At 31.5% G+C, this 72,089-nt stretch overlaps 1 protein-coding gene across 1 annotated transcript; it reads left to right on the top strand.

Moving 5' to 3' along the window:
- Positions 1–40,737: 40,737 nt before the first annotated feature.
- Positions 40,738–54,874, top strand: LOC115725731 (oxysterol-binding protein-related protein 4C). Its single transcript, XM_030655325.2, has 7 exons — positions 40,738–41,143; positions 46,058–46,207; positions 46,838–47,083; positions 47,194–47,290; positions 53,837–54,125; positions 54,233–54,335; positions 54,435–54,874. Exons 1-7 carry the CDS (start codon positions 41,141–41,143, stop codon positions 54,693–54,695), a joined length of 1,149 nt encoding a protein of 382 aa, XP_030511185.1. The 5' UTR covers positions 40,738–41,140; the 3' UTR covers positions 54,696–54,874.
- Positions 54,875–72,089: the final 17,215 nt, after the last annotated feature.

Here is a 72,089-nt window from a genome sequence, read left to right as displayed (position 1 = left end):
TCTGTCAGAAAAGCTAATGAAAGCATGTTTTGTGAATGAGCCATCACTTTCTATTTATAGGCAACTTACTAGGTTTAGGTTAGGATTTATTTGGCATTAAAATAATGAAAATATTAATTTGAAAAATCATATTAAGTGGCCGGCCATAGGTGTTGTAATGGGCCCCACTTAATTTTGCAATTTTATCAAATTTTGTCTCTATTTTCTCAAAAACGCCAATTTTCCAATTCTAACCTTTTAAATGCCAAAACTAATTATTTAATAACTAAAATAGATTATTAAATAATATTGTCATTTAATTTAATTATTAATTAGACATATAAAGTCCATTAATAAATAAATAAACCTAGAAACTATTTTCCTTACAATTTCACCCCTGCTTAGTGAAAATTCATAAAATTAGACATAGTCTAACTTTAGAATTATAATTGATCAATCACGAATCAATTAATGAGTCTTACAAGCAGAATGTTCTCAACTAGAATGGGGACCATGGATCTATATGCTGAGCTTCCAATAAGTGAACCAAATTTACCAAGTAAATTCCTACTTATTAATTCTTCGTTGAATCCACTCTTAGAACTTAGAATTGCACTCTCAGACTTATATAGAGCATATTGTATGTTTCACGATACCAATATACTATCTCATTTAACCATTGTTATAATCTTATTGTGATTTAAAGATCCTCTATATAGATGATTTACATCGAGATGGGATTTCTTTACCGTTCTCACCCCTCAATGTATTTTGCCCCTTAAAACACTTAGCTACCTGTAAATGGTGTTTAATGATCTAATAATTAGTCAGTTAAACAAGAGCTCATCCATTTACTTCTATTTGCTAAGCTCGAAGGGAATCATCACTTAACTTCTATACACCAGTAGAAGCTATAGATTCCATATTTATGTTCAGCACTCCCACTCAATCATACTATCATGTTCTCGAAATATACGTATCACCCTGACCCGAAAGTAGGCTTAACTAATAAATCTAAGAACATGAATAGCACTCCTGAGTTGAGCCTAAGCATATCAGGATTTAGATTCTTTTCAATCTTAAGATCAACTACTGATATTGACTTGGAAAGATATGTATAACGGTAAGTTTGTAATATCTTAACTTAGTTGCAATATCGGTCCAGTCCAATGTATACTCCATACATTCGAAACTAGTATACTTTACTAATGTCCTGGAAAGAACATAACACTTACTCCAAGTGTAAGTATACATCATCGCTGATTATCACATTAGTGTAAATCCAATAACACTGATGAAACAGGGACCAAAACTTTTGATACATATGATCACAATCACATTCCACTGTGTTGACGATACTGTAATTGTGAATAAACATATGATCTGGATTTAACTGATTTTGTGTGTATGAATGTAATAAACATATTAAACATATTAAATCATTATCATGTAAAATTCATGCAAACATCAATCACTTCAAATTTCTTATATTGATAACTAATCAGATTGTAAAGAGTTTAATTTAGGGCATAAAACCCAACAGTGACGATCTTCGGAAGACAACCTGGCGGCTCTGATACCAAATTGTAACACCCTAACTAACTCGGGATCCCGATTACAAAATCATTTACAAAAAGAGTTAACTGTTTATACAAAATAATTGTCGCCTAGCGACTAGTTACAAAATCAGCCTTGCTGTCCCGAGGATCGTACTCTCCAGGCCTAACCGCCCCGACCTGTACAACCTTCATAAGCTCGCTCATGGTCCATCGGCTTTAGCCTTGCCTTTACCTACACATAAACGTAGAACTGTGAGTCGACAGACTCAGTAAGAAAAGCATAATAATATTCATACATAAAACCCGGTCATGATCAGACGCCCATAACCCTGATCATAACTCTAACTGCCGTGTCCAACACGATACTGAGTCCCACTACTGCCGTGTCCAACACGGTACTGAGTCACTACTGCCGTGTCCAACACGGTACTGAGTTCTGAACGTTCATAGGGACGGTACTATTGACACGTAACAGCCTGATCGGTCGAACCGGTCATACTCCGGCTGCTGGTCATACTCCACCCTGTACCGACGTGTTACTGTATCCACCTGATCGGTCGAGCCGGTCATACTCCGGCTGCTGGTCATACTCCAGCCTGTACCGACGGGATACGTCAATAGTACGGAACCACCAACCAAGTGTCAGCCTGATCGGTCGAACTGGTCATACTCCGGCTGCTGGTCATACTCCAGCCTGTACCGACGTGACAGGGTTGGATGGTTCGAAGCCAACATACATAACTAATGTAATCTAACAGGCTTCCTACATGCACGCTAAACATGTAGTCTACATATGCATACTGTTATACTAATCTTACCTGGATTCCGAATTCACGTGTGCCGGTCAACCTGACTGGAACTTTAACTGCGCTACAGACATGTGCTCCTAAACCATAAAAATCACAACACTATAAGTGATACGCTAAATCACTTCCCGGAGACTTAAACTAGGAACTAAAAGTTTCCCTATCGATAAAAAGCATGGCAATACCCCCTAAAACATAGAATCGAGGAAATCTAGGGTTTCAGAATTTTCCCCAACGGCAGGCTGTTGTCTAACCCAATTCCGGTTACAGGAAAATTCAGAACCCCATCCGGAATTCCGGATGCACAACCAGAATTCTGGTTCCTCGCAGGCAGCAATCACAAAAATCCATATCTTGGTCAAATCAACTCTAAATCAAATGAAACCTTCCAGACCTGTTCTATATATCCCCTAGAAAATTTCTAAAGCTTCAAAACCACCCAGAAAGCACAATAGCAAAAATCACCATTAAAGCTCAAGCTTTGAGTTCTAAACTCAAACTTGAGTAAACCTAGCTAACATGCAATCAAACTAGCTTAAATCCACTTAATCATGCATAATTAAACCTCTGAAAACAATAACAAACATCTACAGCAAGCAATTAACAGATTATAACCAACTCTCTTAGAAAACCATAATTTTCCCATAGAAAAATCATAACTTGCTCAACCTAACTATCATGCTTCACAACATCTCAAATTAACTCAAATAAACAAACTTTAAACCTCAGAAATCAACAACAAAAACACAGCAGCAACAACCTCAAAAATCATCCATGCATCATACTATTTTCATCATTTTTTTCATAAAAATACAAGAGAAAGAGGTTAGGGACCTTACCAAAGCTTGAAGAATACTTAGATTGGAAGATAAAAGGCTTGAAAATCAAGAGAAAAATCCAGGTTCTTGCTGCTCCAAAGAGGCCGAACAAGAGAGAGAGGTTGAGAGGAAAAAGAGAGTGTTTTTGAATTTTCTTTCTATTTTCTAAGTTGTAATTTTTTTGTAAAATGAAATAACAAGCCACATAACATATATTAACTTCATTTCAGCCAAATAATAAACATTTAACATATATTTTTCAATTAATAAAAAATCACTAAAAGACAAAATACTAATGGGGCAAAAAGACCATTTTGCCCCTCCACACTAAAACCACATAAATAACACTAAAGGGGTATTTTTGAGAAATTCTAAATTCCCGGCCATTCCCGACATTCCCAATGTCTACATAAACCGTCCCAAACTACTAACATACTAAGTTGTGATTTTTACTGAGCCAAACACCGAGTTCCAAAATACCGGGCACCGGAATGCAAAATTATGCAAACTACTACATGACATAAAAATGCATCTCTGAATTCAATAATAACAGCATAATAAATTGTTTAAATAGCTATAAATAATTTTCATAATTAATCATGATTAACTGCTAATTTCCAAATTAAACTAAGCGGTCTTTACATTACGAATGTGCATTGATTACCGAAGTTAAACAAGTTGACAATGAAGAATAAGTATCCTTTGCCAAGGATAGATGACTTATTTGATCAGCTTCAGGGGAAGAGCATCTTCTCTAAGATTGATCTTCGATCTGGTTATCACCAGTTGAGAATTCGAGAAGAGGATATTCCCAAGACAGCTTTCCGGACCCGGTATGGCCACTATGAATTTCTGGTAATGTCCTTCGGATTAACAAATTCCCCAGCAACGTTTATGGATTTGATGAACCGAGTGTTCAAAGACTTTCTGGGTGATTTTGTTATTGTCTTTATTGATGATATTCTAATATATTCAGGCTCAGAAGAGACTCACGAAAGACATCTTCGAATGGTATTACAACGTCTCAGAGAGCATAAGTTGTATGCCAAGTTTAAGAAATGTGAATTTTGGTTACCTCAGGTGAGTTTCTTGGGGCATGTGGTGAGTAAAGATGGTATTTTAGTGGACCCAGTAAAGATCGAAGCAGTACGTGACTGGCCTCGACCTAAGTCACCAACCGAAGTTAGAAGTTTCCTGGGGTTAGCAGGGTATTATCGAAGATTTGTTGAGGGCTTTGCAAAGATTTCTACGCCTTTAACTGAATTGGCCTGGAAGAATTGTAAGTTTGCTTGGACTGACAAGTGTGAAGGTAGTTTCCAGGAAATGAAGCAAAGATTGATTACCGCTCATGTGTTAACCTTACCAAAAAGTGATGAAAAGTTTGTGATTTATTGTGATGCATCCAAACAATGGTTAGGTTGTGTTCTTATGCAGTCAGGGAAAGTGATTGCTTATGCATCCACGCAATTGAAAGAGTATGAACAGCGGTATCCTACCCATGACATTGAATTGGCAGCAGTAGTCTTTGCATTAAAAGTTTGGCGTCACTATCTGTATGGCGAGAAGTTTGAGATTTATACAGATCACAAAAGCCTCAAGTACTTTTTCACTCAGAAGGATTTAAATATGAGGCAACGACGATGGTTAGAACTGGTCAAAGATTATGACTGCGAGATTCTCTACCACCCTGATAAACCAAATGTGGTAGCAGATGCTCTAAGTCGAAAAGGACCAGGGCAAGTTTGTGAACTAAAGAAAATTTCAGCAGAGTTGGCTGAGGATATGACTATAGCGGGAATTGAATTTGTAATTGGAAAACTTGCTAACATTACCCTTGTTGGGTTTTATGCCCTAAATAAAACTCATTTCAATATAATCAGATTTAATTATTAATATAGATTAGAAATAACATTTAATGTTGCATGGTTCACATGATTTATTTCATGATTATATGTACATAATGTATAAATTCATCTGAAACCCTTTTCACATACTTGATCCTGTTTATTGTGCCGTCAACACATTGGAAAGTAAACATGACTATGTGAATAAAGTTTCCTAGATTTATCAGACACAGGGTTTTACTGATATGATAATCTACAACAGAGTTTACTTGCATTTGGAGAAGTGCTATGTTCTTTCCAGAACATTGGTTAAAGTAAAGCTCAGGTTGGATGCATGGAGTATGCATCGGAAGGGACCGATATTGAACTTTGACTTAGATTTAATTAAACTTACCGTAAAATCTATTCAAGTCAATATCGCCTAGTTGATCCTAGATCAAATGATCTTAATCCTGTTAAGATTAGGCTCAATCTTGAAAGGCTATTCGTGTTCCTTGATTTGTTAGTTAAGCCTACCTTTTGGTCAGGGTGATACGTACTTTTTGGGAACACGGTAGCGCAATTGAGTGGGAGCGCTATCATAAACATGGAATCTATAGCTTCTATCTGGCGAATAGTAAGCAAAGGATGATCTCCTTCGAGCTTGACCAAACGAACATAAATGGTGGAGTACTCATTTCACATAAGCTGAAATATCATTTATACGGGGTCAAGTGTTTTAAGGATAAAATACATTGTAGGGTGTAACGGTAATCTAATCCCTTTACAGTGTAGATCATTCATATAGAGGATCATTGATCACATTAGGATTATAACAATGGATAACTAATGATGTGTCTATATGGTGGAACATATAGAGCATTCTATATACTGAGAGTGCAATTCTAAGTTCTATGCGTGGATTCAACGAAGAATTAATAAGTTAGTGAATTTTAGTGCTAAATTCTTGATCTACTTATTGGAAGCTCGGTTATATAGACCCATGGTCCCCTCACTAGTTGAGATAATATTGCTTGTAAGACTCATGTAATTGATTTTGATTAATCAATTATAATTCACAAATTTAGACTATGTCTATTTGTGAATTTTTCACTAAGTAAGGGCGAAATTGTAAAGAAAGAGTTTATAGGGGCATATTTGTTAGTTATGATACTTTGTATGGTTCAATTAATAAATGTGATAAATGACAATATTATTTAATAATTATTTATAGTTATTAAATAGTTAGAATTGGCATTTAAATGGTTGAATTAGAAAATTTGCATTTTTGAGAAAATCAGATGCAGAAAAGATAAAACTGCAAAATTGCAAAAAGTGAGGCCCAAATCCACTAAGCATGGCCAGCCACTTTTGTAGGCAATTTAAACTGATATTTTTATTATTTTAATGCCAAATAATTCAAACCTAACCCTAGTGGAATGCTATAAATAGATAGTGAAGGCTTCAGGAAAATTACACTTAAATTTTCTATTTTTCCTTCAGAGAAAAACCTGAGCCTTTCTCTCTCCCTATCTTTAGCTGCCACTTCTTCTTTCTCTTCCCTCTTGAATTTCGAAATCCTTAGTGTATGAGTAGTGCCCACACACGGCAAGTGATACCTCAATCATAGTGAGGAAGATCGTGAAGAAAGATCATCAGCAAAGGAGTTTCAACATCAAAGATTCAGAGAAAGAGATCCAGGTTCAGATATTGATAATGCTCTGCTACAGAAAGGAATCAAGGGCTAGATATCTGAACGGAAGGAGTCATTTAATTCCGCTGCACCCAATGTAAGGTTTCCTAAACTTTATATGTGTTTATTTCATCGTTTTAGAAAGTTCATATTTAGGGTGTTAATCAACATACTTGTGAGTAGATCTAAGATCCTGGTAAAATAATTTCCAACAACTGGCCTTAGAGCCATGGTAATTGATTTACTTGCAAGAAATTTGGACTTTAAAACGATTGTTTGTATGTTCTTTGGATGGTATCATGTTGTATTGAGTGTTATTTGATGATTGATTGATGTTTGTAAATTTTCGTGAAAAATAATTGCGATTTTGTTTCTAGAATTGTTTTTATTGGATAGTATGGGAAAAATTAAGCAACTTTGCCTTTTACAGAACTCAATTTCGATTTTATTTGAATTAGTTATGAATTTTTGAACATTTGAAAAAATCGGGTCTGTGCTGAAATTTTCCTGCGATCGTGAAACTGTCCGTACAGTTCACAATTTTTTTGTTTTTCTTCGATTTTTCATGCTTTTTCATGGAATTAACTTCCGATTTTTGGTATAGTTTTGTATTTATACTATTACTATTACTATTCCTAATTCAATTCTAATTATCTTTTTGAATTAATTTAATATTTTTTAAATTTAATTCAAGATATTAGTGTAATTTGAATTTGAATAGAATTAGTATCTATCTTCTTGCTTAAAAATCTATCTTATTTTAAAATTTGATTATATCTTATCTTATTTTAAATTTAAAAATAAGATATTTGTAATCATGTAATTTTTAAATGATATAAGATATTTTGGTAATTTTTAAAATTTTGTTATTTTATTTATTTAAATTACATTTAAAATTTGGAAAAGATATTTATTTATCTTTTCTAATTTTTTATTTAATTTTTATTTATAAAATAACATTTAAAATTTAAAAGTAGTTAGCAAATTTTTGAAATGATATTTAGGTTGGTTGAAACCTAATTTTTCAAAAATTGTAGGTTTAATTTTAAATTTATATTTTTTAAAAATTTCGAATTTTTGAAATTTTTTTTAAATTTTTGAATTTTTTTTTATTATTTAATTAATTATTTTCGAAATTAAATATTTAATTTAAAATTAAATAAATCCTACATCAAACTATCCAACTAACCTTGTTGCAGGAGTATGTGTTTTAGCTTGTTTGTAAGTTCTCAAAACCTATTATTACTTGATTGCAAATAGCCATGGTTACTTTTTGCCAGATCTAATGATCTGATGGCTCCCTTGGTCAAGTTAATAATTTGTAACAGGTATATTTACAATCTTCTTTCATCTGTGTATGACCTAGCAACATGATAGGACCCATCCAAAGTGTGCCTGTGTGAGCCTATGTGTTTAATTTGATTATAGATACATATAGGTTGTTGTTGCTAAAATAAATTATCATAGTTCTTGATAGAATTTATTTAGGCCCATTTAGTAATTGGGCTTATTCAATTAATAACAGTTGTTCTTATTAAGGTTAAATTCCTCTCTTTTGGGCCTTGTGTGAGAGTTGGGAGCCATAGAAGTGGGTACGACATACTGAACCCAGCACCCCCTCACATGAACCACCCCAATTGTGAAGGCCCATTTGCCTGATTTGAACAACTGTACTAGGTTAATTACACTAGTTTAACCTAATAAAATTGATTAGCAACATAATTAATTTCATTTATTTTGAAATTAATTTAAGAAAATTATAGTTTAAAGAATTCTTTAGTCTAAGCTAAACTATATGTATTTTCTTGTATTTAATTAAATATAGAATTATAACCATCTAGATTCTTTCTGGAGCTTAATTTAAATTTTTCATTAAATATTCCTATTTAAGTTGATATTTAGTTATCTACAACTAACCAACTTAAATCTGAATATCTTTTGAATTTCAAATTTCAAAATTAAGTTGAGGAATTTTAGGCATTGGTTATTAAGATTCTTTAGATATTTTTTTAAGTTAATATCTTTTCGAATATTAACTTAAAATAGAATATTTTCAAATTAAGTGGTTACAACTTAATTTTTGATATTTAATTAAATTTAAATTTGAAAAATATTTAAGTTCTAGATTTTTTCTAATACAACTTAAATTAGATATTTTTTTTCAAATTTTGTGGAAAAGATACTTAGTCAAATAAGATATTTTCTAGATAGTTATTTCTAGACTACTTATTATTTCTAATATTAAATAGGAAAATATTATACATTGTGAAATTAATTATTTATATAATTAATTTTGGTACAATTTATTTTAAGTATATTTTTCCTAGTATTAAACTAGAGACTAATAATTAAGCCTTCTCTACACTTAATTATTTATTTTTTGAATTTAATACATTTAATTAATTTGAAAATTGAATATCTAAGTTGATTTATATCATCATACTTAAATATTTCTTTTTCATGACATTTAATTAAATAGAAAATTATTTTTAGTTGAAATTTATTTTTTCAACTAAATTTAAATAATTTTCAAAATATATTTTTTTCTTTATTTTATTAATTAATTTTCAAAATTGCATTTCTTAAATGCTAGAATTTCGAATTTTATCTTGAAAAATAGATTAAGTTGTAAATTAATTATTTATTTTAATTAATTCTTGGATCAACTTAAATCAATGATTTTTTTTCATTTATTGATTAATTTAAAATAAATTGAATTAAAGTATATTATTAGAAATTAAATTTATTAGTCAAAGGAAAATCTAGATAGATGATATTTTTGCTTGAAGTATTTTTCTAGCGTATTTAATTAAATAGAAAATTAATATTTAAGTTGATTTTCATCATCATACTTAAATATTTGAAATTTTTCTTATATATTTAATTAAATAGAAAAATTATATTTTTTGTTGTAAATTAATTTTATTAATTAATTTTGGGCCAACATTAAATTAGAATAATTTTTCCAGGATTAATTTTTTTATTTTAACATGCATTTTCGAAAATTGTATTCTTAAATACTTTAATTTTTCGAAATGCAATATATATTTATAGAAAATTAAATTTGAGTTGTAAATTAATTTATATTAATTTTGTAACAACTTAAATTGAATATTTTTCTAAATATTTATTGGAAATTATTACTAAGATGGAAATAATTCATGTTATTTTCATATACATCTAAGTAAAATTTATAAATATTAAATTAAAATTTATATTTAAAATTTTTCATTCTAAATTGAAAATTTTAAATAAATATATATTTAAAATTAAAATAAATAAATTAAATAAAGAGAATCAAAGAAAATACAACTCACTTTAAATAATGAGCTTGATTATTATTAAGACATTCGATCTCCATTGTGGGTTTTACACCGCGTTTGTTTTAGTGAGTAATCCTTCCTAATGGAGGAACGTTCATTAGCAATTTCGCACGGTTTAACCTCGCATGATAAGTAGTTTGTAAGTGTTTTGTATGGTATAGATCACCCTAATGGTGGCGACCATACTTGACTTGCAAATTATGAAACAATAGTGGAAGCTCATAAGATAGAATTGCCTTGACTCCCGCCTAAACTGGACAACGCTGAATTCCAATCTTGATCGAATAAAAGGTTGCTAGAATGGTTATCATTTTAGATGAGCTGACAACTCTATTCAATGGATGATGCTTTGACACTCGCCTAAACGGGACACTGTATCAGTTTGTTGAAAAACCTTGGAAATTATTTAGGATTGTATGTTTTAGTATTTTCACTTGTCATTCCTACTTGCTATATGCTTATAATTTCTGAATTGTGTATGAATTTATATTGAACCATGTTATTTTCTGTTATTAAGTTGTAGTTTAATTTCGAATCTTCATTGTTGGTCTAACTTGGCTTGTTTATCTAAGGAGATAAATTCCTAATGGATTTTCACCATTAGACATACATAATAGTGTTAGATCTCGAAAGATAAATATTGTATATGCGACATCTAGCTGTTCATCAATTGATGACACCTAAGACTAGTATTTTTACGATATGAAACAAGAAGATTACATAAATAAGATTACTTTGTCTTTCGCTAATCGAAGCATCGTTGGATTCTTATTTATAAACGAAATTATCCTAATTCCTCTTAGCTTATTCATTTCAAATTAGCTCAATAATATATCATTGGATGAATGGTCTATAAATCATTTCATGTCATTATATTTTCCCTTAAGAAATTAAATGATGTATATGATTATAATCCCAAAATTCTATTCCCAATTGATATAAATCCTCAATCTTAGAAATCTCCTACTTGTATGGGCAAATCTGACTTAGAGTTTGTATTAGTAGTGGTGGTCCAAGATAGAATTACTCATTATATTTGGTATAAATTTAAGTCTTTGACTTTAATTTTAGATTCCAAATAGAAATTTTCTTATATTTCTAATTCCATAATACAATACAATTTCACTTTCTCAAGTGTTTAATATCTATCTTCTATTAATGGATTAAAACTGTATGGAATATGAGTTAGGTATTCTGTGACCAGGATCCACTTGCAGTATTCTAAGAACTCTTTGATGTAACTAAACCTAATTCATCAAAAGACACTACCACATTTTTTTAATCTATGGCATTTATATCTTGTTCATAGTGGATTTGACAAGATCAATCTCTGCAAAGAGTTAATATGCCTATATCCACTGAAAGTAGTTCATCTCATTCGAAGATGGATGTACATTCAGGGGTGGATATGAGTTTTTCGTTGTATTCTTAAAACGATAACTCTAGATTATACCTTTTAGCAAAGAAATTTGAAATGTTTGAAAAATTTCATTAATTTCTTGCAATGGTTAAAACCATTAAGGTAAGTGGTTAAAGATCTTGCGAACTGATAGGGGTGGAGAAATAGTTAGTAGATATGCAGTTCAAAGATCATTAATTTGATTTTTGAATTATATCCAAACTTACCTCCCCAGAAATTTCGAGTTGCATGTTGATGATTAGTTACTAGTCGTTGCCTAATTCCTTCTATGGTAATACAATTTCAGAATGATGTAATGGTTGTATACTTAGTGTAAATCATTACTAGATTCATGGATGACCTAATCAAAATCTTAAGAAAAGCTAGAACTGTTAACCATGGTTTATTAGCTATTCTAAGTGATTAGGGGTGGACCATCCCATTGTCAATAGATAAGAAAGTGTTTGTTCAAACAAATACTACTTTTCTAAGAAAATGACTAAGTCTGAAAAACAAGTAGCAAATACAGGAGATATATTTCTTGATTCCAAAAGTGTTCTATCATCTTATTTGACATATGATGATCCCACTGCCTCTGTTGTCTTGTCACAACCGAAGAGATAAATACCATTTATTTTTTCTTAGACATAATTCACGGTACCTTGTTGTAGTGGGAGAGTTCCTAGGAACTCACCTTCTTATGACTTGGGAGACACTAGTGATTAAAATCCATTGTGAGTTTAAACAAGTAATGGATTGTCAAGACAAGAAACTAAGAAGAAAGCCAATAGAACTATGGTTTAATCCATTCACATGGAGTAACCTTAAGTTTTCTATTACAAGGACATAAAAGGAAATTTACGTTTATAAGTCTATTCAATGGACTTAACAAAACTTCCTGTTCCTAGTATTATAGGTTTGAGTTTATCTAAACCTATGGCTTGTGGTATACCTGGGAATTACTTACTCTAATGCAAGCAACTTACTTTAGTAAGATGCTGAAGCATTTTCTTTCTAATGGCAATCTATAGAAGCTTCACAACTTCTAAGGTATAGATTTTATTTATCTAAGGAAAAGTTTCAACTATTCCAGAAAAGATAAAGCCATGAAAGAATTTCTTATATCAACAGTGAGAGGTCTTAGATATGTTTTTGTATGCCTTAGACCAGACACCTGCTGTTGAGTGGGAGTAATGAGTAGGTATCAGATTAATCCAGGAGAAGAACATTGGAAGACAATCAAGTAAATCTTAAGATTAAGAAGAGGAACTATATGTTAGTCTATAAGGGTCTGTTTAAAACTCTTAGACTACACCATATCAGATTTCGAAATTTGCCTATGTGCTAGTAAATATTTCTGATAAGATGGTGGTTACTCTGGGGGTGGAATAGTGATTTTGGAGAAGTGTAAAAACCTATCTGAAGTCTCTAGGTCTACCAGAGAGAGACTGAATGTTAAGGTTGCAGGAAAGGTACTTATTCAATCTAAGGAAAGTTCTATACATCTTTGGCATCATTCCAAATTGCCTTAAACTACTAGTGTTAATTTCCTGATTAACCAAAAGTAGTTGCCAAAGATATAGAATCCAGTATCCCAAGAGAGTAGACATATAGAGAGGAATTTCACATTATCAATGATTTTGTGATTAAAGGAAGAGTAATAGTAGAGAAAAGGTTGTGGTTAATTCAACCTTTCAGATCCTATTACGAGGAGTTTACTACTACTACACTTGATTTGTATATCAAGGTGTTGAGATTATTTGAAACGCACTTTTTGTTTTATATTAGTGCAAGTGGGAGTTTGTTGGGTTTTATGCCCTAAATAAAACTCATTTCAATATAATCAGATTTAATTATTAATATAGATCAGAAATAACATTTAATGTTGCATGGTTCACATGATTTATTTCATGATTATATGTACATAATGTATAAATTCATCTGAAACCCTTTTCACATACTTGATCCTGTTTATTGTGCCGTCAACACATTGGAAAGTAAACATGACTATGTGAATAAAGTTTCCTAGATTTATCAGACACAGGGTTTTACTGATATGATAATCTACAACAGAGTTTACTTGCGTTTGGAGAAGTGCTATGTTCTTTCCAGAACATTGGTTAAAGTAAAGCTCAGGTTGGATGCATGGAGTATGCATTGGAAGGGACCGATATTAAACTTTGACTTAGATTTAATTAAACTTACCGTAAAATCTATTCAAGTCAATATCGCCTAGTTGATCCTAGATCAAATGATCTTAATTCTGTTATGATTAGGCTCAATCTTGAAAGGCTATTCGTGTTCCTTGAATTGTTAGTTAAGCCTACCTTTTGGTCAGGGTGATTCGTACTTTTTGGGAACACGATAGCGCAATTGAGTGGGAGCGCTATCATAAACATGGAATCTATAGCTTCTATCTGGTGAATAGTGAGCAAAGGATGATCTCCTTCGAGCTTGACCAAACGAACATAAATGGTGGAGTACTCATTTCACATAAGCTGAAATATCATTTATACGGGGTCAAGTGTTTTAAGGATAAAATACATTGTAGGGTGTAACGGTAATCTAATCCCTTCACAGTGTAGATCATTCATATAGAGGATCATTGATCACATTAGGATTATAACAATGGATAACTAATGATGTGTCTATATGGTGGAACATATAGAGCATTCTATATACTGAGAGTGCAATTCTAAGTTCTATGCGTGGATTCAACGAAGAATTAATAAGTTAGTGAATTTTAGTGCGAAATTCTTGATCTACTTATTGGAAGCTCGGTTATATAGACCCATGGTCCCCCCACTAGTTGAGATAATATTGCTTGTAAGACTCGTGTAATTTATTTTGATTAATCAATTATAATTCACAAATTTAGACTATGTCTATTTGTGAATTTTTCACTAAGTAAGGGCGAAATTGTAAAGAAAGAGTTTATAGGGGCATATTTGTTAATTACGATACTTTGTATGGTTCAATTAATAAATGTGATAAATGACAATATTATTTAATAATTATTTATAGTTATTAAATAGTTAGAATTGGCATTTAAATGGTTGAATTAGAAAATTGGCATTTTTGAGAAAATCAGATGCAGAAAAGATAAAACTGCAAAATTGCAAAAAGTGAGGCCCAAATCCACTAAGCATGGCCAGCCACTTTTGTAGGCAATTTAAACTGATATTTTCATTATTTTAATGCCAAATAATTCAAACCTAACCCTAGTGGAACGCTATAAATAGATAGTGAAGGCTTCAGGAAAATTACACTTAAATTTTCTATTTTTCCTTCAGAGAAAAACCTGAGCCTTTCTCTCTCCATATCTTTAGCTGCCACTTCTTCTTTCTCTTCCCTCTTGAATTTCGAAATCCTTAGTGTATGAGTAGTGCCCACACACGGCAAGTGATACCTCAATCATAGTGAGGAAGATCGTGAAGAAAGATCATCAGCAAAGGAGTGTCAACATCAAAGATTCAGAGAAAGAGATCCAGGTTCAGATATTGATAATGCTCTGCTACAGAAAGGAATCAAGGGCTAGATATCTGAACGGAAGGAGTCATTTAATTCCGCTGCACCCAATGTAAGGTTTCCTAAACTTTATATGTGTTTATTTCATCATTTTAGAAAGTTCATATTTAGGGTGTTAATCAACATACTTGTGAGTAGATCTAAGATCCTAGTAAAATAATTTCCAACAACCCTACAGTCTAATCTATTGGAAAGAATTAGAATAGCTCAACAAGGCGATCTTGAGCTACAGGGGCATAAGGAGAAGTTAGAGGCCGGATTGGCAAGAGACTTTTCGTGTTTATTTGATGGGTTGTTGCGATACAAGAACCGAATCTCTGTGCCGGTGGACAAAGAAATCAGACAGGAGATTCTTGATGAATCTCATACTACACTGTACTCCTTACACCCGGGAACAACCAAGATGTATCATGATATGAAAGCTTTATATTGGTGGCCGGGTATGAAGAGGGATATTTTTGAATATGTGTCAAGATGCTTAACCTGTCAACAAATTAAAGCAGAACACCAGAGGCCGGCAGGTTTGATTCAACCTCTAAAGATTCCTGAATGGAAATGGGAAGACATCACCATGGATTTTGTAGTGGGATTGCCCAGAACAGTAGGGTATTATGATTCTATTTGGGTGATAGTGGATCGATATACAAAGTCTGCTCACTTTCTCCCGGTGAGGACAACGTATACAGTGGATCAATATGTTGATTTGTATATCAAGGAGATAGTTCGACTTCACGGTGCCCCAAAGTCGATAGTTTCAGATCGAGATCCAAAATTTACATCCAAATTCTGGGAAAGTTTACAGCAAGCAATGGGTACTAAATTAAAATTTAGTACAACTTTTCATCCTCAAACCGATGGTCAATCGGAAAGGACGATCCAGATACTTGAGGATATGTTGAGAGCATGTGTAATGGATTTTGAAGGTTCTTGGAACAAGTATCTACCTCTGATTGAGTTTTCTTATAACAATAGTTATCAGAGTACCATTGGCATGGCTCCGTATGAGATGCTTTATGGAAGGAAATGTCGATCACCTATTCACTGGGATGAGGCTGGTGAACGTAGGTATCTTAGACCTGAAGCTGTCCAAAGAACGAGTGAAGCTATTGAAAAGATTCGAGCTCGTATGCTTGCTTCACAAAGTAGACAGAAAAGCTACGTAGATCCAAAGCGTAGAAATGTTGAATTCCAGGTTGGGGATTTTGTTTTCCTTCGGGTATCCCCAATGAAAGGAATTCGAAGGTTTGGAAAAAAAGAAAAGTTGAGTCCCAGATTTATTGGTCCATTTGAGATTCTTGAGAAAGTAGGTCAGGTAGCTTATCGGTTGGCTCTACCTCCTGCTTTATCTGGGGTTCATAACGTGTTTCATGTCTCAATGCTTCGAAAATATGTATCAAATACAACTCATGTCTTAAGTTATGAAGACATTGAACTTCCGACCGACCTGTCATATGAAGAACAACTGGTGCAGATTTTGGACAGGAAAGAAAAGGTGTTGCGGAACAAGACTATTTCGATAGTTAAAGTACTGTGGCGGAACAGCAAGATTGAAGAAGCGACTTGGGAGTTAGAGTCGCAGATGCGAGAGTTGTATCCCGAGCTTTTCAGGTAAATTTCGAGAACGAAATTCCTATAAGGAGGGGATAGTTGTAATATCCCGGAAAATAAATAATATTTAAATAGGCATATTTTTACTAAATATGTAATTATGTTGGTAATGAAGTAAGATTATGATCTTACTTAGGGTAACTATTGAGAATTTACTCAATGAAATAAAAAGCGTAATTTATTAATTACGGAGATTATTTTGGGACATGTGAGTACCGAGGATATCAATTTCGAAATAAAACATTTTTTTTATTGGGCCCGACGATTTTGGTTAGAAATGTCACGACATTTATGGAAGAATTATTTTGAGAATATTCCGGACTAGGCTAGAAATTTTAGAATGTCGGTTTAATGGAATTAGAAAAATTACAAAAATGTCCTAGGTTATTTTAAAGTTTATATTTTTTTCATTAGGGGTAAATTAGTCTTTTGCCTTTTTACTTTTTAGGGCTGCCTATTATTTAAAAAACAAAAAAGAAGAAGAAAGAAAGAAAACCCTATTATAAGAAGAAAGCTTCCAAGGCAAGGAAACCACTTCCCTTCTCCCTTTCTCTCTCGTTCAACTTGGAGCCAGCCAAGCTTGGGAGGAATCTTGAGTTCAATTCAGCCTTTCTCTTGTTGATTCACTCTTTAGAACATCATAGGTGTTGAGGTAAGTCTTTGTTGCTTGTTTTCTCTAAATTCTATTGGTTTTAAGTTTGTTTTGGTTGGGGTTTTGGTTTCTCAAGGGGGGCTGCAAGTTGTTTGGTGATGGAATATGATTCTAGGGTAGTTTTTGAGGGTGTTTGAAACTTGTTTAAGTTTAATTTGATTGGAGTTAGGGGCTGGTTGAATTGATTAAGCTACATAGGGATAGAATTGTGTTTTTTCTTCACTTTTAAGTGTGATTTTGAGCAAATGGATATATTTCAATGAATTGGTTGTTGGGTTATGTCATATTTACTATATTATTCTGTTTTGGAAGGTTTGAGCAGGTTTGGTGGATGTTTGATTGGTTTTTGGGGTGAAAAAACCAGAAATCGCCATGGCTACCAGGAAAAAAAGGCAGACTGTTTTTCTGGGTGTCTGAAAAACGGCCGACCGTTTTTCCCAGGAAAGGGAGATTTTGGGTTTTTCTCCTCAAGTCCGATCTGATTCGGGGTGTCTTTCGGAGTGGAATTCAGGGTGTTTTAGAGATGGTTAAGCTAGTTTGATCTAGGGAAAGTAGGGTGTGTTCGATTGTGAGAATTAGAGTTGATTATCAGAAATTTGATTAAGGTTTTTATTGAGTTTTGGTTGTCGTGACATAGGACCGGAATCGCCTAGCTTGTTTTCCACTCAATTCGGCCCGTACGCTTGAATTCAGAACTAAGGTGAGAAAAGTGGTAAGCACCGTATGTGGTTAAATATTAATGGCTGAAAGGTTATGGCCTTGATTATTATCAAGACTTTGATTAAATATTTGTTGAGCCTACGTTATGACCTAGGGTTGGAAACGGTTAATACCGTTACGAGTAATTACTCTTGAAACTGCGGTTAGGTTTCTTACTTATCGTTTGCTTCATCGGGCAACGATAGTGACATATACAGCTCGTGGTTAACGAGTGGTAAAGGGGTACTTTATAAAGTACCAAGATTGTGTAATGTGAATGTGAAATGTGTAAAGGAATACTTTATGATATTGTGTAATGAGTAAACATATTGGTATGAGATTAAATTGATAATCATTTTCAGTTAATATTTTGGTTACTTTTCTTGCTGAGTCTCTGTGACTCACGAGTGCTTTATGGTGCAGGTAAAGGGAAGGAAAAAGTTGAGCAACCATGAGTTTGTGGTCACAGCAGCAATGTATATACCAGCCGCAGTGGCACGGCCTAGTAAACAGGATGCTCTATTTTGATTGTATTTTGGAAATATAAAGTTTATGTTGTAAAATACTTTGAAACCAGTTTGTAAATATTTTGAAAACAGGGGGACCCCGTAGTCTATATCACTTATCTTTTGTTAAACAGTTTTAAAAGTCAAATTTTTAATTACAAAAAAATTTAATTACCCACACTTTTCAGTATAATTACATATTATATAAATCAGAGTATTTTATTAAATTGCACACACGTGGCATCCCTGTTGGATAGGGCGTTACAGATGATGTGGTGATATGTTGACTTCCTATAGGAGGTTACCAATAATTATTTTTTTAAAAAAAATATATATTTATTTTATTTAACAATAAGGTATAATAATTCTAACCAATAGTATTAAAGAATTAAAAGTTATTTTTAGAAACTCACTTATTTTGTTTAATTTACTACTTTATCTTACACCAACAATAGAAATTTATTAAATTATGAGGGTCATTAGTGATATTTCACTCTAACACTCCTTGATGATTTTTTTTTTATTTATTTTTAGAAACTCACTTATTTTGTTTAATTTACTACTTTATCCTTACACCAACAATAGAAATTTATTAAATTATGAGGGTCATTAGTGATATTTCACTCTAACACTCTTTGATGAGTTTTTTTTTCAAAGTTAAAGAAAAAAAAATTAAGTTGTTTTGATTTTATGGTTGGACAAAGAAAAAAAATGAGTAGCTTTGTTTTTATGCTCTTTGTTCATATTCTGAGAATTATTTTGTTACATTAAGTGCTAATTCTTGTTTGGTGCTTGTAAGTAAACGGATGATTAGTAAAAAAAATTAAATTGGAAAATGTTTTCTTCAATATTTATTTCTACAAATTTTATATAAATTTTTGTACTATATTTACTTGTTTGCTTATTGAGAGAGAAGAAGATCGAGATGTAGATTATTTTTTTTGCTCCATTAGTTCATCCTCTCTAATTGTATATGGACCAGGAAAATAGAATAGTGTATATAAAACATGATTTTGAGAAAATAGAGAAATTGACAGTAACTAAAATAAGTAATTGTTATGTTCTAGTATAACAACTATTTTGAAGATTTCTTCTAGATATTATTATTATATTTTATTATTTTCTCTTTTATTAATTATAAAATTATTATTACTACAAAAAATCTTACTTTTAGTCACAACAAAACTTGTGACTAAAAGTAAAAAAGTCGTGATTAATTATAAATTGTCATTTCTACATTGTGACTAAAAGTATTAGTCACAAAAATCACAATTTGTTGTGACTAAATGTGTTTTTAGTCACAATACTTGTTGTGACTAAACCTAAATTAGTGACAACTTGTAATTAAATACTATGTTTAGTCACAAGTAACTTTTTTGTTGTGACTAAAAGTCATATTTAGTCACAAATTTTTTTTATTATGACTAAAAAGTTGTCACTAAAGATGGTCTTTTTTGTAGTGATTGTATTTGTGACTTCGTTGTTGGCTAAAAATTGAGTCAGCAAACATCATATTTTATGAGAGAGAACTAATGTCGAACTCTATGAAACCAAATAAGAAAAGTTAAATAAAAAAGTAAAAGACATTTGTTTCTATTTCAAATATTCAATATACGATGATCCAAATTTTATAGCAGTACGAATTTTATTTTATTCTTCTCTTTTATACCTTATATATATATATATAAATTCTCTTTTTTTATAATTTATCTAATGTAATATTTAATATAGATTAACAAATAATGATGTAAGACTAATCACCACAAAAATTACAAACTCTTAAATTTTTCATTTAATACAAGAATTACTTAATTATAAAAATAAGAATAAGAAAAAAAAATTATTTTCACTCTAGTATCTTATAAAACAAAATTAATTATAATATTATTATAGAAACTCAAATTTCTAAAATTTAAACTAAAAAATTGTAAGAAAAATATGTTATTACAATATTTTGAAGTAATAGTATACTTACCAATTATGTTATGATAATTTTGCTGTTTAAAACAATTATATTAATTATTATTAGGCTAAATCAATTATTATAATTAATATTTTTTATATATAGATAAATTATTATGTATTTTATAATATATGTTATGCCTTTTCAAAAAAAAAAATATATGTTTTAGCTAGAATGGAAATATTTGTTGTAGTAAGGTTTGAGAGTGTAATTGACGGTTATTGAAGTTTTTAAATTACCATAATTAAATTGTAAGGTATCAATGTATTAATATATATATATGGAATGAGGAAAAAATAGAAATAATGGATATAAAAAAATGTCATCAGGTAATAGGTTAAAATAAAAAAATATTTAATTTAAAATTTAATTAATAGTTATAAATATCAACCATTAGATTTGATTTAATGGCTAATAATAGAATACCCATTCATAGGTAATACCCATTAAGAGCATACCCATACATAAATGTATATTTTGGACTTAATAGAATTTATATATTAAATATAATCATGAAATAAATCATGTGAACCATGCAACATAAAAAGATTTCTAATCTTATATTAATTATTAAATCTGTTTAAATTGAAATGGATTTTATTTAGGGCACAAAATCCAACACATATCTCTCTCATTTTTTATCAAAATCGAGTTCCGTAAATAAAACAAAATTGCTTAATTTTACACAGAGAATCCAAATAAATTATTTTCAGAACGAAAAATAAATTATTTTCATGGAAAATTTTCATTATTTACAAACATTCATCAAATCACTCATAAACCAACATGAACACATCCAAATCAACAAAATCATCATTTTAAATCCATATTTCATGAAAGTAAATCATTACCATGGCTTTGAGACTAATTCTCGGGAATTATTTTACCAAGATCTAGATTTACTAACATGTATGTTGATTAATATCCTAAATATGAATTCTTTAAAATAATGAAATTAAACACATAAGAGTTTAGAAAACGTTACATTGATGGTAGCTAAATAATATGTCTCCTTCCGTTCAGATCTCTAATCCCTTTTCCTTTCTGTCGCTGAGTAATAACAAAATCTGAATTTGGATCTTCTTTTCTCCTTCAGTTTTGGTTAACCACCGTCTTCCGCACTATGATTGAGTACTTGACATGCTATGTATGGGCATGGTACTCTATCACTATGCCTCAAATTGATGAAGAACAATAAGAGGGGAGAAATCACTATGAAAGGAGTCTCTCATCTACTAGTTGTTAGAGAATGAAAACTAGGTTTAATTTGGTTGAAGTGAGTTGAATGAGAAAGAGAGCATCGTGTTCCTTTTATAGTATTTTAACTAGGGTTTAGGATTTAATTATATGGATTAAAAAAGAATAAAATAATGGGCAAAAATACCTTAATTGGCCGGCCTCACTAGTTACAATTTTGCCACTTTATTTTAACTATTTATCCTTCTATCAATAATGTCGTATTTTCCAATTTCAATCCTATAATGTCATAATTATTTATTTAGTAATTATAATTAATACTCAAATAAGATTGTCATTTCTCTTATTTATCAATTAGACATTTCAAAGTCTCTTAATTAATGAATAAATCCCAAAACCTTTCTTCACAATTAACCCTTTGCAAAGTAAAAATTCATAAATAAGACATAGTCGAATTTTAGAATTATAATTGATTAATTAAAACCAATTAACTGAGTCTGCAAGCAGTATTATCTTAACTAGCGTGGGGACCATGGGCCTATATAATCAAGCTTCCAATAAGCAGATTTAGAATTTACCAAGTAAATTCTCTAACTTATTAATTCTTCCTTGTGCCACTATAGATTCATAATCGCACTCTTAATTCTATAGAACGCTCTATATGTACCAAGATATAGTTAAGCTATGAATTATCCATTATTACAATCTAAATAGTCATAGATCCTTTATAGATGATCTACATCGAATAGGGACAAATTTACCATTCTACCCTTCAATGTATTTTATCCTTAAAACACTTAGCTACCTATAAATGATATTTCAATAAATTAATATAATTACTGAAATGAGATCTCAATCATTTTTCTTTATTAAGCCAAGCTCGAAGGAAATCATCATTTCACTTCTGAACACTTATAGAAGCTATAAATTTCATATCCATGATTAGCACTCCTACTCAATTATTCTATCATGTCCTTAATCTGTGTGTCACGAGAAGATTTAATTGGTTAACTTTAATGAATAAATTCAAGAACATAAATAATACAATTAAGATCGAACTTAACCATGTCAAGATTATGATCTATTGACCTAAGATCAACCAATGATATTGACTTAGAAAGAAATAACGCTAAGTTTATGATATCTTATACAATATATCGGTCCAATCTATGTATACTCCATACATCCGATACATGCATACTTTGCCAATGCCCTGGAAAGGACATAACACTTATCCAAGGTGTAAGTATACCTTATCACTGATTATCATGTCAGTCTAAATCTAGTGGACTGAAAAATCATGGGACTTAAACTTTTTGAACATATAATCTTGATTATATTCCACTGTGCTGATAACACTATAATCATGAATAACTATATGTTCTGGACTAAATAGAATTTACTCATTAAACATATAATCATGAAATAAATCACGTGAACCATGCATCATAAATTGATTTCTAATCTTTTATTTATTAGTAAATCTAATTATATTAAAATGAGTTTTATTTAGGGCACAAAACCCAACTCCAGCATCCCTTGAAGTTATATTTTTAACTCCTTAAGTTCGACTGGAGCCATCCTATGCGATGCCTTAGAAACAGGTTCTGCCCGAGGTGCCAAATCAATTATGAAATCTATCTCTAGTTGTGGCAGCAATCTTGGTAACTCCTTGGGAAATACATCTAGAACTTGTCTTACAACTCTGACATCCTTAGGCCTAAATGTCTTAGGTCTGCTGGAGTCAATCACAACCACTAAAAATTTTACACATCCACTTTGCAATAAATCCTTAGCCTTTAAAACTAAAATGATCAGAATCCAGGAACCTAGAACAGCTCCAACATAAATAAATGGGTCGTCACCGTTTGGTTGAAAAGTTACCATCTTTCATTTGTAGTCAATACTAGCTGAATACATGGACAAGAAATCCATCCCAAGTATAATGTCAAAATCTGTTAATTTCAACTCCACTAAGTAAACACTTATCTCCCTATTTTCATTTCTAACTGCCATAGACCTAATCAACCTTTTGGAGATAACTAATTCTCTGCTAGGTAGTAGGGTTCCAAATCCTATCTCAATAGAATCACATGGCCTACCCAATTTATTAATTGTTCTCGATGCCACATATGAATGAATGTGTAGCTCTAGAGTTAAATAGTACTGCAAAATAGGAGTCGTTGACAAAAATCTGACCTGTTGCCACAAAAGGACTAATTACAACATCAACTTGAGTAATGGCAAACAGTTGAGTAGGTACGGGCTTCGCCTCTTGCTTCTACTCTTCCTTTTTCATCTGAGGGCAGTCTTTCTTAAAATATCCATCCATGCCACACTGAAAGGATGCCTTCCAATTGCATTCTCTAGGATGATGTTTCTCAAAGTGAGGGCACTCAGGATAAGAATAACCCTGCCCACCTCTATCTTGGTTCCCTCAATTGCTTTTTGTTTGACCCGAACCACCTAATGTCAGCAAAGTCTTCCTCTTTTGATCCATATTAGAATCACCACCATCCTTACCATATCCAGAAGTAGGATGAGTGGTGGTCCCACCAACACATGGAGTCTCTCGGAACTCCAGAAGAAATCTCATTGCACCCTCTGCTCGGAGAGCCTTCTCAACCATCTAAGCATATGTTGTTGTATCACTTGTAGTCATCACTAGATCATGTTTCATCTTGGCATTTAAATTTGCTAAGTATTTTTCTTTCTTACTAAAGTCTGTGGGTACTATAATTAAAGCCAACTTAGCTAATCGATCGAATTTTATTGTATATTCTGTTACTGACATACTTTCTCCCTAAACTAAGTTAGTGAACTCTTTTCGCTTAGCACTATGGACTGCCTCATTGTAATATTTGGCATTGAATAATTCTCGATACTCTTCCCAAGTTAGAGTAGTTACTTCTCGGGTGAGAAATACCAACTCCCACCACACAAGAGCGTCCTCCTAAAACTAGAAGGTGGCATAAGTCACTCGGTCATTCCCGATGATACCCATGAAATTAAATATTCTTTCTGTTACAGTAAGCCACTACTCAAACTTCATGACGTCCAAACCTCCAAAAATTTGAAGGCGCCTGCTTACAGTATCCTTCATACAAAAGGCTCCATACGGTTGTCAGCAACAGATTATTCTACTGGCACTGCTAGAACCAAAATAGCCGGTATTTACACTGGAGGCACTGCAGGGGGACCCTATGTTTTTAGCCTATGAATTTCTTCATCTTATTGGTAGATTTAGGGTAGCATTTCTACAAACCTTTGCTCCCAATCCTGAGGAGCTGGTGGTGGATTTTCTTGACCACCCCTTTGAAATCTTCCATGACCTCTACCGCATCCACGGGGATTTGGGGGATTTTAACCTCCTCGACCACCTCCGATCTTAACCATGTTACCCTGACACCTTGTATTTCACTAGTCATTCATATTATAGGACTTAGCCTGTGAACCCATAAGTCAGGTAGGTCAAACAACGATAGCATATGCTTTATGTACCGTACATATGGATTTTAAATCAATGCATTCAAAATAAAGAATCATAAAACTATTATGCTTCCTAAAAGGCTTTTCTAATCACAGAACTTACTAAACAAGTAAAGGCTTACTAAACCGCGAGTCGAGCTTATCTCTGACAATAATTTTACATGTCTTGACGGTCTTCAGTAGATAACATGGTAGCTCTAATACCAAAATTGTAATGCCTTAATGATTAGGCCCGCTACAATGATTTTCTAATTACAGTGCACTCCTTCGCTAACCAAAGGGTTTTCTTAAAAATCATCATGAACTAAAATTTTGATTTAACTTTAAACTTTCATCAATATATACATATATTCATACATAAAGTCGAGATCCCATTTTTAAAACTTTACATCCATATTCAAAATATTTTTTACAGATATGTCGCACAACGACTACAAAATGAAGCCCAAGTCGTCCTGAGACCGAACTTTCCAGGTCGTACCATCTTGATATGTACAATCATCCCGAAGCTTTGGACTCACTTATATTCAGCTTTGTCCTTCTCTTTACCTACACATAAAAACAATATCTGTGAGTCAACAAACTCAGTTAGAAAAGCAAATACATACAATATATTACCGATTTGTATTTAGGCGCCCATACACCTATCTACAAGGCTTGCTAGATGATCAAGAACGTTCTTATAAAAGTACGACCTCTGTATCACTTGCACAAAGTACCGCTAACATGCTAGTGTTGGTAGGGCTGAACCGTCCCCAAGTACCCCAGAGTGTTGTACCACATGCACTATGTACTTAACCATAGTAGTGTTGGTAACACTAGATCGTACCCTTTGAACATAATATATTGTACCAATGCCCCCACTAGCGCTACCGTACTAGTGTTGGTAGTATATGAATCACCAACACAGCATTCAATTTACATACATACATATATACATATATATATTTTATGCTAGTCTTACTTCGTTCCCAAATTTAAGTGTGTCGGTCGATCTGAATAGAAAATTATGCGCTGAATGGATGCCCTATGTCACATTGATATAAAAGGGTAAATAACTTGCTAAAATCCTTTTTGGGGACCTAAACTCAATACTAAAAGTTTCCTTATCGATAAATAGCATAGAAATACCCTAAATATCTAGGAAAAATTGAAACTAAGGCTTTAAAAACTAACCAAACCGATAAACCAAATTTACCAAATGGATAACCAGTTCCTAGGGTCCTGCCTAGTGAAACGGTTAACTGGTTCTACAGTACCAACAGAAGCGTTTAATCTGTAGAACCAGTTAATCAGTTCATAGCAGATAACTCTAAAAACTTTAAAACTCAACCAATTTTCCCCTAAATTCAACCAAACCTTCAAGAACGCCTGTAATATCATCCAAGAACAATTCCCAAGCAACAACAGTAAGAAAAAAAACACAAAAACTCAAAGTTCCATTGTTGAGTCAAGTTTGAGTTTTCAAACTCAAACTTGCTCAACCACTCCTCAAACCAACAAACAAGCACAACCGAACCTAATTCAACTTAAATATAAACCAGATATTGAACTGAAACCAAACCCAACTCAAACAGTACCTCAAGCTAGAAATTGAATAATATTATCCAAGTAAAAGCTTAAAAACTTAAAGAGTAATAATTTTTAGGGCTTCCCTCCACAAAAACCACCTATAATCCTTTCTATATTCTCAAAAGAAGAAGTTAGCAGTTGGTTCCTCCTGGTTTTGCTTCAGCCGAAAAAGGGAGAGAGAGGTTCAATAGGTTTGTTTTGTCTTTTGTCTTTTCTTTCTAAGTATATCTTAATTATTTTCCTTAACCTAAGAGATAAATTCGAAGTTTATCTCTACTTAAAAATTGGTCAGTTGTATCAAACAAAGGGTTAATCCACTTAATAACCAAGCATAAATGACTAACTTACCATTTTGGTTAAGCTTAACTAATTAAATAGCTTAGGGGTAAAATGTTCCACTACAATAACCTCGCCTAATTCTGATATTTCAATTATCACTTATGTTTGCCCCACAAAGAATTAGGTTCTAAACTTACTCATGTTACTTAATGGCCATCCATCACTTTTTCCATCGTTACCGAGCACAAATCATAAAAATTATAAATTTTACATATGACATAAATAAAACACTTGGAGTTTAATAAAATTTTCGAAATCAAGAAATTATAACACTAATGCCCATCTTTTTAAAAATGGGACCCACAATAAAAGTTTTTGTATATAACTATAAAATAAAAATAATTAATCCTAATTGGCCTACTAATCCATATTTTTAGTCATGCAGTCATTGTTGGGTTTTGTGCCCTAAATAAAACCCATTACAATCTCATTAGTTATCAATTTAGAATTTTGAAGTGATTTATGATTACATGTATGTTACATGTTTCTGGTTTAATATATATACTTGATATATGCACAAAATCAGTTAAATCCAGAACATATAGTTATTCAAAATTACAGTATTGTCAATACAGTGGAATGTGATTGTAATTATATGATTCAAAAGATTTGTTCCTTGTTCATCAGTGTTTGGATTTACACTGATGTGATAATCAGCGATGAAGTATACTTACTCTTGGAGTAAGTGTTATGTTCTTTCCAGAATATTGGCAAAGTATACTAGTTTCGATTGTATGGAGTATACATTGGACTGGACCGATATTGAACTTGGTCAAAGATATTGTAAACTTACCGTTATATCTTTCCAAGTCAATGTCAGAAGTTGATCTTAGATTAAGAGAATCTAAATCCTGATATGCTTAGGCTCAATCTTAGGAGTGCCATTCATGTTCTTTGATTTATTAGTTAAGCCTACTTTTGGGTCAGGGTAATACATATATTTTGGGAACATGATAGCATAACTGAGTGGGAGTGCTGAACATAAATATGGAAATCTATAGCTTCTACTGGTGTATAGAAGTAAAGTGATTATTCCTTTTGAGCTTAGTTAAATAGAAGTAAATGGATGAGCTCTTGTTTCAGTGACTATATATTAGATCACTAAAACATCATTTACAGGTAACTAAGTGTTCAGAGGGGCAAAATACATTGAGGGGTGTAAACGGTAAATTGGTCTCATCTCGATGTAAATCATCTATATAGAGGATCTCTAAATCACATTAAGATTATAACAATGGTTAAATGAGATAGCATATTGATATCGTGAAACATATGATATGCTCTATATAAGTCTGAGATTGCAATTCCAAGTTCTAAGAGTGGATTCAACGAGGAATTAATAAGTTAGGGATTTACTAGGCAAATCTGTTCAACTTATTGGAAGCTCAGCATATAGATCCATGGTCCCCATTCTAGTTGAGACTATACTGTTTGTAAGACTCTATAATTGATTTATGATTAATCAATTATAATTCTAAAAGTTACACTGTGTCTAATTTGTGAATTCTCACAGTTTAAGGATGAAATTGTAAATAAAAGTGTTTCTATGTTTAATTATTAATTAAGAGACTTTGAATGTCTAATTAATAATTATTTTAAATGGAAATATTATTTAATAATCTATTTTAGTTATTAAATAATTAGTTTTGGCATTTAAAAGATTGGAATTGGAAAAATGGCATTTTTGAAAAATAGAAATAAAATTGAGGAAACTACAAAATTCCAGTGAGGCCCATACACACCATGGCCGGCCACCCTTTGCATGTTTCCCAATTATTATTTTCAATTTAAATTGCCATGTAATTGCTAATCAAAGCCTAGCCTAAATAGGAAAGTGGTGGATCACACTAAATAAGGCAGTTATTCAATTACACAGTAAAAGAGGAAACTGTTTATTTGGAAAGTTGTGCTCTTCCTTTTTCCTATTTATAGCCGCCCCCTCTCTCTACTCTTGGTGTAATTTTGCAAGGTCTTTGCATGTATTATATCACACGAGTTCAAGAGAGAAAACAAGAGAGAATTTCGAAAATCCTAGTGAGAGAGAAGTGCCCACACACATCACTCAGTGCCTGAATCATAGTTTGGAAGACTGTGAAGGATCACATCCAACTGAAGAATTTTCGGGCTCAGATCTTGATTATACTCTGCTACAGACAGGAATCAAGGGTTAGAGATCAGAGTGGAAGGAGACACTTAATTCCGCTGCCATCACTGTAAGTTATTCTTAACTTTTGTGTTTACTTTATCGTTTTAGAAGTTCAATTTTAGGCTGTTAAATCAACATACTTGTGAGTAGATCTAAGTTCCTGGTAAAATATAATTCCAACAACTGGCACCAGAGCCATGGTAATTGATTTGCTTGCAAGAAATTTGGACTTAAAACGATTTGTTTGTGATTTGGATGGTTTCATGGTGTGTCATATTGATGTTTGATTGATGTTTGTGAATTCTAGGAAAAATAATTGATTATCTGTATCTGGAATTATTTTTATTGGATAGTTTGGAAAATTCTAAGCAATTTACTTTTTTACAGAACTCGATTTCGATTTAATTTGAATTAGTTATGAATTTTTGAAAATCGGGAAAAATCGAGGAGGTGATCTCCCACCCCACGCGCGCGGAAGGGCTGCTGGCAGCCTCCCAGCGCCGAGGAAACTCGGCAGATCACCCTGTATACGCGCGCAAATGGTATGCAACGCATACCATCCGTACAGTGTGCTATTTTTCTTCGTTTTCTTCGATTTTTCATGCTATTTCATGGAATTGACTTCCGATTTTTTGTATAGATTTGTATTTTGATTTTTGTTTATCAATTTTCAAATCTAATTATCAGAAATAAATTAATTTTATTTTAAAATTAATTTTAGATATTAGTGTTTTTTGAATTTGAAAATAAAATCAAGTATTGCTTACCTCGTTTCTTATTTCTTTTAAATTTTGATTATTTTATCTTATTTTGAATAAAAGGTCATATTTTTTTTGTTAAAATTTTTTTTTGGTAAATTGACCTTATTTCGAATAAGATTACTATAATCATGATATTTTAAAAGGGGCAATAAGATTATTTTTGTTAACTTTTTAAATTTTGTTATTTTACCTAAATTAGATTGTAAAATCACAAAAGGGTATGTATTTACCATTTTCTATTTTATTGAATATTTAATTTATTAAATAACATGAAATTTAAAAGGAAAGTTAGCAAATTTATTTTGAAATGATATTTAGGTTACTCAAAACCTAATTTTTCAAAATTGTAGGTTTAATTTTAAATATTATTTTATTTATTCTTTAAGAACCGAATTTTTTTTTAAATTTCGAAATAAAGATTAATATTTTAAAATTAAATAAATCCTACATCCAACTATCCAAATCTAACCTTGTTGCATGAGTATGTGTTTTAAATTGTTTGTAAGTTTTCTAAAACCTATTATTGCTTGATCTAAATTTCTAGGGTTAACTTGTTGACAGATCCAATGATCTGATTTTAACCCATTGTTCAATTGTCAATAGGTCAAGTAAATAATTTGTAACAGGTATATTTTTACATTCTTCTTTCATCTGTGTATGACCTAGTAACATGATAGGATCCATCCAAATCTGTGTGCCTGTGTGAGCCTATATGTTTAATTTCTGTTATAGACACATATAGGTTGTTGTTGCTAAATAAAATGTCATAACCTGATAGATTTTATTTAGGCTCATTCAGTTAATGGGCCTATTCAATTAATAACAGTTGTTCATTTTAAGGTTAAATTCCTCTCTTTTGGACCTTGTGTGAGAGTTGGGAGCCTTAGAAGTGGGTACGACATACTGGACCCAGCCCCCCCTCACATGAACAACCCCAATTGTGAAGGCCTATTTGCCTGATTTGGATAATTGTGCTAGGTTAATTAAACTAGTTTAACCTAATAAAATTGAATAGCAACATAATTAATTTCTTCCTTCAAATTAATTTAAGAAAAACATAGTTTAATGAATTTTATTTCTAGATAAACTACTTGTATTTTTCTTGTATTTAATTAAATAAAGAATTTTAACTAACTAGATTCTTTCTGAAACTTACTTTTATTATTTCATTAAATATTCCTATTTAAGTTATGAATTAGTTATTACTAATTTTCCCTTTTAACTTAAATTTGAATATCTTTTGAATTTAATATTAAGTTGAGGAATTCTAGGAATTAGTTATTGAAGATTCTTAAAAGATATTTTTTAAGTTGGTTTTAAACTTAAAAGGGAATATCTTTAAATTAGGTAGTTACCACCTAATTTTGATGTTTAATTAAATTTTGTTTGGAAAATTTTAAGTTGTAAATTATAGATTCTTTCTATAATAACTTAAATCAGATATTTTCCAAATCTTAAAAAAAATTACTTAGTAGAATTGAGATATTTTCTAGATAGTTATTTCTATACTAATTATTATTTCTAATATAGGAAAATATCATTGATTGTGAAATTAATTGTTTAATAATTAATTTTGGTACAATTCAATTAAGGATATTTTTTTATTAAATTGAAAATTAATGATTAAGCCTTCTCTACGCTTAATTATTTATTTCGTGAATTTAATACATTTAATTAAATTGAAAATTAAATAGCTAAGGTGATTTTCATAATAATACTTAGATATTGTTATTTTCATGATATTTAATTAAATAAGAAAAATTATTTTAAGTTGGGTATTTTCATAACAACTTGAATTTGAATAATTTTCAAAATATATTTTATTTATTTTATTAATCATTTTTTAAAATTGCATTTAATTATGCAAGATGATTTTAAATTTATGTTGAAAGATAGATTAAAGTTGTAAATTAATTATTTTAATTAATTTTGAATCAACTTAAATCAATGATCTTTTCATTTAATGATTAATTTAAAATAAAGGAACCAAAATATATTATTAGAAATTGGATTAATTAGTCAAGAAAATCTAGATAGATAATATTTTTGCTTGAAGTATTTTTTCTAAGTAAATTTTGATTTATTTTAATGTGTTTCGAAAATTGTATATTTTTGGAAATATAATATATATACATATTTGTAGAAAATTTTAATTTGAGTTGCAAATTAATTTAAATTAATACAACTTAAATTAAGTAATTTTCTCAATATTTGTTGGAAAGTTAATACTAAGATGGAAATAATTCATTTTATTTTCTTAACCATCTAAGTTTAATTTTACAAATATTAAATTAAATTTTATTTAGAGTTTTATTCTAAATTTAAAATTTAATGAATATATATAGATTTAAAATAAATAAATAATAGAAGAAAATACATTTTAAATAATGAGCTTTATTATTTTAAGATATTCGATCTCCATTGTTGGTTTTACATAGCTATTGTTTTAGTGAGTAATCCTCCCTAATGGAGGAACGTTCATTAGCAAGTTAGCGCCGTTTAATCTCGAAAGATAAGTATGTTTGTAAGTGTTTTATATTAGTATTGATTACCCTAATGGTGGCTACTGTATAAGACTTACAAACGTATGAAACAATGGTAGAAGCTCATGAAATAGGAATGACCTTGACTCTCGCCTAAACAGGACAACGTCGGATTCTCTTTTCGATCGAATAAAAGGTTGCTAGAATGTTTGTCATTTTAGATGAGCTGGCAACTCTATTCAATGGATGGTAGCTTTGACTCTCGCCTAAACGGGAAACTGATATCAGTTTTTGAAAACCTTAGAAATTATTTAGGATTGATTTTTTTTTGTATTTTCTCTAGTCATTCCTACTTGCTATGTGCTGATAATTTCTGAATAAGATTTTGTGTTAAACCATAATTGATATCTATTTATTATCTTGTAGTATCCTGAATTGCAATGTCGAATCCCATGTTGTCACTGTTAATTGAAAATAAGCTAAATGGGTCTAACTTCCCAAAATGGAGAGAGAACATTAACATTGCTCTCATAGGTGAAAGTGCCTCGTTTGTGTTGACTGAGCCGTCCCCTGAGCAGCCAGGTGACAATGCAACCAAAACTGTGAAAGATAAATTCGAGCGTTGGCAGAATGCTAACAATAAAGCTCGTTACTTCATGCTTTCCAGCATGGTTGACACCTTGAAAACAAGGTTTGCAAACACTGTCACGGCTGCAGAAATCATGACGCAGTTAACTGAGCTATTCGGTATGGCATCTATCCAGTCTCATTTTGATGCGACTAAGAAATTCATCAATGCACGGATGGAAACCCATCAGAATGTGCATGATCACCTTCTCCAGATGGCTAGTTATTTCTAGGAAGCCCAGAATCATGGTGCTGAAATGGATCAGACTACTCAAGTGAGTCTTATCTTGAATAGTCTGACTCCAGATTTTCTGCCCTACACATCAAATTATGTCATGAATAAGAAGGAACAAGACTTTCATACTTTAGTCAATGACCTTCAGACATATGAAAATTTGAGTGGAGGTCCCAAGAAAAGAGGGAATAAACCTCAGAATTCTGGAAATGGTAGTAAGACGAGTAATCCTGAGGCACATGTTGCTTCTACTTCCAAATCCAATCATAAGAAGAAATGGAAAAATGCCAAGAAGCGAGCTCAAGCTGCGAAAGCAGCTAAGAACAAAAAGGTTGGAGCTTCTGGTGATACACCAAAAGAAGAGTATTTCTACTGCAATGAGAAAGGCCATTGGAAATCCCAATGTCCTAAGCTTCTTGCAAAGAAAAAAGGTATTCCTTTATAAACTGATGTGTTTTAGTGAATTATTATTTTTTTGGATTATTAATTCTGGACTACTAACCTTGTTTATTATTCTTCTTATAGCTCAAGCTTCTTAAACTCGGATGTTGTCTTAGCGAATTGGATTAGAAAGCTGGATGGTGGATGGAGGTCGTCTATGATTAAGAAGAAGCTCATTTTTTTTGAATTAATTGTTTACTTTTTCAAACAATTTGGATTTCAAGTTTTGGGATTTTATTCCCTATTTTGTTCTCATAATATTGCAAACAATTTTTTTTGGTTTATAATAAAGTATCTTGTTCAAACAAATTGCAATATATGAGTTGAGCTTCAGTACTTTATCTTATTTATTACCAATTGTTATATTTATTATGTTTGTATGTGTATGTGTTTTATTATTGATACAAATTCTATAGGTATTTAAACTCCTTACAGAGTTATTACTACATAAACACTAGAAATTATTTCTATGTTTATGAATAATTGTTAATTCTAAAACAATTATTTGAGAATTTGTTTAATAAAAAGATCTTTTGATCTGATAGGGGTGGAGAAAAGTTAAGAATAATATGCAGTTCAAACGATCTTTTATATCTAATGAACTCTGGATTATATTCAACTCCACAGACTCTCTATCACACTTAGAGATTTACAACCTTTAGGGGTGGATCATAATCTCTATAAACTTAGGGGTGGACTTTATTCCACAGTACCCTTTGTGACACATAATTTTAAACATGGAATTAATATAATAAATTAGCTATTATCAGAATAAATCCTTGATCTTGATTATATGTTCCAGTTTAAATTTACTGTTGTAATAGTTAATGATACCATTAGAGTTCTTTGATAATGTATCACATTACCTTAGTTGAGTGGGAGAATATTAAAATTCTTTACCCATCTTCATTTGGTTGATAATTGTGATAGGAACTTAAGAACACCTCTAATAAAAACAAGTCTAACCATTCACATGGATAGAAATAACTTATCAGAATTATGAGAATAAGATAGAAGAATTCTTGCATAGTCTATTCGAAAGACTTGATTCAAGATTTCTAATCCTCATAACATTTTATGGTATCTTGATTTGATTGCTTAATCTCTAGCAAGTATTTTACACTTCAAATACTAGACTGCTATGTTGTTGACCTAATCTTAGAGAAACTTACAGTTTCAGATAAAGATAATAAGTCACAATGAGATGTTCCTAGAAACAATAGTAAAAGGTTAAAAGTTTCTAACCAGACATCTGCTATTGAATGGGAGCCATCTGAGATGTAATCAAATGGGAACATTAGGGGACAATCAAGAAAGATTTACAAAAGTGACCTATATGATATTAAGGAACTATGCATTACTGATCCCAATATCCACACCGACTCATTAAGAATTATGAGATGGTGGTTACTCTGGGGGTGGAGGAATCATTATAGAAGAGTGTAAGAACCCATCTATAATAATTCAAGCTTCATCAGAGAAGATATAACTTTGTAAATTCAAAATTACCAGAAAGTTATTTTACTGAAGGAAACTCTACACTGCATTATCTCAATTCTAAATTTTAAAAAATTTGAGAGATATGTCTTCTGTTTGTTCAGATGTACTTAATGGGCAGTAAGAATTTCAGTATCCCTTGATGAGTAAAGCATATAGTTAAGGAGGTCTCATAAGTTTTATGAACCTGGTTCCAGATATATTGGTGGATTCAAATATACTACACTTGATCAGAGGATCAAGGCAAAAGATTGATTGTAATGCACAACTTGTTTTATGTTAGTGCAACTGGGAGTTTGATGGGTTTTGTGCCCTAAATAAAACCCATTACAATCTGATTAGTTATCAATTTAGAATTTTGAAGTGATTTATGATTACATGTATGTTACATGTTTATGGTTTAATATATATACTTGATATATGCACAAAATCAGTTAAATCCAGAACATATAGTTATTCACAATTACAGTATTGTCAATACAGTGGAATGTGATTGTGATTATATGATTCAAAAGATTTGGTCCCTGTTCATCAGTGTTTGCATTTACACTGATGTGATAATCAGCGATGAAGTATACTTACACTTGGAGTAAGTGTTATGTTCTTTCCAGAATATTTGCAAAGTATACTAGTTTCGAATGTATGGAGTATACATTGGACTGGACCGATATTGAACTTGGTCAAAGATATTGTAAACTTACCGTTGTATCTTTCCAAGTCAATGTCAGAAGTTGATCTTAGATTAAGAGAATCTAAATCCTGATATGCCTAGGCTCAATCTCAGGAGTGCCATTCATGTTCTTTGATTTATTAGTTAAGCCTACTTTTGGGTCAGGGTAATACATATATTTTGGGAACATGACAACATAACTAAGTGGGAGTGCTGAACATAAATATGGAAATCTATAGCTTCTACTGGTGTATAGAAGTAAAGTGATGATTCCTTTTGAGCTTAGTTAAATAGAAGTAAATGGATGAGCTCTTGTTTCAGTGACTATATATTAGATCACTAAAACATCATTTACAGGTAACTAAGTGTTCAGAGGGGCAAAATACATTGAGGGGTGTAAACGGTAAATTGGTCCCATCTCGATGTAAATCATCTATATAGAGGATCTCTAAATCACATTAAGATTATAACAATGGTTAAATGAGATAGCATATTGATATCGTGAAACATATGATATGCTCTATAAGTCTGAGAGTGCAATTCCAAGTTCTAAGAGTGGATTCAACGAGGAATTAATAAGTTAGGGATTTACTTGGCAAATCGGTTCAACTTATTGGAAGCTCAACATATAGATCCATGGTCCCCATTCTAGTTGAGACTATACTGTTTGTAAGACTCTATAATTGATATATGATTAATCAATTATAATTCTAAAAGTTAGACTATGTCTAATTTGTGAATTCTCACAGTTTAAGGATGAAATTGTAAATAAAAGGGTTTCTAGGTTTAACTATTTATTAAGAGACTTTGCATGTATAATTAATAATTATTTTAAATGACAATATTATTTAATAATCTATTTTAGTTATTAAATAATTAGTTTTGGCATTTAAAAGATTGGAATTGGAAAAATGGCATTTTTGAGAAATAGAAATAAAATTGAGGAAACTGCAAAATTCCAGTGAGGCCCATACACACCATGGCCGGCCACCCTTTGCATGTTTCCCATTTATTATTTTCAATTTAAATTTCCATGTAATTGCTAATCAAAGCCTAGCCTAAATAGGAAAGTGGTGGATCACACTAAATAAGGCAATTATTCAATTACACAGTAAAAGAGGAAACTGTTTATTTGGAAAGGTTTGCTCTTCCCTTTTCCTATTTATAGCTGCCTCCTCTCTCTACTCTCGATGTACTTTTGCAAGGTCTTTGCATGTATTGTATCACACGAGCTCAAGAGAGAAAACAATAGAGAATTTTGAAAATCATAGTGAGAGAGAAGTGCCCACACACATCACTCAGTGCCTCAATCATAGTTTGGAAGACTGTGAAGGATCACATCCAACTGAAGAATTTTCGGGCTCAAATCTTGATTATACTCTGCTACAGACAGGAATTAAGGGTTAGAGATCTGAGTGGAAGGAGACACTTAATTCCGCTGCCATCACTGTAAGTTATTCTTAACTTTTATGTGTTTAGTTCATCATTTTAGAAGTTCAATTTTAGGTTGTTAAATCAACATACTTGTGAGTAGATCTAAGTTCCTGGTAAAATATAATTCCAACAGTCATTACATTCCCGAACCAGAAGAAAAGAATCAGCACCCCCAGCTGAGACACCATTATTAGTTCTAGAGGCTCATGTTTTGGAAGATATTCGTAGATCTCAAATTTAGGTGGTTACGGTGCCAGCTCAAGTCCAGGAGGTTGCTGTGGATCTTACTCTTCAAGTGGAACCTATGCAGCAGGTTCCACTTATAATTCAACAAGTGATTACTATTGAAAGAGATGGAGAATAAGATGGCAAAGGAATGGTCTTCCCTAGGAAGAGGCTTGGGTCCAACATTGTTAAAGATGGAAAAAAGCTAAAGGCAGAGGTTGTTTAACAACTAGTTCAACACTAAAAAATGAAAGAGGAGAGGTCGAGCAGAGAGAGGTTAAGCAGAATGAAGCTAAGAAGAAAGATGCAGAGAGGAAGAAGAAGAAGTGAGAACAAAGGAAGTGATCTCATATAAATAAAGAAGCTTTTGATCCCAAACCTCGGGACTCTACACCTAGTTTTGAGCCACACCTTCAAAATCCTTCCACAAAGCTGATAATTCCTCCACTTCCTCCATCAACTATAACTTTTCCTATCCAGCCACCGGAAATACCAGAAGAAAATGACGTCCAGCTCGAGGAGTCAGCTTAGCTTTTTCGAAAGCAATTTGAAGCCAAATTAAATATGATTCGTCAAAGAACTAATGTAATTAGTTCCGAATAAAAAGTTGAATTTTCTGAGATAACTCTGGATGTTGTTATCCATCCTCCCACCGTTGATCATGTGACAGTCTAAGAGGCAATTAAATTCAAGGTCAGAAGTGACCTGGCTCCATTTGTGAATGACTTGCTGGAGCAAACTAGTGACACCTATCACCAGCTAGGTGTAGAAAGGTATGCCATGGCAGCTAGTCAAGATCTAGTCTTCGTTGCTTAGTCTTTTCGTCACCAACTTGCTAGAGTAAGTATTCTTACTTACAATTAATAATAATTTTGATCAACACATGTATTAGTGAATGATTTTATTTCATTTCTTCCAAGGGAACTTGTTAGCATAAATATGCTAAGAGGCAGTAGCTAAGATTTCCTTGGAGCTAGAGACTCTTACGGCTAAAAAAGATGCCTCAAACTAGAAGAGAGAAGAAGTCTTGACTAAATTGAAGAGTGACCAAACCCAATCGAAGGAGCCGGTGGAGCTCCAAACCAAATAAAGGCTAGAGTCGGCTACAAATAAGGTTGTATCAGCTTACAAGGATAAAATCTAGAGGCTAGAGAAACATGAAGATGATTATAAAGTTGATTACAACCAAGCCAAGACTTGTGCTAATGTATTGGAGGCTCATGTGGAATGCTCAAGGCTAAAAATTTAGGAAGCTGAGTTTAAGGCATAAAATGCTACTCCTAAAATGGAAAGTTTGAAGGAGGGCATCACTGAGAAAACCCTTAAAATCCAAAACCTAGAACAAGAGGTAAAGTTGTTGAGTGGCTTTCAGAATTTTGTTGTTCAAGCACAACAAGTGATCTCTTCCAAGCTTACTAAGGTGGAAGCTGACTTGGTGGAATCTAAACTGAAAGTAGTTGCAAAGCTGGAAGGCAAGAAAAAAGGTTAAGCGAAGCTAGAACTTAAGAAGAAAGTAGAAGAAAAGTTGAAGGCAGCCAAAAAACAAGTTGAAGAGAAGCTAGCTACAATTGTGGCCCAAAGAGAAAAAGAATCGATAAGTTCATTAGTAGCAACTCTTCACTTATTTGGAAGAAAGATCTTAATATCGTCAAGCTTCTAAGAGTAGAAGAGGATGAATATATATCTTAGGTCCAAGAACTTTAAAGGATGAAAACTTCTTCTGTTAAGGAGGCTAAAGAGTCCGACTCAGAATCTCACCTTCCGAATGATGAGCCCAATGTGGAACCCTCTCTTCCTACTTCCAACACAGATCCAACTACTAATACCTTTACACCTTTATCCAATTTCACTTCTGAAATAGCTAGGCTATTTTAGTTCTATTTATTTATATAAAATTTTAAAAAAATGTTCTGTGAATATATTTTGTTTTTTTTTTCAAATAAATCATAGAATTTTATTAATGGTAATCAACTAAAATAATAGCCTACAATCCAATTAGGACATCTTCCCTAGATAAGACCAGGGTTAGAATTAGAAAAACGAGTCAAATAATCAACATTTCCCAAATCGTTTGACAAAAACATAAAATAAAATCATATGAAAAGGATTGCATCATCACAATTAATCTTAAGAACACCTATATTTTCTTTCGTCCACTGCTAAGAAGATACAGCAGTAGAAACTGTTGTAGCAAGTTCACTCAACCTCATAGCTTGAACTCTCAACTATTGTGTATAGTATGTAACTGCACTACTAACCCCTTCAGTCGCGGAGAACTTGTTATAACTAACCACCAGGCCCGGCCCTGGGCATAGGCGGGCTAGGCCTGTGCCTAGGGCCCACTCAGCCTAGGGGCCCAAAATTTTTTTTTCTTCTTTTAAAATTATACATTTTTTTTACCGATTTTGAAAAATACCACATTTTTTCTAACATAAGGGCCAAAATTTTTTTTTTCTCCTATGGCCCACTTTCATTCAGGGCCGGCCCTGCTAACCACACTAACAATAATTTGACAGCGATTCATCAAAGAACAAAGAAGAACCAAAACAAAATCATGTCACACAGACAAGAATAAACACTCAAAACCATGTCTCAGAAACAAGACTAAATACTCAAAATAATGTCACAAAGACAAGACTAATCGCAATAGCAAAAATCGAATTATAGTAGCAGAACACACCCCCGACCAAGTTGTACCTAAGCCTAAAGAAGCCTGGCAGGCCTAACTAAAGAAAAAAGACAACATCTGATAGCTATAAATTTAAGAACTTCTATCAGTATATTTAGTTTGCCTTTCATAACATACATCATTCTCAATATCCCCTTTTCAGTTTCATTCTCGAACTTTTGTACTGATGTTTTGCTGAGTTGTTAATGAAGTTTGGTTGGGTGCTGTTTCTGCACCCACCAGTTATCAAAAAAAAAAAAGAATTCTCAATATCCCCTTGATTATTATCTCATCAGGCTCTTCTAAAATTACGTAACGTTATTGGAACATTTGCTTATAATTTACATAATTATATAGGTGCGTGTTCCAAAATTGAATATTGTAAAAAAAAATATTATTTAAAAAGTTTGCTTATACATAATTAATTACTATACAAGATATTATATTAATTTTTGGTATTAATATGGATCTTGTTTTTATAATTAGAGGATAATGTTAAAAGCCGGAGACTGAGAGTACGAAGGTTGTTCCAACGAAACCTATATCAATATGCTTGCTTCTTCAACCATCGAGCTCTTAGTCTATTAAAAAAATGTACGGTCAGGATTCCATTTAACCATATTGAAGGTACTGTTTTGCCAAAATTTTAGAAAACATATTCAAACTGTAAACTTCGAAATACTTATAAAATTTATGTTGACTAAAATTGATGATATGTACACATTTAACATTACACTAATTATTGTTCAAAAAAAAAACATTGTACCAAATACAAATTATTAAAAAAGTAGAAGATTACCTAACCCTTTATTATATATTATTACACGCACGTTATAAATATCTCCGCCTTTGGAATTGGAGCTGTCTTGTGTATAAAAATATTCAATTCCTAAAAGCCAATGCGATAAATCCAACTTTTGCTCTTACATCCATCATTTCAGCTCCAATTTAACTAAGTTCTAATTTGATATCAAGAAACTTCCTCTCCAAATACTTATATATGGTACGTGTTATATTTATATATAATATATATGTTAAAGTATTAATACAGTACTGCTGTTCTATTATGGTGGTTCTTCTTCTGTGTAATTGTAAAACTAAAATTGGTTCTGTGTGATAAATATATTGATATTTGACTTGGTCATCATGGGAAATATGGGATATTTCAGGCTGAGAATCTGGTTTTAATATGGAAAGTAGTTTTAATATATCAGTCAACCGGTATTAATTACTTCTTTGAATACAAAGTATGCACAATATAATTAATAATTAATAAAACAAAATTTCAGGCTGAAAATGGAGGAAACAAAGCGTGCGCACAATATAAATAATAATAATAATAATAAAACAAAAATTGATATTTGGTATGAAAAATTTTGTTGAATAAAGTTTTTTTTTTCTTATAATTTTTCTTTCTCTACGAAACATGAGAATTTTTTATTTATTTATTTATTTTTTACTTTTTTTTCCTATATTTTCTTTAGTTTTTTTTTTCACAATAAAATTTAATTTCCAGACATAAGAAGATATAATTAGAGTATTTTCATTAGATGTTCTAAAATATAATTTCTTTAAGATATTTAAATATTTATAAACTCTTTTTTTATTTTCAAGTTATACCCCATATACTAATTTTTTAACTTTTTTTTTAAGTTTACGGTTTGAGTTTCTAAAGTGGTTGCAGCGCTAGTTGCAGTAGGGATTTTCTGTACAATTTTTTGTTGTAATTTAGGTTGCAGCGCTAATTGTAATAGGGGTTTCTATGCCTAATTCCGTAAAAATATAATAAAAAACTGTTTTGAAGTGTAAAAATGAAAAAGCCCCTAAAATATATACTATGTTCTATATTTATAGGATAATACTTATTACTCTAAACATATATTTTATTAATATTTTGAGATTTTAATGATTATTTATTTGTATATATACATATATAAAAATATTATAAATTTTTACTTGACTAAAAATTATAAAAAAAGCTACAAAAATATATTAATATAAATAAATTTTCATTTTTATAGTTTGAATTTATTTATTTATAAAAATTAGAATTTCTGTTTAATATGTTTTTATTATTATTTTATAATTTTCATGAGATTAGTTTTTTTTTTTTTTGTTTATTTTGTCATTTCATAATTTATTTATAGTTGTTGTGAGATTAATTTCATATTATTTTTTAGTTATTTTTTAACTTTTTACTGAGAACGTCGTATTTTGTAATTTTGAAACTTTAAAATTATATTTTTGTATATACAAATTTTAGATTGTAAAATTGTAAAGGCAAAAAAATATATATTTTCAAGAAAACCCAATAATAGGGATAATTTCACATATAGACAAAAACAACCAAAAAATTTACAAAATTACGATTTTACGGAATTTTAAACATGTTTACGATTTTTTTGATTTTATTTATAGAAAATACGTTCTTTTAATGTTGTACTCTTGTTAATTTTTTATTGTTCATTTTTTGTTATCTACATATTATTTTTTGTTGTTATTTTCATGTTATTTTTATGTAGGTTTTTTGTTGTTTTCATATTGTTTCTATAAAAACCGTAAAAATATATAAAAAATAAATTAAAACATAAAAACGTAATTATTTTACAAAAAAAAAAAATAATGTCTTATGTATTAAAGAATTGATGCGAGTGCACCTAGGCTATTAACTCTTTCGTACAAATTACATTGAATAATATGATTTTTTAGGAAAATTTAGTAGATGGTCTTGATTCTCGAACAATACAGTTAATTGAGGGCAACAGTTGGATCATGAGAATAGTTTATTATTAGCATAATAGCATTTGAAGTTAATCCATATATAAATAGTATTTGCTAGAATGAGTCAAACATATTTCAAACAGCAACAATATTAGAATGCAAATTATGTATGTTATACAACGTAGACCGTTCTTTAAAACGAAAACGAAAACTAAGAAGTCATCCGTGTTGGGAATTAGGTTAGCTGATTTAGGGAGCTATAACTTCGTTATTAATACGAAGAACTGAGAGATCATGGCTAAGGCGTATCTGGGTCTTTTGCTGCAACTGTCCAACTCTTTTTCACAGTTTCCAAAAATTGTATTTTTTTCCCAAAAGAAAAAAAAAATTAAAAATTCCTTCTTATCGTTTTTGTGAGATATTGTCCTTGATAAATTTGACTGTGGTAAAAATACTATTTCATGGACATATGGTTATCAGATATTCATTATTCTATTTTATTTTTTTTTAGAAAATATTAAGTATAAATATGCTAATTAATTAACCCTAACTATTATTCTATTTCAATTTTAGTCATTAATCTCACCTCTTTCTTTTCTTCACTCAATTTGTTTTAGTGTTTTGGGTATATATTTTTCTTTTAGGATCTTTACATCATCATTAATTGGATATATGTGCTTAAAAGGTAAAATATAATATTTTAGTGTATTTTTTTTTTTCTTGATGCATTGTTGATTAAATTCATTATTACAACTTCTCATTTATATCCAATTTAACTCTTTATTTAATTATTTGGTAGATTTTATATGTACAATTTGAAGTTAATTATTATTTTAATATTTTTTCTGGTATTGAAATGATACTGTCCTTTGTTGCTCTCTCCTTCATGCATTTATATTATTTAGTGTATTCAAATATATAGACTATAAATTTCTATTCAAATTGTGTTCAAGTGATTATTCTAAAACCTCTTCAAACTTATTTATTATCTATTTATATAGGGAAATTTGAAATTCTATGCTTAAAATACTTTATAATTTTTCCCCTAAATGTATAGTCATTAAAGTTGGTCATATATGACCACTTTACTAATTTTCCTAAACTACCCCTCACATTTCAAACCATCCTTCTCTCTTCCTCTCTCTCAGCCCAACCAAGAAATCCCAAACCCATTTCTCTCAGCCGACGCCACCCATTCTCAACCCAGCTCAACCGACGGTCGTCCACGGTGTACCCAGCTCCGTCGTCGACGCTCAACCCCAAACCACCCAAACGCTGCACCCCCTCTCAGCCCCACTCTCTCTTCCTCTCTCTCAAATTGAAAACGAAAAAAAAAACCCAGGTCCGATGGTCGGACCATTGGGTCTGATGGGGTCCGACCAATCGGACCCATTGGACCCCCCCTCTCTCTTCGTCTCTCTCAAACCGAAAGAAAAAAAAAAAACCCACCAGGTCCGATGGTCGGACCCCATTGTGATTTCATTATTCGTTATTATATCAAAATTCGATGGTTTGATATTTTAAAAATTAATATTTATAGTTAAATTTGTTTAGTAACCATTCATGGGTAATCCCAATTAAAAAGTGTTCCATTATCTTATATGTTTTATGTATATATTATTAGGAAGAATAATAACGACTACAAGTAAAATATGGTAATAATAGTGGGTTGCATATAGTGACAAATATAAGTGAAATACAGTAATAACAATAATTTTTAATATAGTGACAACTGCATGTGAGATATGGTTGACAATAGTTTTTTAGCTAGATATCTATTTATGTTAGGATTTTTCAACTTCTAATATATTTTTACTACAATATTTGAAGATATCTTTGTTTGCTTCTTTTTTTTTTTTTATATAAATTTATTTTTCTAAAGTTGTGTCAAAAAAAAAATTCTAAGTAAGATAAAATAAAAATTTAGTAAAATAGTTCTCATATAATTTTTTTAAAAAAATATACCAACAATATTAAAATTAAAAATATAATATAATTTTATGATTTAATTATCACTAAACGAAATACAACCGCACGCGAAGCGTGATTTGTTTCCTAGTTATTTATAAATTTTAAATTTCAATTTGTATATTCAAATACAATAAAAATTATTAACTATAAAATTTAGGGTATAAATACAATTTTGGATCCTGTATTTTGTAAAAATTATCAATTGGACCTTGTGTTTTGTTAAATGACAAAATGAACCCTGTATTTTCTAAAATTGTACAAATAGGACCCTGAACTGACTTTTTGTCAAAATAAAACTTAATAATAATCCGATCTAGAGATATTTTGGTAAATATATATAGTTACATTTTTTGTATATGTTCATGTTATAAATTGTCTTCAAGATGGTTTTATTAAAATATAAATTGTCAGAAATTGGGCTCAGGGTTCTATTTTTACTATTTGGAAAATATAGTATCTATTTTTTCATTTGACAAAACCTAAAGTCCAATTAGTAATTTTGTAAGACCCATGGTCCAAAATGACATGATATGTACCCTAAAATTTAAAGTTTAATTTAAAGGCAATAAAATTTAAACTTTAAAATTTTAAATACAAACTAATAGCATACGACATAAACTGGTTTTGAAGAGGGGGTCAAACCAAACAATTAATTAAAACATAAATAACACAATGTCATACGTGGTTCAAGTGAGTATTCCCTAGACACCATTCTACTCCATATCCAAACCAGCCACAAGGGCTATGCAATCTTTTGTATTGAAACTGAGTATAACAATGGAGTTTCTTTCAAAAAAAAAAAAAAAAAAAGAGTATAACAATGGAGTCTTTCTCCAAGTATCTCTTGAACAGTGGTATAAGTTTACTCTCTCTGTTTCTCTCTATTAGATAGGGGAGTAAGAGCCTTATATACAAAAGGGTAGACTAACTAAAACATCCCTCTATAAACCGAATACCAACTATCATAACACAAAGTTTTGTTATTTCTATTATGAGGTCCAATTATAGTTGTTTGTGCCCAAAAACATTTTACCAAATATAACAACGTTATTGTTAGATTCATTTATAATTTATTACATTATTTATATACGTATTGTTAGATTCAAATTGAATATTTTACAAATTTATATATAAATATATACATGAGTTACAAAATTAACTTTTATAATAAACTGGTATAATTGCAAGATTGTTAATTGCAATTAATAGAATATTGTTTAAGCAGGAGACAAAGGGTAGGAAAGTTGTTTTAACGAAGCCTATATCAATAGAATGTGTTGATTCTTATGATGAATACAAAGCCCCTAATATGCTTCGACGTGCTCTTAGTCTATTGAAAGATGTACGTCCAGGATCCGATTTAACTCGTTTGCAGGTAATTTAAATTGTAAAATCTTGAAATTTATATATTGATATATAAATGATATATAGCTTGATATTTTTTGGTAAATATTGACTAAATGTTGGGTTGTATTTTGTTCACACAAAAAGTTATTCTGATGAGAGTATCACTTTTAATTTTATAAGATTTAACCTATTATTTCAACATATATATAAGAGTCACAAATCTAATATTCATACACATTCTTTGCTTTAACTGATAGAAATTTATTTATAAATATAAACATATATAAATGATTATAAAGTGCAGAATGAAATTGTAAATTGAATATTTACAATACAACGAAATGATCGAAATATGTGTGCCAATACCTCTAGCTATTGATACATGTGAATCCACACTAACATGTAGATCTCCAGATCTATAAAAATAAGAAAGAAATTAATTAGTGAGTTATAGATCTTCTAAGCACTCACTTGCTCTTTTCAATGGTGCTTTGATAGAATGATATGAGATGCGAGATTAATAATTGTTAAAATATTTTGATAATTAATAATATAAAATTGAAATTATGTAACTGAATAAATGGTGGCAAATAACTAATGCAATTTTAGTAACATTACATCATGTATTCATATTTATATTCTTGATTTTGCTTAACAGTTGCCACCAATGTTCAACATTCCAAAATCACATTTACAATGTTATGGAGAGTCGGTATACTGTATTAGTGATGATTTGTTAGGGAAGTGCAACACTAAAGAAAGCCCAATAGAGAGGTTCAAAGCAGTTCTTGCATGGAACATATCTACTCTGCGCCCTTTACTCTTTGGAGTTTCTCCTTATAACCCCATTCTTGGAGAGACCCATCACGTATCTAGGGGATCTCTTAACGTTCTCCTTGAGCAGGTACACTTCCTAAATTAGTATTTATGTAATATTTTTAGAGCTAATTATATAATCTTTTTCAGAACTTTATATTTGAGACTTTGAGTATAATAATTTGATTTCTTACTCAGATTTCACATCATCCACCTGTAACTGCACTTCATGCAACTGATGAGAAAGAGAATATTGAGCTCTTGTGGTGTCAACATCCAGTTCCAAAATTCACTGGTAAGAATTTTTATATATATATTGTCCAATGAATTGAGATGATGACGAGTATATGATGTAATAATACTATTAAGTCACCCAAGATTAAGCTTATGAATATCGATCTGTTTAAATATGTGCATAAAATTTATCAGGAAATTTATCCAGCCTCAAAAAGTAGTAGTAATAGTCCATAATATCACATTTTTCATAAGAAAAACCCATCCAGATCAAAGTTTGCTTGAATAAGATGTTTGAGGATGCTCCGTCATAAATTATCACCCTTGTCACCATTATGTTGGCTATCTAAACCTCAATAACCAAGGGATTGTTGTTAGGGTACCTGACATGATAGGAGTCTGAGTATCAGAATGTGATGGGAGCATACTCATAGCATTGAGACTTTGGAGGACGTTCTGCAACCTCTAGTATTTTGGCTCTTAGTCATGTCGCAAAGATCTTGCATACCTTTCTAAGGCCTTCCTTGAATTCCCAACTAGGTGAGTGCGTCCAATCATAATCTCGAGGCTGTCTATAACTAGCGCAGTCTTGAGATTTGCATTGCCCTAGTTGCAGCTTCATGTTGCACATACTGCTGTAGAGCAGCATGTTTCTGTCTGATGAGAAATTCTATCTTGTCTCGCAACTGATTACAGTTATTTTTATCATGACCGTAATTATTGTGCTAGTGACAGAATTTTTCATATCCCTCTTCCCTGACTCTTTGAAGGGAAGAGGTTCGCATTACGACACTATTGACTGTGTGGCCGTATATATCTCTTGTCTTGGGGCCAAGAGGATTGAGTGGGTGGTGAAAAAGGGCTCTTACTCTCGCAAAGGCCTGCCCCCAGTCTTGGATTTCTTTCCACCTGGGGAGTTTCCTTGTGTTCCACCATTGCTGCCTCTTTTTCCTCTGTTCAAACTTCCTTTCTTCCCATTACCCGTGCTTCAATGTCAAGGGATGAGGAGTCTGGTGACTTCTTCTTGCTGCCTTTTGAGCCCTTAGCTCGGGTGACAGCTTGTTCCAGCTTGATAAAACCATGTGCTTTATTAAGAAAGTCGTTCATGGTGTAAACTACCTTGAGACGAAGGTCAAACCATAGATGACTCATCTCCTTGAGTCCCGTTACAAGTTTCATTACCCTTGCATCCTTAATTTGGCATTGTTAGGAAGGAGAGAATTTGTTGCCAAAAGCATCCACTAGATCATCCGATGAGTTGATCAATATAGTGGACGCTTGAGGTACCACTGGTGAGCTAGGTCTGTCAGTGTGGCAGTGAAGATCCTGCACCTGATATCATCTTTTACTCCATGCAGATTGGTCCACAATTTGATGTAATGGATGTGAGACAGCAGATCTTCACTCTCGGGGTATTAATGCTAGGAAGGGTTCTTAAACTTTGGAAGTAATGGTAGAGCATTGATTTGATCAGAGTTCAAATTTTGACAACTTTGGGGTCATAATTCCCTTCACTAGGGCTGCTATGTTGTCAAACTATGCCCTGTTGACACCATGGATGGTGGTTTACGTCTCGGTTAAATCTTTTGTTACCCGATTAGGGTCTCTTCTAGAAGCCCTAACTTCCACTAACCAAATTTTGGTTAAGGTGTCAGACAGGTGTCTTAGTCTTCCAAGTCGATCATGGACTCCGATCGACTTGGGTCTTGTCGTTGTCTTCATACCACGGGCACCTGAAGGCAACACTAGTGATGTTCTCAGGATGAACTCTAGATCGTCTTCAGACGATGCGCTACATGAGCGGTCATTCGGAGCGTTGTAATGGCTACTTCCCTCAAAGTATTCTTCAATTGGATCACAAGTACAGAGAGAATTGAGTTGGTTTCTCAAGTTTAACTTTTCTCCATGTACTCAAGAGAAGTACTCATACTACTGGCCATTGGGGCCACAGGCAAAGTAACAGCACAACTTACCCCTTTCATCTCGAAAGTATTTTTGAGTATGAAGCAACTCATTGGTCCTTACTCATTGGACCTCATATCCTCCAATTTTGAAGTAAAGTCTTTGATTACCCCTTAGTCTTGAGTGGCAGGTCCTTTTCCCTTTGCATGGTCTCAGGCCCTAATGTCTTGAGAGCGTTGAGGAGGAGTTGGTGGAGGAGTCTTGTTGGCTCTCTCAGTATTCAGAGGTTGATCCACATTAGGTGGAGGGCCCATTAGTTGGTACCCATGTGTTTGAGTTCTTTTGAACTCTTGCTCAAAATTTTCTTCTCTTCGAGGAGCCTCAACATCTTGTGTTTCATTAGTACTTGCACAGTTACTAGGCATGGGAGTTGTATTCTGTGCATTAAGGGTTTTCCCTTGAGCATGTTGGAATTTATTTTACCAGGATCTTAGATCTACTCACAAGTATGTTTATTAACACCCTAAATATGAACTTTCTAAAACGATGAAATAAACACGTATAAAGTTTAAGAAACCTTACATTGGGTGCAGCGGAATTAAATGACTCCTTCCGTTCAGATCTCTAACCCTTGTATCCTTTCTGTAGCAGAGTATTATCAAGATCTAAACCTGGATCTCTTTCTCTAAATCCTTGATGCTGAAACTCCTTTGCTGATGATCTTTCTTCACGATCTTCCTCACTATGATTGAGGTATTGCTTGTTGTGTGTGGGCACTACTCTAATCACTAAGGTAATTTCGAAATTCTAAGGAAGAAGAGAGAGAGAGGGTGGCGGCCAAGGTAGAGAGAGAAAGGCTCAGGTTTTCTGATTCAGAAGTGTGTAATTTTCCTAAAGCCTTCACTATCTATTTATAGCATTCCACTAGGGTTAGGTTTGAATTATTTAGCATTAAAATAATGAAAATATCAGTTTAAAATGCCTACAAAAGTGGCCGGCCATGGCTTGATGGATTTGGGCCTTGCTTTTTGCAATTTTGCAATTTTAACACTTTTGTATCTGATTTTCTCAAAAATGCCAATTTTCTAATTCAACCATTTAAATGCCAATTCTAACTATTTAATAACTATAAATAATTATTAAATAATATTGTCATTTATCATATTTATTAATTGAACCATACAAAGTATCATAATTAACAAATATGCCCCTATTAACTCTTTCTTTACAATTTCGCCCTTACTTAGTGAAAATTTCACAAATAGACATAGTCTAATTTGTGAATTATAATTGATTAATCAAAACCAATTACATGAGTCTTACAAACAATATTATCTCAACTAGTGCGGGGACCATGGGTGTATATAACCGAGCTTCCAATAAGTAGATCAAGAATTTAGCACTAAAATTCGCTAACTTATTAATTCTTCGTTGAATCCACGCATAGAACTTAGAATTGCACTCTCAGTATATAGAATGCTCTATATGTTCCACTATATAGACACATCATTAGTTATCCATTGTTATAATCCTAATTTGATCAATGATCCTCTATATGGATGATCTACACTGTAAAGGGATTAGATTACCGTAACACCCTACTATGTATTTTATCCTTAAAACACTTGACCCCGTATAAATGATATTTCAGCTTATGTGAAATGAGTACTCCACCATTTATGTTCGTTTGGTCAAGCTCGAAGGAGATCATCCTTTGCTTACTATTCGCCAGATAGAAGCTATAGATTCCATGTTTATGCTAGCGCTCCCACTCAATTACACTACCATGTTCCCAAAATGTACGTATCACCCTGACCTAAAAGTAGGCTTAATTAACAAATCAAAGAACACGAATAGCCTTTCAAGATTGAGCTTAATCATAACAGGATTAAGAACATTTGATCTAGGATCAACTTGGCAATATTGACTTGAATAGATTTTACGGTAAGTTTAATTAAATCTAAGTCAAAGTTCAATATCGGTCCCTTCCGATGCATACTCCATGCATCCAACCTGAGCTTTACTTTAACCAATGTTCTGGAAAGAACATAGCATTTCTCCAAATGCAAGTAAACTCTTGTTGTAGATTATCATATCAGTAAAACCCTGTGTCTGATAAATCTAGGAAACTTTATTCACATAGTCATGTTTACTTTCCAATGTGATGACAACACAATAAACAGGATCAAGTATGTGAAAAAGGTTTAAGATGAATTTATAAATCAAATAGACAAGCAATTGATAAAGTGAACCAAAACATACACAAATGAATGAAAAATACTTCTGTTTCTTTATTGATGTTGAATAAAATAGATTACATTGAAATGGAGTTTTATTTAGGGCATAAAACCTAACAGAGCACTACTTCCCACATGACCAGTTGGTCAAAAGGGAATTTCTCTTACCAACTCGGATGACCCCTACAGGGGGTAGTCCCGCAACAAAATGATAGGCTTCTCAAATCCATTGAGACAAGTTAGCTCTCAAATGTACCTACTTAGCTCGTTGGCTTTCGATGTTCCGCCACTTTTCAATGAACTAATTTTGAGTTGCCTATTGAGAGAGTCTCGTAGTTGATTTTGTAGATCAACCACAGTATGGCTAAGCTTATTCAACCTGAGGATCGACCTCCTCAAGGTCTTCTAACTCAACGTATGGCTCTCTAGGTGGCATTTTTTCGTTGGTTCTAATACCGAGAGAATTTGGTGGCCTTGGGGGACGAGTTGTAGAGTTAATTCTTGGGCCTACTCCTAGCACCTACGGTGTAGGACTAGTCCCAGTTCTAGTTTTAATAACTGGTGTTCCCCCAGTTTTCTGGCTAATTTTTGGGGCTTCTTTGTCGATACTGAAGAGCATGTTTCAACCATCTTGTAAGTGACTTTCTTGAGTTGTTGTTCTTAATGAAAGTACCAAACTATTGACTGATAAATCTAGACAAAAATTTCTAAGCCACATCTGCTCGCTAGATTGGCGAGAATGAGATATATGTTAAGTATAAATAGAGAGACACAATAATTTATAGTACTTCACTCCCTATATCACGACAATAATGGATCTACCTTTACTTCGAGATTTAATTCTCATGAGATGGATTACAAAAAAATGGCTAAGTCTTGATGATCTAATTTTCAGATAGAGAAACTAGATTGAAAGTCTTTGACCTTATGACTACATTTTCTGAATATGAAAAATGAGCTAGAGAAGCTCTCTTTTTATAGGTAAATGAGGTCCTATTAAATGTGAATAAAATAATCTAAAAAATATGGAAAAATAAATTTAGGATATTTTTGATCGTAGATGATAATCTAATGGTAAAAAATAACTTTTGACGTTTATCAACAATTTTTTGAGTTTGAGTTGCGATGGCGGAACTCGCTCTGGGTAAGGTGTAGCTTAAATTTGTAACTCCCTTGGGGGTAAAATTTAGAGTAGATAACTTCAGAATTACAATTGATATCTGAGACATGACTAGATAAAGCATTGAAATAGCTTCAAAACTCAAGTTGAATAGTGTCCATCGAATAATTATTGAGGGAGTTATGGCCATTTTACTGAAAGTTGTTCTGGGCTCAATGCCCAGGTTGACATCCTAGTGCCTAGGTTGACATGTGATGTTGACTTGGATGTTGGGTGAGTGGTATAACGTGCAGGGTATGTATTTTTTGATGTCTAAGTGATATTTTGATATCACTTAGTCCATTTTTGTATTTTGGCGAAGCTGGTCATCAACTCTCAAAGATGTTGTTATTCTGCGAAAACAAGAGACTCAAAACTACTCAATTTTTGAGTAAATCACCTTATTAAAAATGTGAAAATATGAAGTGTTGAATTTGGCTATTCTGACTTCATGTCTCTCAGTTATTGTAAAAAAACAAGACGAACAATTGAAACAAAATTAGAAGCAGAACCCAGCGCACTAGGCCATTTGTCAACCTGGGTGCTTGGTGCTTACTTCAGAGCTTTTGGGATGTCGTTTTGATTCTTCCAAAGTTCTAGAACTTCAAGAAGAGGTCTCCTACCTCATTTTTAACCATTTTGATGAGAATGCTTGGAGCATTATTTACATTTGAATGATCAAAACCAGTGCACTAGGTTGATTGTTAACTTGCGTGCTCGACCCAGCACCAGGGCACCCTAGGCGTTGGGCTAAGTTCCCAGGGCTTTAGGATCGTGGTTTTCTCCTCAAGTTTGTTTGTATCTGTGATATTAATTTTTCATTTTTTATCAGTTATTAGATTAAAATCTCATTCTAAAAATTAATATTTTTAAAATAGTTATTTTTAAAAAATTCTCATCAATTAGTATTATCCATTGAAAAATACTATATATATATATATGTATAAAATTTATAATAAAACACTAACTTGTGTGCATTAAATTTAAAACAAAAAAAAATAACAAAATAAAACAAAAAGTGTTACTTTAATTTAGTCTTTATTAAAATTAAATAATAGATCATGTTTCTTTATTTGTATTTTTAACAAGTTTATCGAATTTTTAAATAAATTTGTTAATACATGCTTTTTTTTCGTTTTATTATTTTTAAGTAGAATTTTAATAAAATCATGAGTGATATTATTTTTATAAAAATATATTATAAATTTCATTAATACTTTTTGTTAATTATAATATACAAATTGAACATATTTGGGAAGATCTATTAGAAGGAAAATGCTTTTACAATGAATAATGAATTTGGTTGCAGGTACTTTAATAGAAGCTAAGATGCGAGGACAAAGAGAGGTGAAGCTTATGAATCATGGAGAGACTTATGTGATGAACTCCCCAAGCCTTTTATTCAAATTCTTTCCACCAGGAGTTGAGTGGGGAGGTAGTGATTGGCTAAGATGCCATGAAACAGGTCTTGAAGCTGAGTTAACCTTTGGAGGAAAATCATTTTTAGGACTTAGAGGAACTCCTAGAACAATCAAAGGAAAGATATTTGATTCCTCTTCTAATAGACAACTATTTGAGATCAATGGGCAATGGGATAAGTGTGTATAAATAGTTGTTTTCAACTATTAGTATCTTGTTTCTCATTATCATTTAAAATAATATCATGATCATAACTATTGCTTTGTATTTTTAATTCTTGATGCAGAAGTGTCACGCTGAAGGATTTAAGAAATGGCGAGGTCAAAGTTTTGTACAATGCAAAAGAAATCACTTCAGGACTTAAAACTCCCATTGTGAAAGATCTAAATGTAATAACAACATTACATAGTCATTCCATTATTTCCATTTATTCGTGTGCATTTCTTATTTTTCTTATTATTTATTTATTTATTTATTTATTTTGTTAGGGGGTATGTCAAAGTGAATCAGCTATGGTTTGGAGTGAGGTGAGCCAAGGAATCATGAGCAAAAATTGGGAAAAAGCTAGAGAAGCAAAGAAAGAAATCGAGAAGAATCAGAGAGTGCTTCAAAAAGAAAGAAAATCCAAGTCTGAAACTTGGGTTCCGAAATATTTTAATGTGTCTTATAGCAAGAAAAATGGATGGAACTGCTCACCTTTACAGAAGACCATCCCACCAGCTCCTATTGTTGTACCATTGAACTTTTAAATATACAATATTAACCAAAACATAAATCTACATGCTATATCTACAACTATGGAAAAACATATGCACCTGTACTTTATAAGATTAAATATTTTGGGGTAATGCAACAATGCACCCTCTTAAAAGGGATGTACTGATACACCTTTTGACTTGTTTCGGCATTCAGAAAAAAAATTTAGTCTAATTTTTTTTCATATTCATGTACGTTATAACTATTTAAGATAACTTACAAAATTTTAAGAAATTTCAAATAATTTACAATATAGAAAATAATGTTCAAACCATCTATTTTACACGCGTATAAAATAAAATAGTCACGCGTGCAATACATTGTTTGAATGTAATTTTCGGCGTGTTAAACTTTTCTAAATTTCTTAAAATTTTGCAGGATATCTTAAATAACTATAATGTATATGATCATGAGAAAAAATTTGACTAAAAAATTATTTCGGGCGCTAAAACAGATAAAGATGTATCAATATATCCATTTTAAGAGGACGCATTATAAAATTTCTCAATATTTTGTTACCCCTCCAATACTGCGTACATAATTTTTTTTTGTAACTACATACATTTGAATTTTCATAATTCACTACTAGAAAAAAGGGAATAAGTGTCTATTTTTAACTGACATTTATACTTTTACTGTCCATTCCTAGGACCAAAGTCTATGTCACCAACATAAAGTCGGGACTCAATAGCGTCAATTATAGTTTGATGCAATTGAAGAGAATGTGTGTTATAAATATATCCATTTTAAGGGGGTGCATTGTAGAATTTCCCAAAAATATATATAAAAATAAATAAATTAGATCTCATCCACAATTTTTAGACTTGAACTGAAATAAGTAACCACCACCATTTCTGATCTCACACACCGTTTCAAATCAAAATAAACAAGAATATGAAAACCCAAAATATATAAACAATGGATCAAATCTCAAATCAAATTACAATATACAAAAATACATATTATATTTCTATAAATATTAAAAAGAAAACTACATTAACACCCTTGTACCACAACACTGGCCACTACTACCAACACCCCGAACCCGTGTCCTGCCGACGAAACCTAGAACAAAAAAAAAATATCTAAACATTTACAAATATTGGCATATAGAAAAGAGAGGAGAGAAAAGAGAAGAAATATAAAAATGAGATCTAAGTGTATAGAGAAGAGACAGGAGAATGAGAGCGATACCTGAGATCGTTGGGGCTTGGGGTTTAGATTGTTGTTGTCGAGGCTTGAGGTTAGGATCTTTCTCGTTGGGTCTTGGGGTTGGGATGCTTACCGGTTGGGATTTGGGTCTTGAGGTAGAGGTTCTGTTGGAAAAGTTCTCATTACAAGAGAGAACATGAGGATTACAATCAAAATACTCAAAATACAAATAAAAGTATTTCATCAAGATTACAAGAAATATAGAGAACAAGAAGAAGAATAACACACAAAAAGCATGACCAAGACTCAAGGACTTTTTTCCTAAAAGTCATTTCCTCCCTCATATGGACACTTAGGGAAACTTTAGAAATGCTCTTAAGGATTTATCAAGCCTCATATACTCAGCCTAGTGTCTAAAGATGAGCATATCCTCACAAGGTTCTAACCACAACAAATAATTTCAACTACTTATTTTTCAAGTGAATAATATGACCTCTATTTATAGAGTTTTCACTCACATGAACATGAATGACCTCTATTTATAGAGTTTTTACACTAACAACAATTAATTATATATAGACAATATAAATAAGACAAAAATAAAACTAAAAAAACTTACAAATTTGTGTATAATTAAACAAAAGTTAAAATTCTAATTAAAATGAATAATGATATATGCTTAATAAAGAAAAGAATAATTATCTTTTTCGCCCCCTGTACTTATGACACTATACTCACTACAACAAATATAGTTATTACCGGCGGGTTTATTGCCGGCGGAACTCACCCGCCGGTATTAATAGGGGTATTACCGGCGGAAATAACCATCCGCCGGTAATAACTATATAATTAATATTATATTAAATAAATAAAAAAAAATTATTTTAAATTTATTATTACCGGCGGGTTTGTATTAATACCGGCGGAATCCCGCCTCGAAAAAAGTGGGCGGGATTTTTACCGCCCAATTTTTTGAAATTAGTTTTACCGGCGGATTAATACCGGCGGGACCCGCCGGTATTAATCTGGGATTCTGACCGTTTTTATTAATACCGGCGGGTCCCGCCGGTATTAAAAATCTATATAAACCCCTCCCCATTTCAGAATACCATTTTTTCCATTTTCACTCCCCCCCATCTTCTCCATTCCACCTCCCCTCTCCGTTTTCAAACACAATCCGCCCCGTTCTCCGGCATCATTTCCCCGACACCGCCAGTGCGCCGCCCGTCTACCACCGCCAAAGGCAACCCGTAATGATTTCGTTTTTTTTTTCTCTGTTTTACATATATTATTTTTTTTCTTAATATCTAATTTTTTTCTCCATCTTTAAAGTTTGGGATAAATAATCTGTGGGGAAAAAATTTCTGAGTAAAACGCCGGGATCGGTTGGTGTACTAAATATTTGGAGGTTAGTTCTTACAATATTTGTGTATATATATCTCATTAAAATAATTTTTTTTCTGTAAAAAATATTATATATGTATGTATACTGTGTATTGTGAATGAAAAATGTGTTATATTTGAAAAATTTTAGTTTAGTGTATTTTTGCTGTTTTGTGTATATTGTGTACTGTAAATTATATATTTTGTATATATGTTGTGTGTTGTGAATGAAAAATTTGTAGATATTGTCAATTTGTACACAGTGTATACATTATATACGGTATATACAGTGTATATACTGTGTATATAGTACAGTGTATACACTGTATATATAATATACACAGTATATATACAGTATATACACGGTATATACTGTTTTATACAGTGTATATACACTGTATATACTGTATAGTTAATATAGTGTTATATATATTATGTAAAAAATAAATGTAATTTATAGAGTTTTGTATTAAATTTTTTGTAAAAATTTTGTGTCATTAATATTTTACAATAATAAACAACTTTTAAATATGTATAAAATTTATATACAATTGACTATTTTTAAAAAATGTAATAAAAAAATTAAGATAAATCTATATTTTTGAAAAAAAAATACTCATAAGTTAAATATTTTATAACATAAAAAAATAAACTTTTTCATGTAAATATTAAATAAGATTTTAAAATCTAAATTTTACTTTTTTAATACTTAAAATTTAACAACAAAAAGTTTATGAAATTTTAACATTAAAATATGTAAAGAATAAATATTAATAAAATAATAATTTCTTTAATTTAAAAAAAATTAATAAAAAGCAATTTTAATATAATATATACTTGAAAAATAAATATAAAAACAAAAAAAAAATATTTTAATGTAAAGAATTAAACTTTTTTATGATTTTAATTATAAGTTTTTTTTTAAAAAATGATTTAATATAGAAAAATATTTTTAAATAATATTTCTTTAAAAAATTAAATAAATAATATAATTTTAACATTAAAATATATAAAAGAAAATATTAATAAAATAATAATTTTTTTAATATAAAAAAAATTAATAAATAAAAATTTTATTGTAATATATACTTGAAAAAAATATAAACTCAAAAAAAAATAATATTTAGATGTAATATATTAAAATTTCTTTCACAATTTTAATTATAATTTTTTTAAGAAAAAGATTCAATATAGGAAAATATTTTTTAAATAATATTTCTTTAAAAATTAAAAATAGAAAATTTATTTAGTAAAGAATGTTTATTTCAATTTGGGTCATTGTTGCAGCAACAACCTGTGTATGGTCAAATGGGAGGATCTCCACAACAGCCTATGTATGGAGGCTTTTTCAGTGCTCAGAGTCGAAGAATAACAAGAACAACCAATTTTGGTTCGCCCCCACCCTCGACAATATGTGGAGATCTTGCCTACGCCGCAGACTGGACAACCTTATTACCCTGCCCCGCCGGCTCAATCCCGTGAGAATATTGATGGTTCAAGACTTAGCTCAAATGCAGACGAATTTTTAGAATTTACTGATTTGAACAATGATAGTTAGGTTTTTTTTAATTATGTGTTATGTTTTAAAGTTTATTTAAAGACAATTTCCTAATTTTATTTAAGATAATATAATTTTTATTGTAATGGACAAATTAATTTTAATACTTAATTTCTTAATTAATGTTTAATGTTTAATTTCTTAATTTTGATATTTTATTTCTAATTAATATATTTATTTATAAAATAATTATTATAATTAATTTAATTATATTAAATAATCAGAATATTATTTTTTTTAATATTTAAAATTATTATTACCGGCGGATGGGTCCGCCGGTATTTATCATTATAATATATTTTTTTAAATATTTAAAAATATTAATACCGGCGGACCCCACCGCTATTAATCCGCCGGTATTAATATTATTACCGGCGGATTCCCCCTTTCGTCGGTAATAACCATTTTTATCGACCAATTAATGCCGGCGGATAATTACCGGCGGATTCCGCCGGTATTAATTATTACCGGCGGTACTATTACTTATTACCGGCGGATGCTTCCGCCGGTAATAATGATATTTGTTGTAGTGACTATTATGCCCCTTAATCTATTCAGCTTGTTACAAATAGTCCTTGTATAATTTTATATGCATACATTTAGTCCTTCTGTTTATTTTGTTTAAAAATACCGTTTGTATTGATGATGTGGTATTATAACAAAGGATAGAGTAGTAATTTCATCTCTTTTTAGGGGGAAAATTGACTATGAGGTGGCATAATAACTGACAATGAAAGATGATTAAAAAATGATTTCATAACCGTTTAAAAAAATTTAATAAAAATAATTTTATTAAAATAATTCCAATCGTTTTTTAGCAGTTCAAATTAGAAAAAGGTGTAAAATTAGGATTCTACAGTATTTGAAGAGATGGATATCACTAGAAAGAACATGGGATTTTTGGAAAATTAAGGTAATGATATTCTATTTTTTGGGATGTTATTTTTCATTTTTTTTTTTCCTGTGATTGTAATTTTTATGACTTGTAATTTATTTTCCTAATGGTATATAATTTTTCAACTACTATCTGTGTATAATGCCACATTTTTAATTTAACAGTCAACTTTAGTCAATTTTAACAGAATTAGATAGAAGGATTATACTATTCCAACTGATATATTTTAGGGGTATTTTTAACTACACTTATAAATTAAGGGGCATCATAGTATAGTGTCATAAGTACAAGGACTAAAAAAGCTAATTATTCTAAAGAAAATGTCAACGCATCCATTTTTCATGATGTTGAAAAGAAAAACAAAGATCATTCATAAAATTAAAAAGAAAAAAACATTGATAAAAAAACAAAAATATTACGAGAAAAAAAAATAGTATAAAAAGATTATTTTTTAAAAAAAAAAAAAATCATTCGTAAAAACTAAACAATAAAATAAAAGAATAGAAAAAAAAAATCATTATTATCGATGACCTGATTAACGAAGGTAGTCTTTAAATTGTCAAAAATAACCAAATGTATAGAAAAGAATTGGCACTATGTGATTCCCTTACTCCTAGGTAAAAAAAATAACAAATAAATAAAAATTAAATAAATGAAAAATAAATAAAAAATAAACTAAATAAACTAAATAAAAAATAACAATCAAAAAATTAAAAAAAAAATAACAATTAAAAAAATTACAAAAGTAAAAAAAAATTAATAAATATATAAATAAAAAATATATAAAAAATTTTAAAAAAATAAATTAAAAACAAAAAAGAAGAAAGAGAGATAGGACAAAAACAAGTCCTTTTGTTTTGTTTGGTAGTGAACATCAATTCTTCTATTGATCTTAGATATACATATATTAGGGTTTGGATGTTGAGAGTTAATGGGCCTCGACCCACATTTGTTTATAAAAAAGAAGCCCTAAAAATATTTGAAAAGAAATTCAAAGAAAAACGGAATAAGTTGAGAAATACTTTTTTTTGTATCGATTAATCAAAAATATCCTCACATTGTTTTTTTTACTAAAATATACCCACTTTTTTTAGTGGTTGCCTAATATTCACTATCTACTTAAGTCTAGCATATAATTACATAACTTAAAGGTTTAATAGAGACATCATCCATAAAAGTAGGTATATCTAAAAGAAATATGGAAATGAAGTTAAAAATTAAAACAAATAAAATAAAGTGGATATACAATGTAATTTCTTCAAGAAAAATCCATTTTAAGTATATTATGTAAATTTCTCATTCTTGAACTCTTGTCCTAAAATGTGTCTAGCGCCATACTAAGAAATAACTTAACCACTTGGAAATTTGTAAAATAGTTTGACATAAGGGATTATTTCACAAATACACAAAAATAACAAAAAAATTACAAAATACTGTTTCACGAAATTTTAATATTTTAACAATTTTTTTAATTTTATTTACAGAAAATATGGTTTTTTATGTTGTACTTTTATTCATTTGTTGTTGATTTTTTGTTATCTGTATATTATTTTTTGTTGTTGTTTTGATGTTATTTAAATGTTATTTTCATGTTATTTTTATGTAATTTTCTTGTTGTGTCTATAATAATCCGTAAAAATGTAAAAAAAAAATTCTTTAAATGTGAAAATATAATTTTTTTACAAATAGTGTTTTATCTAATTATTCTTTTACTAAATTGCAAAGCCCCAAACTCTCGTGGCCCATGATGACCAGCAATAGAAAACCACCTTGTAAAAATCCCAAGATAGAATGCTTCAATTAGTGTATGCATATTCATATATAATTAGGAAGACTGTCTCGATCACTATTCATTCACACTCACAGACCAATCCCAATATTGAATTATCGTGTAGCCATTATTATTTAGTAAATTAATAGAGTTTTTAAACGTGTCAAACGAGATTATGGATATATATATCCTAATAATAATGAATATAATTCTTCAGTGGCAAACATACCTCATGTAGTACGAACAAGTCATAATATAACAAAGTTATTGACATTTCCAACTTTAAATCCCAAATCCGCGCATATTAATTTATTCTAAAACTATCTATAGTGAACGCTTCTTATCAATAATATTCATCCATTTGTACGAAATATAAAAATTATGGAAACAACTATGGTAAAGTCTTTATCTATTTACACAATTAAGAAAAAAAAAATTAATTTTTTTAATAATTATATACGTCGTAATTCTTTAAGATCACTTATAAATTTTTTTAAAAAATTAAATAGTTTACCGTAAAAAAAAAGAAAATAGTTATACATATAACAAAATATAATCTTACTTTTCACATTTTAAATTATTTAAAAAATTTTAAAAATTTAACTGTCCTAAAAATTATAACATATGAAAAAAAAAAAAAAAAAAAAAAAAAAAAAAAAAAAGCTTAAGCACATCCATATCCTTTCTACCTTGTACTTAGACATACCCTTAGGGCTCGTTTGGAACGCCGTATTAAGTCGTATTGTATTGTATTGTATTATATTGAATTAGATTATATATCATATTTTTATATAATACTATGTTAAACTTTAATTTATACTAAAATATTATATATTTAGGTGTCCATAAAAGTTAATACCACATATAGTTTTACATAAAAAATATTGCATAAAATACAATTCAATATAATACAATACAATACAATACCACTTAATACGGCGTTCCAAACGAGCCCTTAAACTATTACCCTACTTAATTAAATATCACCTACTTGAGTTGAAGACTTCAAAACCAAAATTAAAATTACCAACTTGAAATAATTAAAATATCTTATTTAAATCAACAACTTTAGCAATACAAGCAAAACGGTCATCGCAATCACATCATCAATTACTTAAATACAAAGTTAATTTGTCACAGATCCAAAACGATGGAATATTTAGTGAACAATTTTAAAAACAAAGATTCATTCATGTTCATCACTAAATTTAATAAAAATCCATCCCAAGTAAAATTGAACTAATAAATTGAGCTGTATTTCCATTCTCATTTCTTGTAACATAACTGAACACCCCATTTTTTTTTTTTTTTTGAACTTAATCAACACCCCATTACTACACTATATTACACAATTTTTTTTTTCTCAAATTTCATAAATAAATATATATATTTGTAGACCTAATCAAACCTCAAATCTTTTGGAGGACTCAAATTGCAACTCTGACTCACTCCTTCGATGAAAGGACTTCTCTCTAATAGTGTCCAAAATTGGCTTCCAGGACCGAGCTCTAACCGACCGTTGGGCCAAATCACTCATACAATCGGGTTCTGCAAACCGGTTCGGGCTCCAAGAGGGCGAGCTCCAAATCGAGCTAGGGGAGCCAATAAGTTGGCTGGACAAAGGGCTAGCCAATAAGCCGCTGGATGATGATTTAATTGAGCCGGAGCGGCTAGTTTTGGTGGCGGCTGCGTTGAGCCGTTTTACTAGAGTAGCCAAGTCAATTGGAGAAACCTCAGCTTGTAATGTTGTGTAAGGTAGCAAAAAGTAGATTCGACCTGGTTGGAGCAAGGTTTCTGGTTTAAGGGGTCTGAAACCACTCGAGAGAAGCTCAATTGGGGTACAGACGAAGTTTTTTGAAGGCTTTTCTAAGACTTGGCTCACTGGAATTGGTTGTTCGAAGCATTCTACGTAACCGTTCAAGTGAACCACTCTTACATATTTGAATTCAGGTCGATTGTTTGAGGTTGTTGATAATGATAATGATCTGCAAGAATAGCATAAACCCATTTCTTCTTTTTCTATACAGAATATAGATAACAAGAAACTAGTCTCTCTATTATCAGTATGTATTGAGAAGTGGATATGGGGTTGTAACAGAAAGACCTTATTTTGAGAGCTTTTGCTGAGATAAACAAAGTGTAAAGCTGGCCAACTACTTAGAGACTTTATAGAGATAAACTTTCAACTTATGTGGGTGATCTGTGAAAGTTGTGTAATATAATGATATTTACTGATTGTATAATACAAGACAAGTAGTACTAATAAGTAAAAGTCAACTGACGATTAAAACGTTCATTGTGATTAATTCTTTTAATGTATATATCATATGTTATTGAGTTTGTCTTCTTTGGACCAGAAAATTTTGTCGTGAGAAATGGGTAAACCAAACCAACCAGTCTCTAAGCTAGCTTTAATCGATTATGACATATATGTATATAAAAATTAAAGATAACATTATTTAATTTAAAGTAACGCCAATTAATGAAATACCATGTTGATGAGTTCTCCGTTTATAATGAGCAGAGTAATTAATTAACTATAAATAAGAACAACTTGGTCAGCGATCTTTAGGCCAAAAGAAGATATGTTTCAAGTAAAGCTTAATAGATGGCAGTGTTTTAATTATTGTTATTTGAACAAGTCAGCACAAAGAGAGCTAATAACGTTAAAGTTGGATATTTTGAGAGTGCAATTGTAGGAGTCAGTCGTTGGTTTGATGTTGGAATATATTTTGGACTGGTCTTCATGACTTGCTTTAGAAATTGGGCGTACGTGTCCATTGGGTTGGGACTCTTTTTGGCTACTAGCTCACTGATGTACTGTAATTTTAGACTGGAGACTGAACTCACCTTGTTTTAGAAGTTTGTTTTTTTTTTGTTAGTGCAGTAGTGTAATAGTATTTTACAATCAATGAATAGTGTTTAGCTTAAAAGTCTTGAGTTAAAACCATGACCTCACTCTTTTCTCATCCATCCCTCACCACTAAATATATATAAATGGACAAGTATGATGATTTGAAGCATATTGTGTTATTTTCTCCTTTTTTCCATACTTAACATTTATATAATTTGTGCAGCTCCTATAAGTTGTAGTTATTTAAGTTCATATGAAAATTTCGAATAAGCTATAATGATTAAAATAAAATGTAAATATTTTATTATATACGTGATTATTTTTTTTTTGCAGGCCTATTAATTGTTTTAACTTTATTTTTCATTAAAAGAAAAAAAACTCATCAATACAAAAAAAAAAAGAAAAAGGTCTATGAAAACAATCTTCTACCTGTATTTTTTCCTATTATATTTATATATTACGGTTTATTACACAACATCTTCCTAATTTTACACAATAGTAATTAATCTTCAAACTAAACATTATCCACCATATATATATCATGTTTGATCTTTGTTTTTCACTGTCTTTATATAGTACAATTACGAAGGAAAGCAGTGGTAGGTCTCCATATGATAGTGAAACTATAAATAAAAATCATGGACCCGAAATTAATATGTTAAATTATGTAGTACATCTCTAAATAAATGTAGATTGTATAGATTAATATGCAACTATTGTGCACTTTGACCAAGCTGACTAATTATAAGTAACAATTGTGTAAGTAGTAGGCGTATAATATAGTCAAGAATCTTTTGGACCCCAATGAAAAAAGAGAAGAAAATTAATCAGAATCATTGGCTAAGTACTTAAATGTTGGAATAATTGGTCCAGGCACATGACAAGAGTCTTCCTTTCTGTTAGCAAAGTCTCAAATCAAATCTGCGGTAATTAATCGTGACATGTTTTAATCACTATTTTACTCTAGTGGTTAAGTTAAATTTAAATTTGGTGGTTGTTAATTGGTTTTAACTTGCTTATACGGTTAGAAATTTCTTACTTTATTTTGGAGTTTAATGTTCGGTCAAATTCTCACACAAACCAATAACGTTCAGAAAAAAAAGAATAATTAGCTTTTTTAGTCCCTGTACTTATGACACTATACTATGATGGCCCTTAATTTATAAGTGTAGTTAAAAATACCCCCTAAAATATATCAGTTGGAATAGTATAATCCTTTTATCTAATTCTGTTAAAATTGACTAAAGTTGACTGTTAAATTAATAATGTGGCATTATACATAGATAGTAGTTGAAAAATTATATACCATTAGGAAAATAAATTACAAGTCATAAAAATTACAATCACAGGAAAAAAAATAAAAAATAACATCCCAAAAAATAGAATATCATTACCTTAATTTTCCAAAAATCTCATGTTCTTTCTAGTGATATCTATCTCTTCAAATACTGTAGAATCCTAATTTTACACCTTTTTCTAATTTGAACTGCTAAAAAACGATTGGAATTATTTTAATAAAATTATTTTTATTAAATTTTTTTAAAAGGTTTTGAAATCATTTTTTAATCATCTTTCATTGTCAGTTATTATGCCACCTCATAGTCAATTTTCCCTCTAAAAAGAGATGAAATTACTACTCTATCCTTTGTTATAATACCACATCATCAATACAAACGGTATTTTTAAACAAAATAAACAGAAGGACTAAATGTATGCATATAAAATTATACAAGGACTATTTGTAACAAGCTAAATAGATTAAGGGGCATAATAGTATAGTGTCACAAGTACAGGGGGTAAAAAAGATAATTATTCGAAAAAAAAAAATGAAAAATTATTTTACTGGGTTATCCAATAACTCTTTTCTTTTTATGTTTACTTGGAAGTTCATTTGTTTATTAAATTTTGTAACTAGAGAAATTAGTGGGAGACTGATAACTACTAAATGTTTTGTATTTTTTGTTTAGTTAGTTTGTTACGATAGGGAAAAACTTAAGTATTCCTCATTTATATAATGTAACGTCCCCGCTTCAAGTTTCCATTGGGCCCTTACACCTACGGACTAATGGCTCTTATACACGAGTACGCCACTCTGGCTGCTTCCTAGAGTGATGACTGACCCTACAGACCAACACAAATGTTTCCAGCGTGCTTTGTCCTCGCTCACACGCATCCTGGGAAAACTTCCCAGGAGGTCACCCATCCTTGAAATTGCTCCAAGCCAAGCACGCTTAACTGTGGAGTTCTTTCGAGATGGGCTACCGAAAAACAAGATGCACCTTGTTGATATAGGTAGTACCAATCAATCCATTTAAGCTCTCTTCAACTATGCAGTCCCATACCCACACAGTCTCATAATCATCCCACTTGACCTTCCCCAGGCGATGTGGGATTGCACAGCTTACCCGGTGTTTCCCCTTACGGATCCCGGGACTACTGACTGTCACAATCACCCCCCCTTACGCGGTTCGACGTCCTCGTCGACCACACTTCCAGCTGGGTCAAGGCTCTGATACCATTGGTAATGTCCCCGCTTCAAGCCTCCATTGGGCCCTTACACCCACGGACTAATGGCTCTTATACACGAGTACACCACTCTGGCTGCTTCCTGGAGTGATGACTGACCCTACAGACCAACACAAGTGTTTCCAGCGTGCTTTGTCCTCACTCACACGCATCCTGGGAAAACTTCCCAGGAGGTCACCCATCCTTGAAATTGTTCCAAGCCAAGCACGCTTAACTGTGGAGTTCTTTCGAGACGGGCTACCGAAAAACAAGATGCACCTTGTTGATATAGGTAGTACCAATCAATCCATTTAAGCTCTCTTCAACTATGCAGTCCCATACCCACACAGTCTCATAATCATCCCACTTGACCTTCCCCAGGCGATGTGGGATTGCACAGCTTACCCGGTGTTTCCCCTTACGGATCCCGGGACTACTGTCTGTCACAATCACCCCCCCTTACGGGGTTCGACGTCCTCGTCGACCACACTTCCGGCTAGGTCAAGGCTCTGATATCATTTGTAACGTCCCCGCTTCAAGCCTCCATTGGGCCCTTACACCCACAGACTAATGGCTCTTATACACGAGTACGCCACTCTGGCTGCTTCCTGGAGTGATGACTGACCCTACAAACCAACACAAGTGTTTCCAACGTACTTTGTCCTCACTCACACGCATCCTGAGAAAACTTCCCAGGAGGTCACCCATCCTTGAAATTGCTCCAAGCCAAGCACGCTTAACTGTGGAGTTCTTTCGAGACGGGCTACCGAAAAACAAGATGCACCTTGTTGATATAGGTAGTACCAATCAATCCATTTAAGCTCTCTTCAACTATGCAGTCCCATACCCACACAGTCTCATAATCATCCCACTTGACCTTCCCCAGGCGATGTGGGATTGCACAGCTTACCCGGTGTTTCCCCTTACGGATCCCGGGACTACTGACTGTCACATATAAATGGAAGCTTAATTCAAGAACTGAGTAGTGTTTACAATTCTTTGAAATTCAATTCAAGAAATTGGTCCAAATAGGAATTGTACAGATAAGCTACTCTTTTATGGTATCACGAAGCCTTTGACTCCGGTCACACATGGATCCTTGAAACCCATAACGCACTAATTCTACTCCAGCACTACCAAATGCTCTCATTCAGCCAATTGCTCATATGCAGCAATAGAATCCTTTTCAGAATTCATTGAATTCTTCTCTAACAATTCGTCTTGATCAAATGAACTATCTTACGTGGAAATCTCAAGTGATTTACTATCATCGGCCATGGCCTCAATGACATCTTACTTACTGGCATCGCCCCTGTTCAGCGACTTGTTACCGATGATCTCAACCGTGAATGCACTACCTGGAAGAGGAAAGATCAATTCTCAGCTGACAACGTTCGTCCATGACAGAGACTGTCCTTGGATCTTTGGCTCATCACAACTCATCCTTTACTGCTTGGCATGCCCTTGAATAAAGATTCACCAGTCAATCAAAAGCTAGATTTCTCCAAATCAAATCTTAGCTATCGACAATTCAAAAGGGTAATCTTTGAATCTCTAATTACTCTGATAAGGTCAAAACATTAGCTAATTATCTTTCCAAAACTGGTCATCCAATGGAAGAGAGTGATTTAATCATGCATTTGATAAATGGATTGGGTCTTGAATCTGACCCTATTGTTGTTCATGTGACCAACTTTGTTGATAATCTTTTTGTAGATTCTATACAATTGTTGTTACTAACTCATGAAAGTAGGATTGAAAAGCATAATAATATCAATGATCTTGCTTCCAAGATGTCTAGACACCTTAGCATTAACACATCAAGAAATGGTTCTGGTGCTTCCAATCGCTCCTATGTACAATAGAATCAAGGTTCATATGGCTACAAAAATCTACCCCCTAGTAGATTCCCTGGTCGTGGTCCTCCTTCAATTTCTTGACTACTATGTCAAGTTTGTCATAAGCCTGGACACACTACTACTGTTTTTCATTAAAGATTTGATAAAAAATTTGCTAACCCCAAAGTTGGAGACTTGAAAGCCTTTTTCACTGAACTTGATTATCATAAAACTGTTGGAAATATATTTTACCAGGATCTTAGATCTACTCACAAGTATGTTGTTTAAATACCCTAAATATGAACTTTCTAAAACGATAAATTAAACACGTATAAAGTTAAGAAAACCTTACATTGATGTAGCGGAATTAATGTCTCCTTCCACTCAGATCTCTAACCCTTGTATCCATTCTGTAGCAGAGTATAATCAAGATCTGAGCCCGAATGTCCTTCTTCTTCAAGTTTGATCCTTCACAGTCTTCCAATCTATGATTGAGTTACTGCTTGCTGTGTGTGGGCACTTACTCTCTCACTAGGGTTCGAAATTGATGAAGGGAAAAGAGAATAGGGATTTCGGCCAGGTATAGAAAGTGGGGAAGGCTCAGTTTTTCTGAAGAGAGAAATTTCTGTCAGAAAAGGTTATTGAAAACTTATGAAAGCATGTGTTGTGACTGAGCCATCACTTTCTATTTATAGGCAACTACTAGGTTTAGGTTAGAAATTATTTGGCATTAAAATAATGAAAAAATTAATTTGAAAAACCCTTAATAAGTGGCCGGCCATGGTGTTATAGTGGGCCTCACTTGATTTTGCAGTTTTATCAAATTTTATCTCTATTTTCTCAAAAATGCAAAATTTTCCAATTCTAACCTTTTAAATGCCAAAACTAATTATTTAATAACTAAAATAGATTATTAAATAATATTGTCATTTAATTTAATTATTAATTACACATATAAAGTCCATTAATAAATAAATAAACCTAGAATCTCTTTTCTTTACAATTTCACCCATGCTTAGTGAAAATTCATAAAATTAGACATAGTCTAACTTTAGAATTATAATTGATCAATCATGAATCAATTAATGAGTCTTACAAGCAGAATATTCTCAACCAGAATGGGGACCATGGATCTATATGCTGAGCTTCCAATAAGTGAACCAAATTTACTAAGTAAATTCCTACTTATTAATTCTTCGTTGAATCCACTCTTAGAACTTAGAATTGCACTCTCAGACTTATATAGAGCATATTGTATGTTCCACGATATTAATATGCTATCTCATTTAACCATTGTTATAATCTTATTGTGATTTAAAGATCCTCTATATAGATGATCTACATCGAGATGGGATTTCTTTACCGTTCTCACCCCTCAATGTATTTTGCCCCTCAAAACACTTAGCTACCTGTAAATGGTGTTTAATGATCTAATAATTAGTCAGTTAAACAAGAGCTCATCCATTTACTTCTATTTGCTAAGCTCGAAGGGAATCATCACTTGACTTCTATACACCAGTAGAAGCTATAGATTCCTTATTTATGTTCAGCACTCCCACTCAATCATACTATCATGTTCCCAAAATATACGCATCACCCTGACCCAAAAGTAGGCTTAACTAATAAATCAAAGAACATGAATAGCACTCCTGAGTTGAGCCTAAGCATATCAGGATTTAGATTCTTTTTAATCTTAAGATCAACTACTGATATTGACTTGGAAAGATATGTATAACGGTAAGTTTGTAATATCTTAACTTAGTTGCAATATCGGTCCAGTCCAGTGTATACTCCATACATTCGAAACTAGTATACTTTACTAATGTCCTGGAAAGAACATAACACTTACTCCAAGTGTAAGTACACATCATCGCTGATTATCACATTAGTGTAAATCCAATAACATTGATGAAACAGGGACCAAGTCTTTTGATTCATATGATCACAATCACATTCCATTGTGTTGACGATACTGTAATTGTGAATAAACATATGATCTGGATTCAACTGATTTTGTGTGTGAACATATTAAACCATTAGCATTTCAAATTCATGCAAACATCAATCACTTCTAATTTCTTATATAGATAACTAATCAGATTGTAAAGAGTTTTATTTAGGGCATAAAACCCAACAAACTCCCACTTGCACTAATATAAAACAAACTGCGCAAATAGGTCAATCTGATGTCTTGATCTTCAGATCAAGTGTAGTATATTTGAATCCACCCAAACTTCTGGAAACTAGTTCATAAATACTCTTATGAAACATCCTTTACTATATGCTTTACTCATCAAGGGATATGAAATCTTTACTGTTTTAAAAGTATATCTGAATTAACAGAAGATATATCTCTCATATTTTAAAATATGGAATTGAGATAATACAGTGTAGACTTTCTTCAACAATATTACTTTCTGGTATTTTCGAATAGACAAAGTTATAATTCTTCTCTGGTAGAGCTTGAATTATTATTCAATAATTCCTCCACCCCCAAAGTAAGCACCATCTCAAGAATTTCGAAATCAGATGGTGAGATACAAAGACAACTGATACACAGTCCTTAATATCTAACATATAGATCACTTTCATAAACCTTTCTTGAATATCTTCTAATGTTCCCTATTTGATTACATCTCAGATAGCTCCCACTCAATAGCAGATGTCTGGTTAAATAATATTTTTAACCTCTGATTGTTTGGAGAGTTACCTAGTTGTGACTTTTTGTATTAGTCGAAAACTTTAAGTTAAGACTAAGTCATCAACATAGCAGACAGACTAGTATTTGAAGTGAAAAAACATGCCAGAGATAAAGTAATCAAAATTAAGATACCATAAAATTTTATGAGGATTAAGAATTCTAAGTTCAAGTCATTCGAATGGACTGAACTAGAGTTCTTTATCTTATTCTCATAATTCTGATAAGCTATACCTATCCATGTGAATGGTTAGATTTGCTTTTCATTATTGTTCTTAAGTACCTATCACAAGTATCAACCTGATGAAGATGGGTATAGAATTTTAAAATTCTCCCACCCAATTAAGGTAGTGTGAAACTTTAACAAAGAACTTTCATAGGTATCAAACTTTTACTTACAACAGTAAAACGAAATGGAACATACAATGAAGATCAAGAATTTATATTGACAATAGCTGACTCATTATATTACTTCCATGTTTAAAGAAGATATGTGTTACATAGGGAATTGTGGAATATACTCCACCCCTAAGTATATACATATAGAGTACTATGGATAACATCCACCCCTAAGTATATAGAGATTATGATCCACCACTAAAGGTTGTAAAGATCATGATTCTCTTAGTGTGATAGAGTTTATGTGGAGTTGAATACTATCTAGAGTTCATTAGATATAAAAGATCGTTGAACTGCATAGTTTTCTTAACTTTTCTTCACCCCTATCAGATCA

The sequence above is a fragment of the Cannabis sativa genome, chromosome 6 (assembly GCF_029168945.1).
Source record: "Cannabis sativa cultivar Pink pepper isolate KNU-18-1 chromosome 6, ASM2916894v1, whole genome shotgun sequence".
Classification (NCBI taxonomy): domain Eukaryota; kingdom Viridiplantae; phylum Streptophyta; class Magnoliopsida; order Rosales; family Cannabaceae; genus Cannabis; species Cannabis sativa.
The sequence above is the reverse complement of the archived record's forward strand: the minus strand, read 5'-3'. Positions and strand labels throughout refer to the sequence as shown.

What these genes read in the sequence shown, in the direction of transcription:
- LOC115725731 (XM_030655325.2), top strand. An exon ending in CCGATTTAACTCGTTTGCAG is followed by an intron (nt 46,208 to 46,837) that starts GTAATTTAAATT and finishes TTTGCTTAACAG; the next exon opens with TTGCCACCAATGTTCAACAT. An exon ending in ATCAATGGGCAATGGGATAA is followed by an intron (nt 54,126 to 54,232) that starts GTGTGTATAAAT and finishes TTCTTGATGCAG; the next exon opens with AAGTGTCACGCTGAAGGATT.